Raw genomic sequence first — 64,812 nt, forward strand, 5'->3', positions numbered from 1 at the left:
CGAAGCAGTCACATGCTCGTTCTTCCTTGTATTGCATGACTATCACGCGCGACGAACTGATTTCACTTCGTATTCTGCGTTTGCGACGGCGCAAGCACAGGCAGCAGCGTGTGGTCGAAATGCGTGAACTCAATACTGGCTAAACACTTAGTGCACACATGCCGCGTGTTTTATAAGAAATGAGTGGCGAAGGGAGATAGCGCTTGTGGGAAAGGGAGTCAAGGCGAGAAAGACACTACTGTTTCACTTTTGAACTCGCGATGGTTATTGAGCCCTTTATTAATGCCTTTCAAATATAGTTTAACGTTTTTAAAAATAAAAATTGTTTGACCATGCAACTTCAAATAACACCCGTTAAAATAATATTGTAGCGATGCTGAGGCAGACAGGCTAAAAAAACAAGCAACTTTATTAGGGCGAACTTGTGCCCACAAGTCTAATGACTATGGTCGTCGAGTCCGAGTAGCCGAGAGGCACAGATTGAACTATCTTCCTCTTCCTCGCAGCTGGAGCGCACGAACGCGTGGCGCATGCTAGCCGGGTCTTGCTGGTGCTCTTGCCATGATGATTGCGGCGGGCTACTTGAACGTGGCCAACCTGTCGCGGCAATATGTCACGCTATGAATGTTCATATTGTTGAAGTAAAAATAAAGTCGTACATTTGTTTACATTCACTGATGCTGCATCGCCTTATGTCCAATGACACCCAAGCACACTTGAATTTCTCGCATTTTTTCTGACTGAGACACGATAACTTTGGTCATGATTGCAATGAAAGAATATTTGCCCGCAACACTGGTATTGACGCCAACTAAAAAAAATACCAGTTGTGCGTCAGGGTGTTCATAGTGTTCTACGCAAGTAGGCGGAGACATCAAACTCAGAGTGTGTTCCTTCCTTACTATTTTCAGAAGAACAAATGAAGTGGTTTTCGCGTTAAGCCTTCCTTTTACGCACTAAAAACTTTGGCGAAATTTGTTCAAATTTAGGTTTTTCATTACACCCGCTACGACATTTATTTCGAGGAGCACAGCCGGAAAGCTTGCAAAAAGGCTTATTTGTGCGAAACATTCATGTGAAGTGCACTGAAATTTTCTTGCACTTCGCAGATTTATTGTAAACAAACACACACGTATCTTTTGGCAAAAATTAACTACAAGCAAGAGGTGCTCCAGTTATAGCAACACAATAACTTGTATTTCCGAATTATAAGCCTTCAGCGATCCTTGCATGGGAAATACTATAATATAAGACAGCAGTGAAGAGTGTGCATAAATGGACGCGGGCAATCGATGAATCGCGTGGCGGGCAGATATTGACGTGCAGGCATGAAATGTGCGTACAAAGGTATCGTTCATTCCATTTTGGTGAAATGTATCTGCACATTGACAACGTATATGCGTCAGACTTGGGTGCACGTTAAAGAACCCCAGGTGGTCAAAATTTCCGGAGGCCTCCACTACGGCGTCTCTCATAATCATATGGTGGTTTTGGGACGTTAAACCCCACAAATCAATCAATCAACAACGTACATGCGAATGCTCTGACTTCTTTCATCGCTCTTGGTTCATACGACATGCCTCTTTCGAAATTTAAACATTGAAATGTATGGTTAAAATGGTGGCAGGCTATAAGCCTAATATTTCGGTAAACTTAGTGATGCTATGGGCATTCTCCTTTCTTTGCCGATTGGAAGGAGTCTTCCAGATCAAGTCTCTCAATGGCCAGGCTGAGGTGCGGTGCTCTGCTAGAAGAGTCGGCCAACTCGTGGGTGCTTGTGTTACCAGCCATTGACGGTGGCTTCTCTCCATCGTCACTGGCGTTCAGGTTGACTCGGTCGATTGATGATTGATATGTGGGGTTTAACGTCCCAAAACCACCATATGATTATAAGAGACGCCGTAGTGGAGGGCTCCGGAAATTTCGACCCCCTGGGGTTCTTTAACGTGCACCCAAATCTGAGCACACGGGCCTACAACATTTCCACCTCCATCGAAAATGCAGCCGCCGCAGCCGGGATTCGAACCCGCGACCTGCGGGTCAGCAGCCGAGTACCTTAGCCACTAGACCACCGCGGCGGGGCTTGACTCGGTCGAGCATTTGCCACAAGAGCATCTTTTCTTCAGATGAGCCAGCATGGTCGTACACGACACCTGTGCACAAAACAATCACAATGATTGTTGCGGCTTTACGTTCAAAAATCGCATTGTCATTATCAGGAATGCCGTAGCAAAGGAACTATATAAATTTTGTCCACCTTGAATGTTTTCCCATGCATATATATTAAAGTACAAAGATTTCTACCACTCCGCTCTCATCTAAACGTGGTCGCCATTACTGGCATTTCATCTCGCAACATTCGCGTCAGCACTCAAACACCATAACCACAAGACCGCCGAGGTGGATATGAACCGAAGTTCTTTTGACCGCAAAAAAAAAGGAGGAGGCAAATAGACGACTTAACAACAAATGATGCACATGATTTGCTTGGAATAAAAACTCGACTGCTTAATATAATAAAGTAGGTGATTGCATCTTACATAATAACAGCGCAATGCAAAACTCCAAGGAAAAAAATGGCAGATCCCACGTAGAAAGGGAATCTATCATATGCGAAGCATGAATGAAAAATGTTGACATGTCACTTCAATATCAGCACAACGCTACGAGGTGGTGGTCAATGATGCCGTACATGACTTCCGTGTCATGATTATCACTATTGGATGTGTCGTTTAGTTTCGCCATCTATTCAAGTCACGTGATACAAAATTTAGTATATGTAAAGCTAGCGAAACGACCGCGAGCACGCTATGAGCACGGTATGCTGTCATGTTCTTACATGATACGCATGTCACGATTATCATGTTTGCACCAGTTATATATTTCATCGTTCATTGACGTCACGTAACACGAAATTTGATATATGCGGAGCTAGCAAAACGGCCTAGAGTGCATCATGAAGGGTCCAATATACTCCAATGCAGCGTTGACGCGCGTGCGCGCTGGGCACAGCGACGCTAGGCTAGCAAAACGCGAGCACCCTATAGTCTGACGCCAGGCGCGACCAGCGTCCGTCGGCGCGGCCCGACGGCAACAAGCGCTTTCGCGCCGATGCCATAAAGTAACATTACGCTATGCCGATGCGTTACCCAGACAACACAGCGCTTCCCTCTTTTCCTGATGAAGGGACGCCGGACGCGCTAAAACGCGCATGCGTGAATGCAACGCAGCACGGAGCGCACCTGCCAGTATATGGCAGGACCGACGTCTGGCGTGACGCGACGAAATGAATGCCAGCGAGCACGCGCACCGCGTCATGTCGAAATGTGTTGGCGCCTTGACTGTGGCATGTAGTCATGTTCTCACATGTCACGCATGTCATGATTATTTCGTTTGCACCACTCACATACTTTCGTCATCCATTGGTTTCACGTAACACCCAATTTGACATATCTAAAGGTAGCAAAACGGCCGCAAGCGCATCATAAGTGTGGCATGTCCTCATCTTGTTACATGACACGCATGTCATGATTATCATGTTTGGATGTGCCATTTACCTCTGTCGTCCGTTCGCGTCACGTAATACCGTGTTTGGTACATATGAAGCTAGTGAAACGGCCGTGAGTGCATCATTAGCGTAGCATGTAGTCATGTTGTTACATGAAACGCATGTCATGATCTTCATGTTAGGGTCTGTCGCTTGTATTCGCCATGCAATCATGTCATACCACACCAGTTTTGCAACATGCCATGTGAACGAAACTACCAGAAGAGCTGCAGGACCATGAGATGTAAATCATGACATTCATAACATACATATGATTTTCATGTTATGACTAGTCGAATATGTTCTTCATACGGTCATGTTATGCTATACAAAGTTTGGTATCCATACGACTATTGAAACGGCCAGGAGAGCTATAAGTAGTAGGTGGCTAGATAGATAGATAGATAGATAGATAGATAGATAGATAGATAGATAGATAGATAGATAGATAGATAGATAGATTCAAAGTAGCCGAAGCTCACTAAGAAATGTTCCGCATTTAAAATTAAACACTTTGGGGTGTTTTTCTTGCATTATGTATTCTCCACTGCTCTATTCATTTTATTGAAAGCAGAAAAGTTATTGCTATGAAAAAATGCTAGTTGATTTTTACAATATATAGACATAAATGAAGGAAAGGTTTTTGTCTCATTAGAGGTGTCAGGCTAATCTGGTACATGTGTACGCATAAGAAATACCAGTGTCTGCAACTTCTGGAGCTGTTTTTAGTAATGAAATCTTGAAGGAGTCATATTAACGCTTGCGAAATCTTTAAAATTTAGCTATTGCTTTGCTTAAGTTGTAGACTCCTATCTGGCTACAGATGAGCAACATTTACAATAATGTAAACTTTCAGTTATTTATTTGCGAGCGATTTTTGTGCTTACCGATGAATTTGTACCATATGTCTCTTCTGGTCTTGTTATATATAAGTTCGAATATAAGTAAATTATGCCGTATGTGTATGTGTGATTATTGTGGTAATTCTTCTAACGACCTCGAAAAACCCATGCCCCGCCACGATTACCTGCGGGTCAGCAGCCGAGTACCTTAGCTACTAGTGGCTAAGGTACTCGGCTGCTGATCCTCATGTCGCGGGATCAAATCCCGGCTGTGGCGGCTGCATTTTCGATGGAGGCGGACAAGTGTCGTTCTGTCGTTTTGACAAGTGGGCTTGTGTTCCTCACTGTTCTTTGAGGAAAGCATGGCAACTTGACAAAACGTCCACATAAGCACACGAACCCTATTTATGGTTTTTTCAACTATCAAGCTGCATTCAAGTGAGAAGCGTGGGAGACTACATAATTGGCTACTGGTATTGCACGCATTTGCATAGAAATCTAATCAAGAAGCTTCAGTGGGTTACGGCTAAAATACCCCAACCGTACTTGACAAAGCAAATAACATCATATCTTTCAGATTTTTGGTGCGAAATGAGGATATGAAAATATATAAAACAGACGACGCATGAATAAACATATTACAAAGTTTTATGCCATCGTTGCATATATAGCAAAATATCCATTGCAAGACACTCTTGTTCACGCTATAAAATAACACAAAGCAAAAGGGAGAGCAATTGACACCTTAACAACTCCAACGTCAACTCCTTTACTAAAAAAGTGCATTTGACTACCGAAATACGAAGCTCGAAGTGTAAATGTTAGAGGTGACTAAAGAGAACACGTTATGGCTGCTTTTTTCATGTCTCAAAAGGTCTGAATTGCGGGAATATTTCCAATAAAAGCATACACAAGAATATGTTCTTTCAATGAGATTTTAATCAGTGCAGATGTTTAGAGATTATGGCGTATTCGAACATTACCCTTCTTTTTTTCGTGCCATAAGGTTTGCTTTCTGTTTTTTCGTGCCAGAAGCTCAAATGAAAGGGCATTTATGAATCAGTTTGCACGCTTTCTAGGACAGTGTTTTAGTAGGCTTTATTCATGTGTTGTTTTTTAGAGTGTTTGGCTAACGGGCAATATCTTTATGCCTACTTTACGCTTATTTTACTCACTGTGCAGTTTACCCTGTGTACGCGATCATATGGTCTGACTTTTTGAAATATGTTTCGTCCCTACTGGGATGTCCACATTGGCCAAGCAGTGGTAGATTGGCCGTGCATACGGTTCCACATTTTGCCCCCATTAAAATTTATGCCAAAACTACCACCTAGTGTAAGAATAAACGGGATCGCCCCAAAAATGTTGAAAATAGACTGCAGGCAGTGAACCGGCAAATGTAGTGACGATTTATTCTATCGACGTGCCAATGTAAGCCTTTCTACGTGGGATTGAATGTTTACATTTCCCGCTCTGTGCCTCTGAGAGCATCGACGCATAGGTAGTATATTCGTTTGTTTACCCGTTCGTCAGTTATATTTCAGCACTGGAAACAAGGAGTAAATAAAGGACGCCTGACTGCTGCCCAGTCTTCGCTTTAGCTTTCGGACACCCAGCCTAGCGGCAACAGATGCTGCAGACAGCTTGCTAGAGCAAATACGCCACCCCGTCTCAACTCGTTCTAGGAAAGCCTACAGGGTAATGTTGAAGTATGACAGCCATGATCGTGCCTCACGTGCTTTGCTTGAAAGGAGTTGGAAAAAGAAGAGAAACCATCCGCTCAGATTTCGGACTGCCATTCGTTTGTTATGGCGTCCGTATTATGATTTACAATACGGTGCTTTATTCAGTTTATTTTTCTTTTCAGTGTATCACTGAGGAAGCGTTGGATAAATTTCTAACACACACTTTATCTAAAATACAGCATAACCCTACCAGCTGCCTACACGTTTACTAGAAAGCGTACAGTCAATTGTACATGCTTATGTTTCAACATCGTCTCTTTTTTATGAAAGCACCGTGAGTCGAAAGAGTTGAGGTGTGCAGATTGATTATTAGTACCTATAGTTGGTCAACGCTAGTCATATTTTATTCAAAGTATGTCCTTCTTTGTTCCAGCTTTAAGCTATAAATGCGGCATGATCGATTGTGTTGCTTCTGAGGTGAATAAAGGAAGATTTTTTTTCAGTTTTTCTCCTTAAAAGAAGCAATCATCAAATAAATTTACCTTAAAGAAGTAGTGTTAACGATAGCCCTTGAAATAATAGGGATGTACAAGTATTTAGAGATTCATTCGTTTTCTGCAGAGATAGCCTATGCAGTAGTTAGCACTTTGTACAGAAAAACCAACATTGGAGAACGACGCTGAAGTATTCGTCAACTACAAAAGAATAAAGTTTCACATTTCAAGCTCAGAAAGCAGCGAAAAACAAAACAAAACACCAGGATGCTTCTATAAGTCCAAAGAAATCTTTCTGTTTGTTCATACGTTGGGATTTTGTCAGTATAATTCTTCCTGCCTGAAGTACCTGGTCTCGTTTTTTATAAACCTTTCTATTTTTATTCCACATTTTCTACCTTTCGTATTTAATACGTGAATGTCTCTCCTTTGAATGTGGCCCCCTACATGGATCGATTAGCCTACTTTTTCCACCAAATTTATTACACAATTTACAAAACAGAGAGGGTCGGGTGCCCGTCCGAGTCTCTTTCATCACTTTTCAAAAATGTTTGCTGCAAATAGTTGATCATTGGGTACCGACAAGTTCGAATTCCCACTTTGTTGTTAGACACTACAGAGAAAGTTTCCAAGCACCTAAAACGAACATCATTCTTTCCATTATTTCGTTGTACTGTCATTATGGCATGCTAAACATTTCAGCGTTAGCGAAAACTTGAACGAAAGTTTTCCCTATTGCTAATATTTTAATAAGAAAAGACTAGTCAATACAGTCAAGACAAATAGACAATGGTCAAGACAGATAATAAAAAGTAGCCAAGCTACTTCCTTTCATTTGGGTGAAGGTGCGATGCCCCGTTCAGGTACCTGTATTGGTGGTGGTGCAACTTTTAAGTATGCCTTAATAAAATAATTTGTAGCAATAATTATTGCAGTAAATAGTCAGCTCTCGGCTGCTGACCCAGGAACGTCGTGAGTTCTATGCTGGCCGCAAGGGTCCGATTTTGATGGTGGTAAAATGGTAGAGGCACGCGTGCTCTGCGGTGTACTGCACGTTGGAGAACACCAGAGGGTCAAAATTTTCATATCCCTCCACTACGGCATCTTTCATATTGATATCATGGTTCTGGGGCGTGATTATACTACATATTATTGTTATGGGTCTCCTTTATGCCATTATCTTGCATTTTCATTAGCCCTGCCCCCCCCCCCTCTATACATTTACAATTTCAGTATATACGAAATTTCGAATTATAAAACGAAGTTTTAAGTTTTATGCAGCGTGTTTTTAGTAGTCTGCAAAGATATAAAAAACGTGGATGTTTTGTTCCCCAAAATGTGTAACGGTGTACCATTCGTCAAGCCCATTTAAAAATATTAAAATAAAATACCATTGCTACCTAACTAAAATAGATAAAAAGTAAGGTATTTCACAGAAAATAAAGAAAAAAATGTAAGAAAAATGAAGGCAGCAGTATAACCCAGTTCAAGGTAAACTACACGCAACAAAAAGCAAAAGAATCCTATATCTTCGCGAGCGGCAGCAACGAAATCAGGATTCAAAACGTGATGACTGCATTGATATTAGATTGGTGCTCTTCTAGCCGCTCTGAGGCAAGAAAATAGAAATATAAAGGAGATCATGCTTATCATTTTTCACTCGTCGCCCTTGGCTGCCGGCATGAAATAAAGTGGTGGTATCGTTGATAATCTCCCCCTCCTCCTTATTCTTTTGTCTAGGTCTGGCGCTTCTTATTAAGCTACGGTGTCGTTAAGGCACAAGAAATAGAGCGAAGAAAGTACAAAAAGTTTGGCATTGGCATGAAAAACAGCCAGGCCTGCATGAAACGCTTAGGTTTACGAGTATATGCAAATTAGCGTTTCGACTCTTCCAATTATTGCCGTAATCCCTCATCAAGCAGGCTTAAGCAACGTATCAGCGATGCCAGCTTAAGATCAACGCCTATTTGTTCTTATCAAGCAAGCAGTTGCGTGTTTGCTTTCCACAACTGACTAGTAATGCCCAGTGATGACAACGTTCCATTTATGAACAGAGCAAAAGATTTGTGGGTGTTGCAGTTTCACAGGCACAAACCGTTCAACCTCGTAAGCGTAAAAAAAGCAAACAGAGAGCTGTTAGATTCCATGCTTTATGGTTTTCTACCACGGGAAGAATAAAGCTGCGTTAAACTTCACTTCTAAGCTGAAAACAGTAGAATTTGCTGCTCTTAAATCAGGAAGCACCTGAGACATCTGCGCATAGTCATGTGGGTTATTACAGTAGACTTCAAACTATTTCAAGATGGCGTCTTTGTACGCACGGGATGTTGTTACAAGTCTTTGTGCTATCCTGAATTCCTGATAAATTTTTTGGGCAGAGGGACAGCATAGATATACTATGTGCTGTGTTTCAATCTGAAGAAAATATTCTTGTTCTGACGAATTCTGACATTCCGAGTGAAGACACAGTGTGTATGTATGTATGTATGTATGTATGTATGTATGTATGTATGTATGTATGTATGTATGTATGTATGTATGTATGTATGTATGTATGTATGTATGTATGTATGTATGTATGTATGTATGTATGTATGTATGTATGTATGTATGTATGTATGTATGTATGTATGTATGTATGTATGTATGTATGTATGTATGTATGTATGTATGTATGTATGTATGTATGTATGTATGTACATTGTTTATGTGATACATACAATAATGAACAGAAGTTTCTTCCACAGTCACAATATTGCCACGTTCTATTTCCTAAGTTTTTGTTATCGTCCCAAAACACCACACGATTCTCAGCGCAAACCGTGCCTGCAGTTTTCGAGAAGGATCCGCACTGTAGTAGATCATTTCGATAAGATCACGCCCACTGCGCGAATGGTACAGATTGTTCTGGAACCTACGCCACCGCCAGCGATAACGCTAGAACATTCGACGGCAAGAGTATAAATGCCGACGCGCTTCGCCGCTTGTCAGTTGTTGATCGAAGGCCGACGCTCCGTTCGCCGCTATCAGTCCGAGACTGCTATCTGTGCAAGACTGCTGCTGTAATTGGACTTTCCGTTTACCGGGCACAGGTTTGCCCAAATAAACAGTTAAATCCCGACACGAAGTCTCCTGTCTTCGGCCACGTCACGACCCCGTGACATCTGGTGGAGGTGCTGCTTCATTCATGTACCGGACGCCCCCGTCAAGCTGTGTACCCAGCCCACGTGGCGGAGAAGACACCGACGCCAACCCAGAGTAGCGAACAAGCCGCCGACAGCAAGGTCTCCCACCGGAATACGGGCTTCTACAAGACAAGGCGCGAAAAGCCAAGGCCATGACCTCTACTGCAGCGACTATGACCACCGGAGCGTCCCAGCCCGCGATCGTCATTCATCAACCCAGGGAACCCCCAACGTTTCATGGGTCATCGTTTGAAGAACCGGACACCTGGCTAAAAACATACGACCGTGTGGCCGCCCTCAACCACTGGGACAACGAAGAAAAGCTCCGTCGTGTGTACTTCTACCTGGAAGACACCGCAAGGACATGGCTAGAGAATCGGGAGTCCACGCTCCGAACGTGGGATGTCATCTGCGGCGCATTTCTGACAACGTTCGTGAGCGTCGCTCGCAAAGAAAGGGCCGCTGCTCAACTAGAGACCAGGGTTCAGCTACCAAATGAGAAGGTTGGAATTTTCACAGAGGAGATGACCCGCCTATTTCGTCATGCTGACCCAGACATGCCTGAGGAGAAGAAAGTTCGTTTCCTCATGCGAGGGGTCAAACAGGAGCTCTTCGCGGGACTAATGAGGAATCCACCGAACACCGTCCAAGAATTTGTATCCGAGGTGACCACCATCGAAAAAACCCTTGACATGCGCACCAGACAGTATAATCGTCGCCTGACTCCAGAATGCGCTACTGCTCAAACCAGTGACTCCGAAAACCTGTGTGAAACGATCCGAGCGATCGTGTGGGAAGAGCTGCGCAAACTGTTGCTTTCGGCGCACCCTCAAGTGGATTCGATCGCCGACATTGTGCGAGAAGAAGTTCGGCAATCAATTCGAATTCCCCAAACACCGCTGCCCGAGCCAGAAACTATGAGCTACGCCGCTGCAGTGTGCCACAATGCTCCTCCCCGTCCACGCCAAAACGCCGCCCCGTTGCACTTCCGTCGCCAGACATTACCGTAGCCAGACATTACCGCCGCCACCACCCCCACCGACGTCCTACCGTTCCCCAGCGGGCCAGTGCAGTGCACCGAGGAAAACGGACGTTTGGCGCACCCCTGACCACCGCCCACTGTGCTACCACTGCGGCGAGGCCGGGCACACTTACCGCCGTTGCCAGTACCGGCAGATGGGGCTGCGTGGCTTCGCCGTCAATGCACCGCGTCCACAGCCAGGAGAACGACAACGTGACATCGCCGACTACCTGACAGGAACTCGGTGGACACCATGAAGCCCTTCGCGTTCGCCGTCGCCCAGCCGCCGCACGTCACCGCACCACCGGCAGTATACTCTGGCTCTACGCGGGGCCGGTCTCCTTGCCCGTATCCGGGAAACTAATGGCAGTAACCGGTGGAGGTGCGGTTGCTGTGCGACGAACTACCGAAGATCCTCCGACGACGACGACGCCGCGACGGAGCTTTCCGAACACAACGCCAACCAGGCAAAGCCCTGACGGCGAAAGCTCACTTACCGGAGGTGGCCTGACGACGCAACATGGAAGCAGTGGATCAAGCCGACGCAGCCGTGACCCGACGCCACGCCCTAACTGTAATGCGAGACGGCGAACTAGCGACCTCGACGTTCTTATCGACGGCCACAGTGTGACCGCTCTCGTCGACACTGGAGCCGACTATTCTGTCATCAGTGGGTCGTTCGCCACGAAGTTAAAGAAAGTTAGGACACCTTGGAAATGCCCTGAAATCCGCACAGCCGGAGGTCATCTCGTAACGCCTGCAGGAATCTGCACAGCGAGAGTCACCATTAACGGCCGTATTTATCCTACAGACTTCGTAGTCCTACAGCGTTGCTCGAGAGATGCCATCCTTGGCATGGACTTCTTATGCCTCCATGGTGCTGTCATCAACCTAAAAACAAAGTCGATAACGTTATCCACAGAAGAAGCACCACCGCCGCGCACGCCGTCAGGACACCATGCCTTGAATGTGCTGGAAGAACAAGTCACCATTCCGCCTCGCTCAAGCGTGATTATTTCAGTCGGCGCTCCTGAATCACCTGACTTGGAAGGCGTCGTTGAAAGCAGTCAGCATTTGTTGGTCACCCGAAATATTTGCGTCGCAAGAGGAATTGCAGAGCTGCTTGGAGGCAAAGCAACGGTTATGCTCACGAATTTCAGCAATGAGTACAAACATGTCAACAAAGGAACAACGATCGCACACATCGAAGAAATTGTCGAAGACACCAGTGCTTTCGCCCTCGCCGATTCTGCGGAACCTGCTCAGAGGAACCAATCCCCTGCCATAGCTTTCGACGTCAATCCCAGAATTGCGAACGATAAGCAAGAACAGCTCAAGGCCCTGCTCCTGCAATACGAAGATTGCTTTTCGTCGTCATCGAAAATTCGGCAGACCCCAATCACGAAGATTCGCATCATAACTGAAGAAAATGCCAGACCACTCCGTCAGAGTCCGTACAGGGTTTCGACGCGAGAACGTGAGGCCATGAAGAGACAAGTTGATGAAATGCTGCGGGATGACATTATCCAGCCGTCCAAGAGTCCATGGGCATCCCCCGTGGTGTTAGTGAAGAAAAAAGATGGGACCCTACGTTTCTGCGTCGATTATCGCCGCCTGAACAAAATCACAAGAAAGGACGTGTATCCTCTCCCACGAATTGACGACGCACTTGATCGGCTCCATAACGCCAAGTACCTTTCGTCAATGGACCTCAAGACTGGCTATTGGCAAATAGAAGTCGACAAAAGAGACCGAGAGAAGACGGCGTTTATAACACCGGACGGCCTCTTCGAGTTTAAGGTGATGCCCTTCAGCCTTTGCTCAGTGCCTGCAACTTTTCAACGCGTTATGGATACAGTACTGGCAGGATTGAAGTGGCAGACTTGCCTTGTGTACTTGGACGACGTCGTCGTGTTTTCCTCGAGTTTCGACGAGCATCTTCGGTGCCTTGAAGCTGTACTTCAAGCCATCAAGACTTCCGGACTCACACTGAAGCCAGAAAAGTGCAGATTTGCGTATGAGGAGCTCTTGTTTCTGGGGCACGTTATCAGGAAGTCTGGAGTTCGTCCTGATCCACGGAAAACAGCCGCCATCGCCGACTTCCCGCCGCCCACTGACAAGAAAGCCGTGCGCCGATTTCTGGGCCTGTGTGCTTATTATAGGCGGTTCATGAAAAACTTCGCCCGCATTGCCTATCCTCTCACTAACCTTACCAAGCCCGACGTGGAGTTTAAGTGGGAAGCGCCGCAGGAACACGCTTTCCAGGAGCTTAAACATCGCCTCCAGACGCCTCCGTTACTTGCCCATTTCAACGAATTCGCCAAGACAGAAACACATACTGACGCAAGCAGCGTAGGTCTTGGCGCCGTTCTTGTGCAGAGGGCTGACGGACTTGAAAGGGTTATTAGTTACGCCAGCCGATCGCTATCCAACGCAGAAGAAAATTATTCCACAACAGAAAAGGAGTGCCTCGCCATCATCTGGGCTACGTCGAAATTTCGCCCCTACCTCTACGGCAGGCCCTTCAAAGTTGTGAGCGACCACCACGCCTTGTGTTGGCTAGCCACCTTGAAGGACCTTTCAGGTCGCCTCGCACGATGGAGCCTGAGACGTCAAGAATATGACATTTCTGTCATTTACAAGTCCGGCAAAAAACACTCCGACGCCGACTGTCTCTTTCGTGCACCTGTCGACCAACCGCTACCCGACGACCCGGATGACGACTACTTCTTGGGAACGATAACTACCGACGACATTGCTGAACGACAGCGGGCCGACCCGGAACTTAAGGCCCTCATAGAATACCTCGAAGGCAGGACTGCCGAAGTCCCGAAGGTATTCAAGCGCGCACTTGCGTCGTTCTTTCTACGAAACGGTCTTCTACAAAAGAAAAACTTTTCACCGCTTCGAGCTAAGTACCTCCTTGTGGTGCCTTCAACTCTGCGACCAGAACTCCTGCAGGCCCTGCACGACGATCCGACGGCAGGGCACCTCGGTGTTTCTCGCACGCTCGCGAGGATACAAGAAAGGTACTACTGGCCACGTCTTACCACCGACGTCACTCGTTATGTGAGGACATGCCGGGACTGTCAGCGACGCAAGACACCGCCGACAAGACCAGCGGGACTTCTGCAGCCAATTGATACAACTTGCCGACCTTTCCAGCAGATTGATATGGACCTACTGAGGCCGTTCCCGACGTCGGCTTTCGGAAACAAGTGGATCGTGGTAGCTACCGACTACCTCACCCGCTACGCCGAGACAAAAGCCCTGCAAAAAGGCAGTGCATCCGAGGTAGCTAAGTTCTTCGTCGAAAATATCGTCCTACGTCACGGCGCCCCGGAGGTCCTTATCACCGACAGAGGAACGGCATTCACTGCCGACTTAACTCAAGCGATCTTGGCATACAGCCAAACAAACCACCGCCGGACGACAGCGTACCACCCACAGACCAACGGCCTCACCGAGCGGCTTAACAAGACGATCGCCGACATGCTGTCAATGTACGTCGATGTCGAACACAAGACGTGGGACGCCATTATTCCGTATGTGACCTTCGCATACAACACGGCGGTGCAGGAGACGACGCAGATATCTCAATACAAATTGGTCTACGGAAGGAGCCCGGCAACGACGCTCGATGCCATGTTACCCAACGTCACCGACGAAGAAAACCTCGATGTGAGCGAGTACCTTCAACGCGCCGAAGAAGCCCGACAACTTGCGCGTCTCCGTATCAAGAATCAACAGACGACCGACAGCCACCGTTACAACCTTCGACGACGCTTCGTGGAATACCAGCCCCGTGAACGTGTTTGGATGTGGACGCCGATACGCCGACGTGGACTAAGTGAAAAGCTTCTGCGACGGTACTTCGGACCGTACAGGGTGGTTCGACGTCTCGGCCCACTTGATTACGAGGTTGTCCCTGACGGCATCACGAACTCTCAACGACGCCGATCGCGACCTGAAGTCGTCCATGTCGCGCGCCTCAAGCCGTTTCATGCGCGTTAACAAACTGAACCAGTGTTTTTTGTATTATTGTTGTATCGTAATTTATTCATTGCACTTTCTTGCATTAATATTGTACCTTCATTTTTAGTTAAAGCATCGGGACGATGCCTTTTTTCAGAGGGGGCAATGCCACGTTCTATTTCCCAAGTTTTTGTTATCGTCCCAAAACACCACACGATTCTCAGCGCAAACCGCGCCTGCAGTTTTCGAGAAGGATCCGGACTGTAGTAGATCCTTTCGATAAGATCACGCCCACTGCGCGAATGGTACAGATTGTTCTGGTACCTACGCCACCGCCAGCGATAACGCTAGAACATTCGACGGCAAGAGTATAAATGCCGACGCGCTTCGCCGCTTGTCAGTTGTTGATCGAAGGCCGACGCTGCGTTCGCCGCCATCAGTCCGAGACTGCTATCTGTGCAAGACTGCTGCTGTAATTGGACTTTCCGTTTACCGGGCACAGGTTCGCCCAAATAAACAGTTAAATCCCGACACGAAGTCTCGTGTCTTCGGCCACGTCACGACCCCGTGACAATATGAAAGAGTAAATGTTCAATTGTGGTGACATCGGGAGTTTTGTGATTATATCTGGCAGCGCGGAATATGTCGCATTGATTCCGCAGATAAGGTGGCTCGCACTTGACATGAAGAAATGAACACTGTCCAGATTCCGCTTTTAAGTATAGGCGTTGCATGTCATTTTCGATGCCTGGACGTCGCCTCTGCCAAACGCAGTTGAACACGCCACCTGTAAGATAACGAGACTGCATTCACTGCAACTCCGCTCTCCATCTGGACTACGTCCTGGAGATTCTTCTGTTCGTTCTCTGCTTTGATTATCGGTTTTCTTCACGAAGGCAGACTGTGCGGCGTGTGAATTATGTGGTGCTCCAGGAAATATCAACCATCTACTATGTAATACCCTTGACTTGCACTGATAGGCATCACCTAGCAAGCAGGGTGTTCCCGCTGCCTCACACCAAGCTGATTAAAGATGAAACCTCAGCATTTCGGAGACTTGAATGTAACACGTACACGCACGTTATCGCCACATTGAACCTACCCGACCCTTCATGGATACAAAGCCTGACGTACGACGTGCGATACGCACTGGCACACGAGCATTCATGTCGCCTCGAATATGGCAATCGCTATCCCGTAACGGCCACACATAGTGCCTCCTCTAAAAAAAATGGGAGGCCAACATTTCTGGTGGAGTCTTTTACAGGCATTGAAATACCACTAGTCACCAGAAACGTGACCACGTCCATAGGATTTCTGCAATGAGGGACCCTCCTAGCTTGGGTGACCCAGAACTCACGAGCTCGGGAAGACTGTTTCGAGATAATAAACGTATACTTTATCAATTCATTTTCGCTCCTATGAACCGCTTAGTCTCTGAGCAGTGGACTCTTATGCCCACGGACACACTGAAAACAACTCAAACTTGTACGCATTTCAAGGGCCATGTTTTATTGCTGTCCTAGTGTTCCATTACAAAATCTTGAATAGTCCGAGGAAGTCTCAGTGAAGAGGCATTTGTTTGTTACTTGGTGGTATTCAGCAACGATATATTGTGGAATGTATTAGGTGATTGTGTTAATGTTGCTTGATATATCTGCCCTTTCAATTTATCGAAATGTCAGTCGTAAACTCAATGAACTGCACTCTGAACTTACCATAGTTTGTGTGTACTGCAGACTAAATTACACGATATGCAAGACGACGCCTCTCGCAAGGGCTCACGTCGGGTTTCTCTACGGCTGTGTAGTGTCAGTCCACGATAAAGAACACGAGATAGTCGAAATGTCGAGAGCCCCCCAGTACAGCATCTTTTAGAATCAAATCGTGGTTTCCGCTTCCTTTCCTCTTTCGCTCCGTTCGTTTTCCCTACTTTTCTGTCTCCCCTTCCCCAGTGCAAGATAGCAAACCAGATACCGGCTTTCCAATTAAGCTTCCTGCCTTTCTTCAGACTATATATATATGTGACGTATGAAGTGATGGTTGGTAGAAGCAGAGAAGGAAGAAGTGTAGAACGGAATAAACATAGGCTATGCACCAGGCCACGTCACCCATTCTTCATAGCGTCCCACAAGTCGACAGGATGAATACCTCGCAACCACTTCACCACCCAGCCATCATCATCGAAGACCTCAGCGTGACGTAGTGACCGAACGCGGACCACAGAAGAACGCGGACCACCAAGACCACCAGCATCATGACAGCAGCATCAGACGACCTTGACATCCCTAAGTACACCAGATCAGCGGACGATGGAGCCGTACAAGACTGGTTCGACGTGTTCGAGCTCCACGCTACCGCTGCATCTTGGTCGGAACGGGAGATGGTTACGAACTTCAGCGACTACGTAAGCGGTGAGGCATTTAAATTTTACCTCACCCATATATTCGAGAACGACGAGTCATGGCAAAAAATCAAAGAGGAGATGATTACCTGTTTTAACGACTATGACCAAGACCTATTCATTGCCAGCCATCTAGAGACAACCGCACACTATCGTCAATTTCCTAAGCAGTCCTCAACCATTCAAAAGCCCAGCGCGAATCGACAACTGCATCAGTACGAAGGGGCACAGCACTTTTCTTACAGAAGGTCATGCGTATATTGGGAAAAACCCAACCCTCAAGCGCGCCGCCCTTCTGCGCGAAAGTTGGCATTTTCGAAGTCATCGCTTCAGCATATGACTCGAGACATTGCTCAACCACGTGATGCCCTTCCCTCTTCGTCTCGCATACGTGGTCCACCACTTGGGTTTTCGTCACGCGGTTCTTCAAGCGCTCCCAACGCTCACAACTTGCCTTATAAGGACGCCGTATTCATGGCAGATGACCAGGTGCAAGAACCACTCACAGTGAACAGCGAAAAAGAAACCCCTGAAGAGCTTCCTGTCGTTTCTACGGCACCGCAGACTTGCTAAAATCTGCAGTTCAAACCTTGTAATGCATTGTCACCTGTGGTGCCCACATGCAGGGCTCACCAATTCATGAATCAAACAAATTCAGAAGTACATGATACATCAAACCTCGTACACAGTTGTCTTTCGGAAGCGTGCGTAATGAACCACGTCACCGAAGCCTTTAAAGAGCCTGCTAGCAATGATGACGCATTACTAACTATGCCCGACAAGCAAGACACCAATTCACCAAGCATCAGCTGTCGACAGGAGCCGTCAAACACCGAAGTAAATGAATGCCCCATTCCGGAAGGGGCGCCAATACAGCCATCCCTTGAGCAGCCTCAGGAAATCAAGCAAAGCCAAGTTCATAAACTCATGCTACAACGAGAGAGACTGCAACGAGGGCATCGACGAACGCAAAATTGAACGGAAGTGCACTCACCAATAAAAGAACATCAGAAAATAAGATCTCGAAAACAAAGGTCAATTCAAGACGTCGGACACTTTCGCACAAAGAAAAGTCACCAGAGACACTCCCTGCCTCAGCTATTACACCGAATGCACCACCATAGAAAACGCCGAGAAAGACGCGGAAGCACTGCTTGCACACCGCAAGCACTCAGGCACATCATCCCAGTGTGTCAAAAAGCACGAAGCAACAAGCTCCGGTATTGCACCATTCGCGACGAAAAATACAACCCCGACGACATCCGAGCTGCCGATGCAACAATGCGTTCCATCCTTGCTCAGTACCCAGAGGAGTTCAAGCAGTATTGTCAGTATCCATGTGTAGCCCGCTCTGTCCGGAACGCAACAGTCAAGCTCGTCCACCAGAGTCGTCATAAAAATCACCGGACTGCTCCCTCGGCCTTGAAGATTTAGTGAGATTGTGGAACTCCGTCGGGACGTGAAACTGCGAATTTGGCCATTATTTTGTTTATTTTGTTTTCAATTTGTTGTAGTTTGTAACCGGTGCCAGCTTTCGCAGGGAGGGAGATCGTGTGACGTATGAAGTGATGGTTGGTAGAAGCAGAGAAGGAAGAAGTGCAGAATGGAATAAACATGGGGTATGCGCCAGGTCACGTCAACCATTCTTCATAGCGTCCCACATATATATATATATATATATATATATATATATATATAAGGGAAAGAAGTGTATACCTAAGGGCTCGTTTTTCCGTGTTTTAACACAATATTAATGAGATATAACAGACAGTAATGCCAAGGAATGTACAGGGGAAGTTAATAAAACCAATGGAATGTAAATAAGAAGAAAGAAAAGTGGATGAAAAAATTACCAACTGTGAGCAGGAATCGAACCTACGACCTTCGAATTACGCGTTCGATGCTCTAACCACTGAGCTATCACAGCGGCCCTCCCTCCATCCACTTTTTTTTTTGGGTTTATCTGTGAATTTAGAAGTAGGAGTGACAGTCAGCGCCATCTATAAGCCAAACAACGAGTGTGAAACACTCTTATGCGCATGTTTGGCGCCACGTAGCACGTGAACTTATTATGAGCGTGCAGCTGATTAATTGTCCCTCTTATACAACCTAAACACACCAAGTCTGCCAGTACGAGACCCTCGTTCAATGAAATAAGGGAAAGAAGTGTATACCTAAGGGCTCGTTTTTCCGTGTTTTAACACAATATTAATGAGATATAACAGACAGTAATGCCAAGGAATGTACAGGGGAAGTTAATAAAACCAATGGAATGTAAATAAGAAGAAAGAAAAGTGGATGAAAAAATTACCAACTGTGAGCAGGAATCGAACCTACGACCTTCGAATTACGCGTTCGATGCTCTAACCACTGAGCTATCACAGCGGCCCTCCCTCCATCCACTTTTTTTTTTTGGGTTTATCTGTGAATTTAGAAGTAGGAGTGACAGTCAGCGCCATCTATAAGCCAAACAACGAGTGTGAAACACTCTTATGCGCATGTTTGGCGCCACGTAGCACGTGAACTTATTATGGGCGTGCAGCTGATTAATTGTCCCTCTTATACAACCTAAACACACCAAGTCTGCCAGTACGAGACCCTCGTTCAATGAAATAAGGGAAAGAAGTGTATACCTAAGGGCTCGTTTTTCCGTGTTTTAACACAATATTAATGAGATATAACAGACAGTAATGCCAAGGAATGTACAGGGGAAGTTAATAAAACCAATGGAATGTAAATAAGAAGAAAGAAAAGTGGATGAAAAAATTACCAACTGTGAGCAGGAATCGAACCTACGACCTTCGAATTACGCGTTCGATGCTCTAACCACTGAGCTATCACAGCGGCCCTCCCTCCATCCACTTTTTTTTTGGGTTTATCTGTGAATTTAGAAGTAGGAGTGACAGTCAGCGCCATCTATAAGCCAAACAACGAGTGTGAAACACTCTTATGCGCATGTTTGGCGCCACGTAGCACGTGAACTTATTATGAGCGTGCAGCTGATTAATTGTCCCTCTTATACAACCTAAACACACCAAGTCTGCCAGTACGAGACCCTCGTTCAATGAAATAAGGGAAAGAAGTGTATACCTAAGGGCTCGTTTTTCCGTGTTTTAACACAATATTAATGAGATATAACAGACAGTAATGCCAAGGAATGTACAGGGGAAGTTAATAAAACCAATGGAATGTAAATAAGAAGAAAGAAAAGTGGATGAAAAAATTACCAACTGTGAGCAGGAATCGAACCTACGACCTTCGAATTACGCGTTCGATGCTCTAACCACTGAGCTATCACAGCGGCCCTCCCTCCATCCACTTTTTTTTTTGGGTTTATCTGTGAATTTAGAAGTAGGAGTGACAGTCAGCGCCATCTATAAGCCAAACAACGAGTGTGAAACACTCTTATGCGCATGTTTGGCGCCACGTAGCACGTGAACTTATTATGAGCGTGCAGCTGATTAATTGTCCCTCTTATACAACCTAAACACACCAAGTCTGCCAGTACGAGACCCTCGTTCAATGAAATAAGGGAAAGAAGTGTATACCTAAGGGCTCGTTTTTCCGTGTTTTAACACAATATTAATGAGATATAACAGACAGTAATGCCAAGGAATGTACAGGGGAAGTTAATAAAACCAATGGAATGTAAATAAGAAGAAAGAAAAGTGGATGAAAAAATTACCAACTGTGAGCAGGAATCGAACCTACGACCTTCGAATTACGCGTTCGATGCTCTAACCACTGAGCTATCACAGCGGCCCTCCCTCCATCCACTTTTTTTTTTGGGTTTATCTGTGAATTTAGAAGTAGGAGTGACAGTCAGCGCCATCTATAAGCCAAACAACGAGTGTGAAACACTCTTATGCGCATGTTTGGCGCCACGTAGCACGTGAACTTATTATGAGCGTGCAGCTGATTAATTGTCCCTCTTATACAACCTAAACACACCAAGTCTGCCAGTACGAGACCCTCGTTCAATGAAATAAGGGAAAGAAGTGTATACCTAAGGGCTCGTTTTTCCGTGTTTTAACACAATATTAATGAGATATAACAGACAGTAATGCCAAGGAATGTACAGGGGAAGTTAATAAAACCAATGGAATGTAAATAAGAAGAAAGAAAAGTGGATGAAAAAATTACCAACTGTGAGCAGGAATCGAACCTACGACCTTCGAATTACGCGTTCGATGCTCTAACCACTGAGCTATCACAGCGGCCCTCCCTCCATCCACTTTTTTTTGGGGTTTATCTGTGAATTTAGAAGTAGGAGTGACAGTCAGCGCCATCTATAAGCCAAACAACGAGTGTGAAACACTCTTATGCGCATGTTTGGCGCCACGTAGCACGTGAACTTATTATGAGCGTGCAGCTGATTAATTGTCCCTCTTATACAACCTAAACACACCAAGTCTGCCAGTACGAGACCCTCGTTCAATGAAATAAGGGAAAGAAGTGTATACCTAAGGGCTCGTTTTTCCGTGTTTTAACACAATATTAATGAGATATAACAGACAGTAATGCCAAGGAATGTACAGGGGAAGTTAATAAAACCAATGGAATGTAAATAAGAAGAAAGAAAAGTGGATGAAAAAATTACCAACTGTGAGCAGGAATCGAACCTACGACCTTCGAATTACGCGTTCGATGCTCTAACCACTGAGCTATCACAGCGGCCCTCCCTCCATCCACTTTTTTTTGGGTTTATCTGTGAATTTAGAAGTAGGAGTGACAGTCAGCGCCATCTATAAGCCAAACAACGAGTGTGAAACACTCTTATGCGCATGTTTGGCGCCACGTAGCACGTGAACTTATTATGAGCGTGCAGCTGATTAATTGTCCCTCTTATACAACCTAAACACACCAAGTCTGCCAGTACGAGACCCTCGTTCAATGAAATAAGGGAAAGAAGTGTATACCTAAGGGCTCGTTTTTCCGTGTTTTAACACAATATTAATGAGATATAACAGACAGTAATGCCAAGGAATGTACAGGGGAAGTTAATAAAACCAATGGAATGTAAATAAGAAGAAAGAAAAGTGGATGAAAAAATTACCAACTGTGAGCAGGAATCGAACCTACGACCTTCGAATTACGCGTTCGATGCTCTAACCACTGAGCTATCACAGCGGCCCTCCCTCCATCCACTTTTTTTTTTGGGTTTATCTGTGAATTTAGAAGTAGGAGTGACAGTCAGCGCCATCTATAAGCCAAACAACGAGTGTGAAACACTCTTATGCGCATGTTTGGCGCCACGTAGCACGTGAACTTATTATGAGCGTGCAGCTGATTAATTGTCCCTCTTATACAACCTAAACACACCAAGTCTGCCAGTACGAGACCCTCGTTCAATGAAATAAGGGAAAGAAGTGTATACCTAAGGGCTCGTTTTTCCGTGTTTTAACACAATATTAATGAGATATAACAGACAGTAATGCCAAGGAATGTACAGGGGAAGTTAATAAAACCAATGGAATGTAAATAAGAAGAAAGAAAAGTGGATGAAAAAATTACCAACTGTGAGCAGGAATCGAACCTACGACCTTCGAATTACGCGTTCGATGCTCTAACCACTGAGCTATCACAGCGGCCCTCCCTCCATCCACTTTTTTTTTTGGGTTTATCTGTGAATTTAGAAGTAGGAGTGACAGTCAGCGCCATCTATAAGCCAAACAACGAGTGTGAAACACTCTTATGCGCATGTTTGGCGCCACGTAGCACGTGAACTTATTATGAGCGTGCAGCTGATTAATTGTCCCTCTTATACAACCTAAACACACCAAGTCTGCCAGTACGAGACCCTCGTTCAATGAAATAAGGGAAAGAAGTGTATACCTAAGGGCTCGTTTTTCCGTGTTTTAACACAATATTAATGAGATATAACAGACAGTAATGCCAAGGAATGTACAGGGGAAGTTAATAAAACCAATGGAATGTAAATAAGAAGAAAGAAAAGTGGATGAAAAAATTACCAACTGTGAGCAGGAATCGAACCTACGACCTTCGAATTACGCGTTCGATGCTCTAACCACTGAGCTATCACAGCGGCCCTCCCTCCATCCACTTTTTTTTTTTTGGGTTTATCTGTGAATTTAGAAGTAGGAGTGACAGTCAGCGCCATCTATAAGCCAAACAACGAGTGTGAAACACTCTTATGCGCATGTTTGGCGCCACGTAGCACGTGAACTTATTATGAGCGTGCAGCTGATTAATTGTCCCTCTTATACAACCTAAACACACCAAGTCTGCCAGTACGAGACCCTCGTTCAATGAAATAAGGGAAAGAAGTGTATACCTAAGGGCTCGTTTTTCCGTGTTTTAACACAATATTAATGAGATATAACAGACAGTAATGCCAAGGAATGTACAGGGGAAGTTAATAAAACCAATGGAATGTAAATAAGAAGAAAGAAAAGTGGATGAAAAAATTACCAACTGTGAGCAGGAATCGAACCTACGACCTTCGAATTACGCGTTCGATGCTCTAACCACTGAGCTATCACAGCGGCCCTCCCTCCATCCACTTTTTTTTTTTGGGTTTATCTGTGAATTTAGAAGTAGGAGTGACAGTCAGCGCCATCTATAAGCCAAACAACGAGTGTGAAACACTCTTATGCGCATGTTTGGCGCCACGTAGCACGTGAACTTATTATGAGCGTGCAGCTGATTAATTGTCCCTCTTATACAACCTAAACACACCAAGTCTGCCAGTACGAGACCCTCGTTCAATGAAATAAGGGAAAGAAGTGTATACCTAAGGGCTCGTTTTTCCGTGTTTTAACACAATATTAATGAGATATAACAGACAGTAATGCCAAGGAATGTACAGGGGAAGTTAATAAAACCAATGGAATGTAAATAAGAAGAAAGAAAAGTGGATGAAAAAATTACCAACTGTGAGCAGGAATCGAACCTACGACCTTCGAATTACGCGTTCGATGCTCTAACCACTGAGCTATCACAGCGGCCCTCCCTCCATCCACTTTTTTTTTGGGTTTATCTGTGAATTTAGAAGTAGGAGTGACAGTCAGCGCCATCTATAAGCCAAACAACGAGTGTGAAACACTCTTATGCGCATGTTTGGCGCCACGTAGCACGTGAACTTATTATGAGCGTGCAGCTGATTAATTGTCCCTCTTATACAACCTAAACACACCAAGTCTGCCAGTACGAGACCCTCGTTCAATGAAATAAGGGAAAGAAGTGTATACCTAAGGGCTCGTTTTTCCGTGTTTTAACACAATATTAATGAGATATAACAGACAGTAATGCCAAGGAATGTACAGGGGAAGTTAATAAAACCAATGGAATGTAAATAAGAAGAAAGAAAAGTGGATGAAAAAATTACCAACTGTGAGCAGGAATCGAACCTACGACCTTCGAATTACGCGTTCGATGCTCTAACCACTGAGCTATCACAGCGGCCCTCCCTCCATCCACTTTTTTTTTTTGGGTTTATCTGTGAATTTAGAAGTAGGAGTGACAGTCAGCGCCATCTATAAGCCAAACAACGAGTGTGAAACACTCTTATGCGCATGTTTGGCGCCACGTAGCACGTGAACTTATTATGAGCGTGCAGCTGATTAATTGTCCCTCTTATACAACCTAAACACACCAAGTCTGCCAGTACGAGACCCTCGTTCAATGAAATAAGGGAAAGAAGTGTATACCTAAGGGCTCGTTTTTCCGTGTTTTAACACAATATTAATGAGATATAACAGACAGTAATGCCAAGGAATGTACAGGGGAAGTTAATAAAACCAATGGAATGTAAATAAGAAGAAAGAAAAGTGGATGAAAAAATTACCAACTGTGAGCAGGAATCGAACCTACGACCTTCGAATTACGCGTTCGATGCTCTAACCACTGAGCTATCACAGCGGCCCTCCCTCCATCCACTTTTTTTTTTTTGGGTTTATCTGTGAATTTAGAAGTAGGAGTGACAGTCAGCGCCATCTATAAGCCAAACAACGAGTGTGAAACACTCTTATGCGCATGTTTGGCGCCACGTAGCACGTGAACTTATTATGAGCGTGCAGCTGATTAATTGTCCCTCTTATACAACCTAAACACACCAAGTCTGCCAGTACGAGACCCTCGTTCAATGAAATAAGGGAAAGAAGTGTATACCTAAGGGCTCGTTTTTCCGTGTTTTAACACAATATTAATGAGATATAACAGACAGTAATGCCAAGGAATGTACAGGGGAAGTTAATAAAACCAATGGAATGTAAATAAGAAGAAAGAAAAGTGGATGAAAAATTACCAACTGTGAGCAGGAATCGAACCTACGACCTTCGAATTACGCGTTCGATGCTCTAACCACTGAGCTATCACAGCGGCCCTCCCTCCATCCACTTTTTTTTTTGGTTTATCTGTGAATTTAGAAGTAGGAGTGACAGTCAGCGCCATCTATAAGCCAAACAACGAGTGTGAAACACTCTTATGCGCATGTTTGGCGCCACGTAGCACGTGAACTTATTATGAGCGTGCAGCTGATTAATTGTCCCTCTTATACAACCTAAACACACCAAGTCTGCCAGTACGAGACCCTCGTTCAATGAAATAAGGGAAAGAAGTGTATACCTAAGGGCTCGTTTTTCCGTGTTTTAACACAATATTAATGAGATATAACAGACAGTAATGCCAAGGAATGTACAGGGGAAGTTAATAAAACCAATGGAATGTAAATAAGAAGAAAGAAAAGTGGATGAAAAAATTACCAACTGTGAGCAGGAATCGAACCTACGACCTTCGAATTACGCGTTCGATGCTCTAACCACTGAGCTATCACAGCGGCCCTCCCTCCATCCACTTTTTTTTTGGGGTTTATCTGTGAATTTAGAAGTAGGAGTGACAGTCAGCGCCATCTATAAGCCAAACAACGAGTGTGAAACACTCTTATGCGCATGTTTGGCGCCACGTAGCACGTGAACTTATTATGAGCGTGCAGCTGATTAATTGTCCCTCTTATACAACCTAAACACACCAAGTCTGCCAGTACGAGACCCTCGTTCAATGAAATAAGGGAAAGAAGTGTATACCTAAGGGCTCGTTTTTCCGTGTTTTAACACAATATTAATGAGATATAACAGACAGTAATGCCAAGGAATGTACAGGGGAAGTTAATAAAACCAATGGAATGTAAATAAGAAGAAAGAAAAGTGGATGAAAAAATTACCAACTGTGAGCAGGAATCGAACCTACGACCTTCGAATTACGCGTTCGATGCTCTAACCACTGAGCTATCACAGCGGCCCTCCCTCCATCCACTTTTTTTTTTGGGGTTTATCTGTGAATTTAGAAGTAGGAGTGACAGTCAGCGCCATCTATAAGCCAAACAACGAGTGTGAAACACTCTTATGCGCATGTTTGGCGCCACGTAGCACGTGAACTTATTATGAGCGTGCAGCTGATTAATTGTCCCTCTTATACAACCTAAACACACCAAGTCTGCCAGTACGAGACCCTCGTTCAATGAAATAAGGGAAAGAAGTGTATACCTAAGGGCTCGTTTTTCCGTGTTTTAACACAATATTAATGAGATATAACAGACAGTAATGCCAAGGAATGTACAGGGGAAGTTAATAAAACCAATGGAATGTAAATAAGAAGAAAGAAAAGTGGATGAAAAAATTACCAACTGTGAGCAGGAATCGAACCTACGACCTTCGAATTACGCGTTCGATGCTCTAACCACTGAGCTATCACAGCGGCCCTCCCTCCATCCACTTTTTTTTGGGTTTATCTGTGAATTTAGAAGTAGGAGTGACAGTCAGCGCCATAGCTGTGATAGCTCAGTGGTTAGAGCATCGAACGCGTAATTCGAAGGTCGTAGGTTCGATTCCTGCTCACAGTTGGTAATTTTTTCATCCACTTTTCTTTCTTCTTATTTACATTCCATTGGTTTTATTAACTTCCCCAGTACATTCCTTGGCATTACTGTCTGTTATATCTCATTAATATTGTGTTAAAACACGGAAAAACGAGCCCTTAGGTATACACTTCTTTCCCTTATTTCATTGAACGAGGGTCTCGTACTGGCAGACTTGGTGTGTTTAGGTTGTATAAGAGGGACAATTAATCAGCTGCACGCTCATAATAAGTTCACGTGCTACGTGGCGCCAAACATGCGCATAAGAGTGTTTCACACTCGTTGTTTGGCTTATAGATGGCGCTGACTGTCACTCCTACTTCTAAATTCACAGATAAACCCAAAAAAAAAAGTGGATGGAGGGAGGGCCGCTGTGATAGCTCAGTGGTTAGAGCATCGAACGCGTAATTCGAAGGTCGTAGGTTCGATTCCTGCTCACAGTTGGTAATTTTTTCATCCACTTTTCTTTCTTCTTATTTACATTCCATTGGTTTTATTAACTTCCCCTGTACATTCCTTGGCATTACTGTCTGTTATATCTCATTAATATTGTGTTAAAACACGGAAAAACGAGCCCTTAGGTATACACTTCTTTCCCTTATTTCATTGAACGAGGGTCTCGTACTGGCAGACTTGGTGTGTTTAGGTTGTATAAGAGGGACAATTAATCAGCTGCACGCTCATAATAAGTTCACGTGCTACGTGGCGCCAAACATGCGCATAAGAGTGTTTCACACTCGTTGTTTGGCTTATAGATGGCGCTGACTGTCACTCCTACTTCTAAATTCACAGATAAACCCAAAAAAAAAAGTGGATGGAGGGAGGGCCGCTGTGATAGCTCAGTGGTTAGAGCATCGAACGCGTAATTCGAAGGTCGTAGGTTCGATTCCTGCTCACAGTTGGTAATTTTTTCATCCATTTTTCTTTCTTCTTATTTACATTCCATTGGTTTTATTAACTTCCCCTGTACATTCCTTGGCATTACTGTCTGTTATATCTCATTAATATTGTGTTAAAACACGGAAAAACGAGCCCTTAGGTATACACTTCTTTCCCTTATTTCATTGAACGAGGGTCTCGTACTGGCAGACTTGGTGTGTTTAGGTTGTATAAGAGGGACAATTAATCAGCTGCACGCTCATAATAAGTTCACGTGCTACGTGGCGCCAAACATGCGCATAAGAGTGTTTCACACTCGTTGTTTGGCTTATAGATGGCGCTGACTGTCACTCCTACTTCTAAATTCACAGATAAACCCAAAAAAAAAGTGGATGGAGGGAGGGCCGCTGTGATAGCTCAGTGGTTAGAGCATCGAACGCGTAATTCGAAGGTCGTAGGTTCGATTCCTGCTCACAGTTGGTAATTTTTTCATCCACTTTTCTTTCTTCTTATTTACATTCCATTGGTTTTATTAACTTCCCCTGTACATTCCTTGGCATTACTGTCTGTTATATCTCATTAATATTGTGTTAAAACACGGAAAAACGAGCCCTTAGGTATACACTTCTTTCCCTTATTTCATTGAACGAGGGTCTCGTACTGGCAGACTTGGTGTGTTTAGGTTGTATAAGAGGGACAATTAATCAGCTGCACGCTCATAATAAGTTCACGTGCTACGTGGCGCCAAACATGCGCATAAGAGTGTTTCACACTCGTTGTTTGGCTTATAGATGGCGCTGACTGTCACTCCTACTTCTAAATTCACAGATAAACCCAAAAAAAAAGTGGATGGAGGGAGGGCCGCTGTGATAGCTCAGTGGTTAGAGCATCGAACGCGTAATTCGAAGGTCGTAGGTTCGATTCCTGCTCACAGTTGGTAATTTTTTCATCCACTTTTCTTTCTTCTTATTTACATTCCATTGGTTTTATTAACTTCCCCTGTACATTCCTTGGCATTACTGTCTGTTATATCTCATTAATATTGTGTTAAAACACAGAAAAACGAGCCCTTAGGTATACACTTCTTTCCCTTATTTCATTGAACGAGGGTCTCGTACTGGCAGACTTGGTGTGTTTAGGTTGTATAAGAGGGACAATTAATCAGCTGCACGCTCATAATAAGTTCACGTGCTACGTGGCGCCAAACATGCGCATAAGAGTGTTTGTTTGGCTTATAGATGGCGCTGACTGTCACTCCTACTTCTAAATTCACAGATAAACCCAAAAAAAAAGTGGATGGAGGGAGGGCCGCTGTGATAGCTCAGTGGTTAGAGCATCGAACGCGTAATTCGAAGGTCGTAGGTTCGATTCCTGCTCACAGTTGGTAATTTTTTCATCCACGTTTCTTTCTTCTTATTTACATTCCATTGGTTTTATTAACTTCCCCTGTACATTCCTTGGCATTACTGTCTGTTATATCTCATTAATATTGTGTTAAAACACGGAAAAACGAGCCCTTAGGTATACACTTCTTTCCCTTATTTCATTGAACGAGGGTCTCGTACTGGCAGACTTGGTGTGTTTAGGTTGTATAAGAGGGACAATTAATCAGCTGCACGCTCATAATAAGTTCACGTGCTACGTGGCGCCAAACATGCGCATAAGAGTGTTTCACACTCGTTGTTTGGCTTATAGATGGCGCTGACTGTCACTCCTACTTCTAAATTCACAGATAAACCCAAAAAAAAGTGGATGGAGGGAGGGCCGCTGTGATAGCTCAGTGGTTAGAGCATCGAACGCGTAATTCGAAGGTCGTAGGTTCGATTCCTGCTCACAGTTGGTAATTTTTTCATCCACTTTTCTTTCTTCTTATTTACATTCCATTGGTTTTAATAACTTCCCCTGTACATTCCTTGGCATTACTGTCTGTTATATCTCATTATTATTGTGTTAAAACACGGAAAAACGAGCCCTTAGGTATACACCTCTTTCCCTTATTTCATTGAACGAGGGTCTCGTACTGGCAGACTTGGTGTGTTTAGGTTGTATAAGAGGGACAATTAATCAGCTGCACGCTCATAATAAGTTCACGTGCTACGTGGCGCCAAACATGCGCATAAGAGTGTTTCACACTCGTTGTTTGGCTTATAGATGGCGCTGACTGTCACTCCTACTTCTAAATTCACAGATAAACCCCAAAAAAAAAAAGTGGATGGAGGGAGGGCCGCTGTGATAGCTCAGTGGTTAGAGCATCGAACGCGTAATTCGAAGGTCGTAGGTTCGATTCCTGCTCACAGTTGGTAATTTTTTCATCCACTTTTCTTTCTTCTTATTTACATTCCATTGGTTTTATTAACTTCCCCTGTACATTCCTTGGCATTACTGTCTGTTATATCTCATTAATATTGTGTTAAAACACGGAAAAACGAGCCCTTAGGTATACACTTCTTTCCCTTATTTCATTGAACGAGGGTCTCGTACTGGCAGACTTGGTGTGTTTAGGTTGTATAAGAGGGACAATTAATCAGCTGCACGCTCATAATAAGTTCACGTGCTACGTGGCGCCAAACATGCGCATAAGAGTGTTTCACACTCGTTGTTTGGCTTATAGATGGCGCTGACTGTCACTCCTACTTCTAAATTCACAGATAAACCCAAAAAAAAAAGTGGATGGAGGGAGGGCCGCTGTGATAGCTCAGTGGTTAGAGCATCGAACGCGTAATTCGAAGGTCGTAGGTTCGATTCCTGCTCACAGTTGGTAATTTTTTCATCCACTTTTCTTTCTTCTTATTTACATTCCATTGGTTTTATTAACTTCCCCTGTACATTCCTTGGCATTACTGTCTGTTATATCTCATTAATATTGTGTTAAAACACGGAAAAACGAGCCCTTAGGTATACACTTCTTTCCCTTATTTCATTGAACGAGGGTCTCGTACTGGCAGACTTGGTGTGTTTAGGTTGTATAAGAGGGACAATTAATCAGCTGCACGCTCATAATAAGTTCACGTGCTACGTGGCGCCAAACATGCGCATAAGAGTGTTTCACACTCGTTGTTTGGCTTATAGATGGCGCTGACTGTCACTCCTACTTCTAAATTCACAGATAAACCCCAAAAAAAAAGTGGATGGAGGGAGGGCCGCTGTGATAGCTCAGTGGTTAGAGCATCGAACGCGTAATTCGAAGGTCGTAGGTTCGATTCCTGCTCACAGTTGGTAATTTTTTCATCCACGTTTCTTTCTTCTTATTTACATTCCATTGGTTTTATTAACTTCCCCTGTACATTCCTTGGCATTACTGTCTGTTATATCTCATTAATATTGTGTTAAAACACGGAAAAACGAGCCCTTAGGTATACACTTCTTTCCCTTATTTCATTGAACGAGGGTCTCGTACTGGCAGACTTGGTGTGTTTAGGTTGTATAAGAGGGACAATTAATCAGCTGCACGCTCATAATAAGTTCACGTGCTACGTGGCGCCAAACATGCGCATAAGAGTGTTTCACACTCGTTGTTTGGCTTATAGATGGCGCTGACTGTCACTCCTACTTCTAAATTCACAGATAAACCCAAAAAAAAAGTGGATGGAGGGAGGGCCGCTGTGATAGCTCAGTGGTTAGAGCATCGAACGCGTAATTCGAAGGTCGTAGGTTCGATTCCTGCTCACAGTTGGTAATTTTTTCATCCACTTTTCTTTCTTCTTATTTACATTCCATTGGTTTTATTAACTTCCCCTGTACATTCCTTGGCATTACTGTCTGTTATATCTCATTAATATTGTGTTAAAACACGGAAAAACGAGCCCTTAGGTATACACTTCTTTCCCTTATTTCATTGAACGAGGGTCTCGTACTGGCAGACTTGGTGTGTTTAGGTTGTATAAGAGGGACAATTAATCAGCTGCACGCTCATAATAAGTTCACGTGCTACGTGGCGCCAAACATGCGCATAAGAGTGTTTCACACTCGTTGTTTGGCTTATAGATGGCGCTGACTGTCACTCCTACTTCTAAATTCACAGATAAACCCAAAAAAAAAGTGGATGGAGGGAGGGCCGCTGTGATAGCTCAGTGGTTAGAGCATCGAACGCGTAATTCGAAGGTCGTAGGTTCGATTCCTGCTCACAGTTGGTAATTTTTTCATCCACTTTTCTTTCTTCTTATTTACATTCCATTGGTTTTATTAACTTCCCCTGTACATTCCTTGGCATTACTGTCTGTTATATCTCAATAATATTGTGTTAAAACACGGAAAAACGAGCCCTTAGGTATACACTTCTTTCCCTTATTTCATTGAACGAGGGTCTCGTACTGGCAGACTTGGTGTGTTTAGGTTGTATAAGAGGGACAATTAATCAGCTGCACGCTCATAATAAGTTCACGTGCTACGTGGCGCCAAACATGCGCATAAGAGTGTTTCACACTCGTTGTTTGGCTTATAGATGGCGCTGACTGTCACTCCTACTTCTAAATTCACAGATAAACCCAAAAAAAAGTGGATGGAGGGAGGGCCGCTGTGATAGCTCAGTGGTTAGAGCATCGAACGCGTAATTCGAAGGTCGTAGGTTCGATTCCTGCTCACAGTTGGTAATTTTTTCATCCACTTTTCTTTCTTCTTATTTACATTCCATTGGTTTTATTAACTTCCCCTGTACATTCCTTGGCATTACTGTCTGTTATATCTCATTAATATTGTGTTAAAACACGGAAAAACGAGCCCTTAGGTATACACTTCTTTCCCTTATTTCATTGAACGAGGGTCTCGTACTGGCAGACTTGGTGTGTTTAGGTTGTATAAGAGGGACAATTAATCAGCTGCACGCTCATAATAAGTTCACGTGCTACGTGGCGCCAAACATGCGCATAAGAGTGTTTCACACTCGTTGTTTGGCTTATAGATGGCGCTGACTGTCACTCCTACTTCTAAATTCACAGATAAACCCAAAAAAAAAAGTGGATGGAGGGAGGGCCGCTGTGATAGCTCAGTGGTTAGAGCATCGAACGCGTAATTCGAAGGTCGTAGGTTCGATTCCTGCTCACAGTTGGTAATTTTTTCATCCACTTTTCTTTCTTCTTATTTACATTCCATTGGTTTTATTAACTTCCCCTGTACATTCCTTGGCATTACTGTCTGTTATATCTCATTAATATTGTGTTAAAACACGGAAAAACGAGCCCTTAGGTATACACTTCTTTCCCTTATTTCATTGAACGAGGGTCTCGTACTGGCAGACTTGGTGTGTTTAGGTTGTATAAGAGGGACAATTAATCAGCTGCACGCTCATAATAAGTTCACGTGCTACGTGGCGCCAAACATGCGCATAAGAGTGTTTCACACTCGTTGTTTGGCTTATAGATGGCGCTGACTGTCACTCCTACTTCTAAATTCACAGATAAACCCCAAAAAAAAAAGTGGATGGAGGGAGGGCCGCTGTGATAGCTCAGTGGTTAGAGCATCGAACGCGTAATTCGAAGGTCGTAGGTTCGATTCCTGCTCACAGTTGGTAATTTTTTCATCCACTTTTCTTTCTTCTTATTTACATTCCATTGGTTTTATTAACTTCCCCTGTACATTCCTTGGCATTACTGTCTGTTATATCTCATTAATATTGTGTTAAAACACGGAAAAACGAGCCCTTAGGTATACACTTCTTTCCCTTATTTCATTGAACGAGGGTCTCGTACTAACAGACTTGGTGTGTTTAGGTTGTATAAGAGGGACAATTAATCAGCTGCACGCTCATAATAAGTTCACGTGCTACGTGGCGCCAAACATGCGCATAAGAGTGTTTCACACTCGTTGTTTGGCTTATAGATGGCGCTGACTGTCACTCCTACTTCTAAATTCACAGATAAACCCAAAAAAAAAAGTGGATGGAGGGAGGGCCGCTGTGATAGCTCAGTGGTTAGAGCATCGAACGCGTAATTCGAAGGTCGTAGGTTCGATTCCTGCTCACAGTTGGTAATTTTTTCATCCACTTTTCTTTCTTCTTATTTACATTCCATTGGTTTTATTAACTTCCCCTGTACATTCCTTGGCATTACTGTCTGTTATATCTCATTAATATTGTGTTAAAACACGGAAAAACGAGCCCTTAGGTATACACTTCTTTCCCTTATTTCATTGAACGAGGGTCTCGTACTGGCAGACTTGGTGTGTTTAGGTTGTATAAGAGGGACAATTAATCAGCTGCACGCTCATAATAAGTTCACGTGCTACGTGGCGCCAAACATGCGCATAAGAGTGTTTCACACTCGTTCTTTGGCTTATAGATGGCGCTGACTGTCACTCCTACTTCTAAATTCACAGATAAACCCAAAAAAAAAGTGGATGGAGGGAGGGCCGCTGTGATAGCTCAGTGGTTAGAGCATCGAACGCGTAATTCGAAGGTCGTAGGTTCGATTCCTGCTCACAGTTGGTAATTTTTTCATCCACTTTTCTTTCTTCTTATTTACATTCCATTGGTTTTATTAACTTCCCCTGTACATTCCTTGGCATTACTGTCTGTTATATCTCATTAATATTGTGTTAAAACACGGAAAAACGAGCCCTTAGGTATACACTTCTTTCCCTTATTTCATTGAACGAGGGTCTCGTACTGGCAGACTTGGTGTGTTTAGGTTGTATAAGAGGGACAATTAATCAGCTGCACGCTCATAATAAGTTCACGTGCTACGTGGCGCCAAACATGCGCATAAGAGTGTTTCACACTCGTTGTTTGGCTTATAGATGGCGCTGACTGTCACTCCTACTTCTAAATTCACAGATAAACCCCAAAAAAAGTGGATGGAGGGAGGGCCGCTGTGATAGCTCAGTGGTTAGAGCATCGAACGCGTAATTCGAAGGTCGTAGGTTCGATTCCTGCTCACAGTTGGTAATTTTTTCATCCACTTTTCTTTCTTCTTATTTACATTCCATTGGTTTTATTAACTTCCCCTGTACATTCCTTGGCATTACTGTCTGTTATATCTCATTAATATTGTGTTAAAACACGGAAAAACGAGCCCTTAGGTATACACTTCTTTCCCTTATTTCATTGAACGAGGGTCTCGTACTGGCAGACTTGGTGTGTTTAGGTTGTATAAGAGGGACAATTAATCAGCTGCACGCTCATAATAAGTTCACGTGCTACGTGGCGCCAAACATGCGCATAAGAGTGTTTCACACTCGTTGTTTGGCTTATAGATGGCGCTGACTGTCACTCCTACTTCTAAATTCACAGATAAACCCCAAAAAAAAAAGTGGATGGAGGGAGGGCCGCTGTGATAGCTCAGTGGTTAGAGCATCGAACGCGTAATTCGAAGGTCGTAGGTTCGATTCCTGCTCACAGTTGGTAATTTTTTCATCCACTTTTCTTTCTTCTTATTTACATTCCATTGGTTTTATTAACTTCCCCTGTACATTCCTTGGCATTACTGTCTGTTATATCTCATTAATATTGTGTTAAAACACGGAAAAACGAGCCCTTAGGTATACACTTCTTTCCCTTATTTCATTGAACGAGGGTCTCGTACTAACAGACTTGGTGTGTTTAGGTTGTATAAGAGGGACAATTAATCAGCTGCACGCTCATAATAAGTTCACGTGCTACGTGGCGCCAAACATGCGCATAAGAGTGTTTCACACTCGTTGTTTGGCTTATAGATGGCGCTGACTGTCACTCCTACTTCTAAATTCACAGATAAACCCAAAAAAAAAGTGGATGGAGGGAGGGCCGCTGTGATAGCTCAGTGGTTAGAGCATCGAACGCGTAATTCGAAGGTCGTAGGTTCGATTCCTGCTCACAGTTGGTAATTTTTTCATCCACTTTTCTTTCTTCTTATTTACATTCCATTGGTTTTATTAACTTCCCCTGTACATTCCTTGGCATTACTGTCTGTTATATCTCATTAATATTGTGTTAAAACACGGAAAAACGAGCCCTTAGGTATACACTTCTTTCCCTTATTTCATTGAACGAGGGTCTCGTACTGGCAGACTTGGTGTGTTTAGGTTGTATAAGAGGGACAATTAATCAGCTGCACGCTCATAATAAGTTCACGTGCTACGTGGCGCCAAACATGCGCATAAGAGTGTTTCACACTCGTTCTTTGGCTTATAGATGGCGCTGACTGTCACTCCTACTTCTAAATTCACAGATAAACCCAAAAAAAAAAAGTGGATGGAGGGAGGGCCGCTGTGATAGCTCAGTGGTTAGAGCATCGAACGCGTAATTCGAAGGTCGTAGGTTCGATTCCTGCTCACAGTTGGTAATTTTTTCATCCACTTTTCTTTCTTCTTATTTACATTCCATTGGTTTTATTAACTTCCCCTGTACATTCCTTGGCATTACTGTCTGTTATATCTCATTAATATTGTGTTAAAACACGGAAAAACGAGCCCTTAGGTATACACTTCTTTCCCTTATTTCATTGAACGAGGGTCTCGTACTGGCAGACTTGGTGTGTTTAGGTTGTATAAGAGGGACAATTAATCAGCTGCACGCTCATAATAAGTTCACGTGCTACGTGGCGCCAAACATGCGCATAAGAGTGTTTCACACTCGTTGTTTGGCTTATAGATGGCGCTGACTGTCACTCCTACTTCTAAATTCACAGATAAACCCCCAAAAAAAAAAGTGGATGGAGGGAGGGCCGCTGTGATAGCTCAGTGGTTAGAGCATCGAACGCGTAATTCGAAGGTCGTAGGTTCGATTCCTGCTCACAGTTGGTAATTTTTTCATCCACTTTTCTTTCTTCTTATTTACATTCCATTGGTTTTATTAACTTCCCCTGTACATTCCTTGGCATTACTGTCTGTTATATCTCATTAATATTGTGTTAAAACACGGAAAAACGAGCCCTTAGGTATACACTTCTTTCCCTTATTTCATTGAACGAGGGTCTCGTACTGGCAGACTTGGTGTGTTTAGGTTGTATAAGAGGGACAATTAATCAGCTGCACGCTCATAATAAGTTCACGTGCTACGTGGCGCCAAACATGCGCATAAGAGTGTTTCACACTCGTTGTTTGGCTTATAGATGGCGCTGACTGTCACTCCTACTTCTAAATTCACAGATAAACCCAAAAAAAAAAGTGGATGGAGGGAGGGCCGCTGTGATAGCTCAGTGGTTAGAGCATCGAACGCGTAATTCGAAGGTCGTAGGTTCGATTCCTGCTCACAGTTGGTAATTTTTTCATCCATTTTTCTTTCTTCTTATTTACATTCCATTGGTTTTATTAACTTCCCCTGTACATTCCTTGGCATTACTGTCTGTTATATCTCATTAATATTGTGTTAAAACACGGAAAAACGAGCCCTTAGGTATACACTTCTTTCCCTTATTTCATTGAACGAGGGTCTCGTACTGGCAGACTTGGTGTGTTTAGGTTGTATAAGAGGGACAATTAATCAGCTGCACGCTCATAATAAGTTCACGTGCTACGTGGCGCCAAACATGCGCATAAGAGTGTTTCACACTCGTTGTTTGGCTTATAGATGGCGCTGACTGTCACTCCTACTTCTAAATTCACAGATAAACCCAAAAAAAAAGTGGATGGAGGGAGGGCCGCTGTGATAGCTCAGTGGTTAGAGCATCGAACGCGTAATTCGAAGGTCGTAGGTTCGATTCCTGCTCACAGTTGGTAATTTTTTCATCCACTTTTCTTTCTTCTTATTTACATTCCATTGGTTTTATTAACTTCCCCTGTACATTCCTTGGCATTACTGTCTGTTATATCTCATTAATATTGTGTTAAAACACGGAAAAACGAGCCCTTAGGTATACACTTCTTTCCCTTATTTCATTGAACGAGGGTCTCGTACTGGCAGACTTGGTGTGTTTAGGTTGTATAAGAGGGACAATTAATCAGCTGCACGCTCATAATAAGTTCACGTGCTACGTGGCGCCAAACATGCGCATAAGAGTGTTTCACACTCGTTGTTTGGCTTATAGATGGCGCTGACTGTCACTCCTACTTCTAAATTCACAGATAAACCCAAAAAAAAAGTGGATGGAGGGAGGGCCGCTGTGATAGCTCAGTGGTTAGAGCATCGAACGCGTAATTCGAAGGTCGTAGGTTCGATTCCTGCTCACAGTTGGTAATTTTTTCATCCACTTTTCTTTCTTCTTATTTACATTCCATTGGTTTTATTAACTTCCCCTGTACATTCCTTGGCATTACTGTCTGTTATATCTCATTAATATTGTGTTAAAACACAGAAAAACGAGCCCTTAGGTATACACTTCTTTCCCTTATTTCATTGAACGAGGGTCTCGTACTGGCAGACTTGGTGTGTTTAGGTTGTATAAGAGGGACAATTAATCAGCTGCACGCTCATAATAAGTTCACGTGCTACGTGGCGCCAAACATGCGCATAAGAGTGTTTGTTTGGCTTATAGATGGCGCTGACTGTCACTCCTACTTCTAAATTCACAGATAAACCCAAAAAAAAGTGGATGGAGGGAGGGCCGCTGTGATAGCTCAGTGGTTAGAGCATCGAACGCGTAATTCGAAGGTCGTAGGTTCGATTCCTGCTCACAGTTGGTAATTTTTTCATCCACGTTTCTTTCTTCTTATTTACATTCCATTGGTTTTATTAACTTCCCCTGTACATTCCTTGGCATTACTGTCTGTTATATCTCATTAATATTGTGTTAAAACACGGAAAAACGAGCCCTTAGGTATACACTTCTTTCCCTTATTTCATTGAACGAGGGTCTCGTACTGGCAGACTTGGTGTGTTTAGGTTGTATAAGAGGGACAATTAATCAGCTGCACGCTCATAATAAGTTCACGTGCTACGTGGCGCCAAACATGCGCATAAGAGTGTTTCACACTCGTTGTTTGGCTTATAGATGGCGCTGACTGTCACTCCTACTTCTAAATTCACAGATAAACCCAAAAAAAAGTGGATGGAGGGAGGGCCGCTGTGATAGCTCAGTGGTTAGAGCATCGAACGCGTAATTCGAAGGTCGTAGGTTCGATTCCTGCTCACAGTTGGTAATTTTTTCATCCACTTTTCTTTCTTCTTATTTACATTCCATTGGTTTTAATAACTTCCCCTGTACATTCCTTGGCATTACTGTCTGTTATATCTCATTATTATTGTGTTAAAACACGGAAAAACGAGCCCTTAGGTATACACCTCTTTCCCTTATTTCATTGAACGAGGGTCTCGTACTGGCAGACTTGGTGTGTTTAGGTTGTATAAGAGGGACAATTAATCAGCTGCACGCTCATAATAAGTTCACGTGCTACGTGGCGCCAAACATGCGCATAAGAGTGTTTCACACTCGTTGTTTGGCTTATAGATGGCGCTGACTGTCACTCCTACTTCTAAATTCACAGATAAACCCCAAAAAAAAAAAGTGGATGGAGGGAGGGCCGCTGTGATAGCTCAGTGGTTAGAGCATCGAACGCGTAATTCGAAGGTCGTAGGTTCGATTCCTGCTCACAGTTGGTAATTTTTTCATCCACTTTTCTTTCTTCTTATTTACATTCCATTGGTTTTATTAACTTCCCCTGTACATTCCTTGGCATTACTGTCTGTTATATCTCATTAATATTGTGTTAAAACACGGAAAAACGAGCCCTTAGGTATACACTTCTTTCCCTTATTTCATTGAACGAGGGTCTCGTACTGGCAGACTTGGTGTGTTTAGGTTGTATAAGAGGGACAATTAATCAGCTGCACGCTCATAATAAGTTCACGTGCTACGTGGCGCCAAACATGCGCATAAGAGTGTTTCACACTCGTTGTTTGGCTTATAGATGGCGCTGACTGTCACTCCTACTTCTAAATTCACAGATAAACCCAAAAAAAAAAGTGGATGGAGGGAGGGCCGCTGTGATAGCTCAGTGGTTAGAGCATCGAACGCGTAATTCGAAGGTCGTAGGTTCGATTCCTGCTCACAGTTGGTAATTTTTTCATCCACTTTTCTTTCTTCTTATTTACATTCCATTGGTTTTATTAACTTCCCCTGTACATTCCTTGGCATTACTGTCTGTTATATCTCATTAATATTGTGTTAAAACACGGAAAAACGAGCCCTTAGGTATACACTTCTTTCCCTTATTTCATTGAACGAGGGTCTCGTACTGGCAGACTTGGTGTGTTTAGGTTGTATAAGAGGGACAATTAATCAGCTGCACGCTCATAATAAGTTCACGTGCTACGTGGCGCCAAACATGCGCATAAGAGTGTTTCACACTCGTTGTTTGGCTTATAGATGGCGCTGACTGTCACTCCTACTTCTAAATTCACAGATAAACCCCAAAAAAAAAGTGGATGGAGGGAGGGCCGCTGTGATAGCTCAGTGGTTAGAGCATCGAACGCGTAATTCGAAGGTCGTAGGTTCGATTCCTGCTCACAGTTGGTAATTTTTTCATCCACGTTTCTTTCTTCTTATTTACATTCCATTGGTTTTATTAACTTCCCCTGTACATTCCTTGGCATTACTGTCTGTTATATCTCATTAATATTGTGTTAAAACACGGAAAAACGAGCCCTTAGGTATACACTTCTTTCCCTTATTTCATTGAACGAGGGTCTCGTACTGGCAGACTTGGTGTGTTTAGGTTGTATAAGAGGGACAATTAATCAGCTGCACGCTCATAATAAGTTCACGTGCTACGTGGCGCCAAACATGCGCATAAGAGTGTTTCACACTCGTTGTTTGGCTTATAGATGGCGCTGACTGTCACTCCTACTTCTAAATTCACAGATAAACCCAAAAAAAAAAGTGGATGGAGGGAGGGCCGCTGTGATAGCTCAGTGGTTAGAGCATCGAACGCGTAATTCGAAGGTCGTAGGTTCGATTCCTGCTCACAGTTGGTAATTTTTTCATCCACTTTTCTTTCTTCTTATTTACATTCCATTGGTTTTATTAACTTCCCCTGTACATTCCTTGGCATTACTGTCTGTTATATCTCATTAATATTGTGTTAAAACACGGAAAAACGAGCCCTTAGGTATACACTTCTTTCCCTTATTTCATTGAACGAGGGTCTCGTACTGGCAGACTTGGTGTGTTTAGGTTGTATAAGAGGGACAATTAATCAGCTGCACGCTCATAATAAGTTCACGTGCTACGTGGCGCCAAACATGCGCATAAGAGTGTTTCACACTCGTTGTTTGGCTTATAGATGGCGCTGACTGTCACTCCTACTTCTAAATTCACAGATAAACCCAAAAAAAAAGTGGATGGAGGGAGGGCCGCTGTGATAGCTCAGTGGTTAGAGCATCGAACGCGTAATTCGAAGGTCGTAGGTTCGATTCCTGCTCACAGTTGGTAATTTTTTCATCCACTTTTCTTTCTTCTTATTTACATTCCATTGGTTTTATTAACTTCCCCTGTACATTCCTTGGCATTACTGTCTGTTATATCTCAATAATATTGTGTTAAAACACGGAAAAACGAGCCCTTAGGTATACACTTCTTTCCCTTATTTCATTGAACGAGGGTCTCGTACTGGCAGACTTGGTGTGTTTAGGTTGTATAAGAGGGACAATTAATCAGCTGCACGCTCATAATAAGTTCACGTGCTACGTGGCGCCAAACATGCGCATAAGAGTGTTTCACACTCGTTGTTTGGCTTATAGATGGCGCTGACTGTCACTCCTACTTCTAAATTCACAGATAAACCCAAAAAAAAGTGGATGGAGGGAGGGCCGCTGTGATAGCTCAGTGGTTAGAGCATCGAACGCGTAATTCGAAGGTCGTAGGTTCGATTCCTGCTCACAGTTGGTAATTTTTTCATCCACTTTTCTTTCTTCTTATTTACATTCCATTGGTTTTATTAACTTCCCCTGTACATTCCTTGGCATTACTGTCTGTTATATCTCATTAATATTGTGTTAAAACACGGAAAAACGAGCCCTTAGGTATACACTTCTTTCCCTTATTTCATTGAACGAGGGTCTCGTACTGGCAGACTTGGTGTGTTTAGGTTGTATAAGAGGGACAATTAATCAGCTGCACGCTCATAATAAGTTCACGTGCTACGTGGCGCCAAACATGCGCATAAGAGTGTTTCACACTCGTTGTTTGGCTTATAGATGGCGCTGACTGTCACTCCTACTTCTAAATTCACAGATAAACCCAAAAAAAAAGTGGATGGAGGGAGGGCCGCTGTGATAGCTCAGTGGTTAGAGCATCGAACGCGTAATTCGAAGGTCGTAGGTTCGATTCCTGCTCACAGTTGGTAATTTTTTCATCCACTTTTCTTTCTTCTTATTTACATTCCATTGGTTTTATTAACTTCCCCTGTACATTCCTTGGCATTACTGTCTGTTATATCTCATTAATATTGTGTTAAAACACGGAAAAACGAGCCCTTAGGTATACACTTCTTTCCCTTATTTCATTGAACGAGGGTCTCGTACTGGCAGACTTGGTGTGTTTAGGTTGTATAAGAGGGACAATTAATCAGCTGCACGCTCATAATAAGTTCACGTGCTACGTGGCGCCAAACATGCGCATAAGAGTGTTTCACACTCGTTGTTTGGCTTATAGATGGCGCTGACTGTCACTCCTACTTCTAAATTCACAGATAAACCCCAAAAAAAAAAGTGGATGGAGGGAGGGCCGCTGTGATAGCTCAGTGGTTAGAGCATCGAACGCGTAATTCGAAGGTCGTAGGTTCGATTCCTGCTCACAGTTGGTAATTTTTTCATCCACTTTTCTTTCTTCTTATTTACATTCCATTGGTTTTATTAACTTCCCCTGTACATTCCTTGGCATTACTGTCTGTTATATCTCATTAATATTGTGTTAAAACACGGAAAAACGAGCCCTTAGGTATACACTTCTTTCCCTTATTTCATTGAACGAGGGTCTCGTACTAACAGACTTGGTGTGTTTAGGTTGTATAAGAGGGACAATTAATCAGCTGCACGCTCATAATAAGTTCACGTGCTACGTGGCGCCAAACATGCGCATAAGAGTGTTTCACACTCGTTGTTTGGCTTATAGATGGCGCTGACTGTCACTCCTACTTCTAAATTCACAGATAAACCCAAAAAAAAAAGTGGATGGAGGGAGGGCCGCTGTGATAGCTCAGTGGTTAGAGCATCGAACGCGTAATTCGAAGGTCGTAGGTTCGATTCCTGCTCACAGTTGGTAATTTTTTCATCCACTTTTCTTTCTTCTTATTTACATTCCATTGGTTTTATTAACTTCCCCTGTACATTCCTTGGCATTACTGTCTGTTATATCTCATTAATATTGTGTTAAAACACGGAAAAACGAGCCCTTAGGTATACACTTCTTTCCCTTATTTCATTGAACGAGGGTCTCGTACTGGCAGACTTGGTGTGTTTAGGTTGTATAAGAGGGACAATTAATCAGCTGCACGCTCATAATAAGTTCACGTGCTACGTGGCGCCAAACATGCGCATAAGAGTGTTTCACACTCGTTCTTTGGCTTATAGATGGCGCTGACTGTCACTCCTACTTCTAAATTCACAGATAAACCCAAAAAAAAAGTGGATGGAGGGAGGGCCGCTGTGATAGCTCAGTGGTTAGAGCATCGAACGCGTAATTCGAAGGTCGTAGGTTCGATTCCTGCTCACAGTTGGTAATTTTTTCATCCACTTTTCTTTCTTCTTATTTACATTCCATTGGTTTTATTAACTTCCCCTGTACATTCCTTGGCATTACTGTCTGTTATATCTCATTAATATTGTGTTAAAACACGGAAAAACGAGCCCTTAGGTATACACTTCTTTCCCTTATTTCATTGAACGAGGGTCTCGTACTGGCAGACTTGGTGTGTTTAGGTTGTATAAGAGGGACAATTAATCAGCTGCACGCTCATAATAAGTTCACGTGCTACGTGGCGCCAAACATGCGCATAAGAGTGTTTCACACTCGTTGTTTGGCTTATAGATGGCGCTGACTGTCACTCCTACTTCTAAATTCACAGATAAACCCCAAAAAAAAGTGGATGGAGGGAGGGCCGCTGTGATAGCTCAGTGGTTAGAGCATCGAACGCGTAATTCGAAGGTCGTAGGTTCGATTCCTGCTCACAGTTGGTAATTTTTTCATCCACTTTTCTTTCTTCTTATTTACATTCCATTGGTTTTATTAACTTCCCCTGTACATTCCTTGGCATTACTGTCTGTTATATCTCATTAATATTGTGTTAAAACACGGAAAAACGAGCCCTTAGGTATACACTTCTTTCCCTTATTTCATTGAACGAGGGTCTCGTACTGGCAGACTTGGTGTGTTTAGGTTGTATAAGAGGGACAATTAATCAGCTGCACGCTCATAATAAGTTCACGTGCTACGTGGCGCCAAACATGCGCATAAGAGTGTTTCACACTCGTTGTTTGGCTTATAGATGGCGCTGACTGTCACTCCTACTTCTAAATTCACAGATAAACCCCAAAAAAAAAAGTGGATGGAGGGAGGGCCGCTGTGATAGCTCAGTGGTTAGAGCATCGAACGCGTAATTCGAAGGTCGTAGGTTCGATTCCTGCTCACAGTTGGTAATTTTTTCATCCACTTTTCTTTCTTCTTATTTACATTCCATTGGTTTTATTAACTTCCCCTGTACATTCCTTGGCATTACTGTCTGTTATATCTCATTAATATTGTGTTAAAACACGGAAAAACGAGCCCTTAGGTATACACTTCTTTCCCTTATTTCATTGAACGAGGGTCTCGTACTAACAGACTTGGTGTGTTTAGGTTGTATAAGAGGGACAATTAATCAGCTGCACGCTCATAATAAGTTCACGTGCTACGTGGCGCCAAACATGCGCATAAGAGTGTTTCACACTCGTTGTTTGGCTTATAGATGGCGCTGACTGTCACTCCTACTTCTAAATTCACAGATAAACCCAAAAAAAAAAGTGGATGGAGGGAGGGCCGCTGTGATAGCTCAGTGGTTAGAGCATCGAACGCGTAATTCGAAGGTCGTAGGTTCGATTCCTGCTCACAGTTGGTAATTTTTTCATCCACTTTTCTTTCTTCTTATTTACATTCCATTGGTTTTATTAACTTCCCCTGTACATTCCTTGGCATTACTGTCTGTTATATCTCATTAATATTGTGTTAAAACACGGAAAAACGAGCCCTTAGGTATACACTTCTTTCCCTTATTTCATTGAACGAGGGTCTCGTACTGGCAGACTTGGTGTGTTTAGGTTGTATAAGAGGGACAATTAATCAGCTGCACGCTCATAATAAGTTCACGTGCTACGTGGCGCCAAACATGCGCATAAGAGTGTTTCACACTCGTTCTTTGGCTTATAGATGGCGCTGACTGTCACTCCTACTTCTAAATTCACAGATAAACCCAAAAAAAAAAGTGGATGGAGGGAGGGCCGCTGTGATAGCTCAGTGGTTAGAGCATCGAACGCGTAATTCGAAGGTCGTAGGTTCGATTCCTGCTCACAGTTGGTAATTTTTTCATCCACTTTTCTTTCTTCTTATTTACATTCCATTGGTTTTATTAACTTCCCCTGTACATTCCTTGGCATTACTGTCTGTTATATCTCATTAATATTGTGTTAAAACACGGAAAAACGAGCCCTTAGGTATACACTTCTTTCCCTTATTTCATTGAACGAGGGTCTCGTACTGGCAGACTTGGTGTGTTTAGGTTGTATAAGAGGGACAATTAATCAGCTGCACGCTCATAATAAGTTCACGTGCTACGTGGCGCCAAACATGCGCATAAGAGTGTTTCACACTCGTTGTTTGGCTTATAGATGGCGCTGACTGTCACTCCTACTTCTAAATTCACAGATAAACCCCCAAAAAAAAAAGTGGATGGAGGGAGGGCCGCTGTGATAGCTCAGTGGTTAGAGCATCGAACGCGTAATTCGAAGGTCGTAGGTTCGATTCCTGCTCACAGTTGGTAATTTTTTCATCCACTTTTCTTTCTTCTTATTTACATTCCATTGGTTTTATTAACTTCCCCTGTACATTCCTTGGCATTACTGTCTGTTATATCTCATTAATATTGTGTTAAAACACGGAAAAACGAGCCCTTAGGTATACACTTCTTTCCCTTATTTCATTGAACGAGGGTCTCGTACTGGCAGACTTGGTGTGTTTAGGTTGTATAAGAGGGACAATTAATCAGCTGCACGCTCATAATAAGTTCACGTGCTACGTGGCGCCAAACATGCGCATAAGAGTGTTTCACACTCGTTGTTTGGCTTATAGATGGCGCTGACTGTCACTCCTACTTCTAAATTCACAGATAAACCCAAAAAAAAAAAGTGGATGGAGGGAGGGCCGCTGTGATAGCTCAGTGGTTAGAGCATCGAACGCGTAATTCGAAGGTCGTAGGTTCGATTCCTGCTCACAGTTGGTAATTTTTTCATCCACTTTTCTTTCTTCTTATTTACATTCCATTGGTTTTATTAACTTCCCCTGTACATTCCTTGGCATTACTGTCTGTTATATCTCATTAATATTGTGTTAAAACACGGAAAAACGAGCCCTTAGGTATACACTTCTTTCCCTTATTTCATTGAACGAGGGTCTCGTACTGGCAGACTTGGTGTGTTTAGGTTGTATAAGAGGGACAATTAATCAGCGGCACGCTCATAATAAGTTCACGTGCTACGTGGCGCCAAACATGCGCATAAGAGTGTTTCACACTCGTTGTTTGGCTTATAGATGGCGCTGACTGTCACTCCTACTTCTAAATTCACAGATAAACCCAAAAAAAAAAGTGGATGGAGGGAGGGCCGCTGTGATAGCTCAGTGGTTAGAGCATCGAACGCGTAATTCGAAGGTCGTAGGTTCGATTCCTGCTCACAGTTGGTAATTTTTTCATCCACTTTTCTTTCTTCTTATTTACATTCCATTGGTTTTATTAACTTCCCCTGTACATTCCTTGGCATTACTGTCTGTTATATCTCATTAATATTGTGTTAAAACACGGAAAAACGAGCCCTTAGGTATACACTTCTTTCCCTTATTTCATTGAACGAGGGTCTCGTACTGGCAGACTTGGTGTGTTTAGGTTGTATAAGAGGGACAATTAATCAGCTGCACGCTCATAATAAGTTCACGTGCTACGTGGCGCCAAACATGCGCATAAGAGTGTTTCACACTCGTTGTTTGGCTTATAGATGGCGCTGACTGTCACTCCTACTTCTAAATTCACAGATAAACCCAAAAAAAAAGTGGATGGAGGGAGGGCCGCTGTGATAGCTCAGTGGTTAGAGCATCGAACGCGTAATTCGAAGGTCGTAGGTTCGATTCCTGCTCACAGTTGGTAATTTTTTCATCCACTTTTCTTTCTTCTTATTTACATTCCATTGGTTTTATTAACTTCCCCTGTACATTCCTTGGCATTACTGTCTGTTATATCTCATTAATATTGTGTTAAAACACGGAAAAACGAGCCCTTAGGTATACACTTCTTTCCCTTATTTCATTGAACGAGGGTCTCGTACTGGCAGACTTGGTGTGTTTAGGTTGTATAAGAGGGACAATTAATCAGCTGCACGCTCATAATAAGTTCACGTGCTACGTGGCGCCAAACATGCGCATAAGAGTGTTTCACACTCGTTGTTTGGCTTATAGATGGCGCTGACTGTCACTCCTACTTCTAAATTCACAGATAAACCCAAAAAAAAAGTGGATGGAGGGAGGGCCGCTGTGATAGCTCAGTGGTTAGAGCATCGAACGCGTAATTTGAAGGTCGTAGGTTCGATTCCTGCTCACAGTTGGTAATTTTTTCATCCACTTTTCTTTCTTCTTATTTACATTCCATTGGTTTTATTAACTTCCCCTGTACATTCCTTGGCATTACTGTCTGTTATATCTCATTAATATTGTGTTAAAACACGGAAAAACGAGCCCTTAGGTATACACTTCTTTCCCTTATTTCATTGAACGAGGGTCTCGTACTGGCAGACTTGGTGTGTTTAGGTTGTATAAGAGGGACAATTAATCAGCTGCACGCTCATAATAAGTTCACGTGCTACGTGGCGCCAAACATGCGCATAAGAGTGTTTCACACTCGTTGTTTGGCTTATAGATGGCGCTGACTGTCACTCCTACTTCTAAATTCACAGATAAACCCAAAAAAAAAGTGGATGGAGGGAGGGCCGCTGTGATAGCTCAGTGGTTAGAGCATCGAACGCGTAATTCGAAGGTCGTAGGTTCGATTCCTGCTCACAGTTGGTAATTTTTTCATCCACTTTTCTTTCTTCTTATTTACATTCCATTGGTTTTATTAACTTCCCCTGTACATTCCTTGGCATTACTGTCTGTTATATCTCATTAATATTGTGTTAAAACACGGAAAAACGAGCCCTTAGGTATACACTTCTTTCCCTTATTTCATTGAACGAGGGTCTCGTACTGGCAGACTTGGTGTGTTTAGGTTGTATAAGAGGGACAATTAATCAGCTGCACGCTCATAATAAGTTCACGTGCTACGTGGCGCCAAACATGCGCATAAGAGTGTTTCACACTCGTTGTTTGGCTTATAGATGGCGCTGACTGTCACTCCTACTTCTAAATTCACAGATAAACCCAAAAAAAAAGTGGATGGAGGGAGGGCCGCTGTGATAGCTCAGTGGTTAGAGCATCGAACGCGTAATTCGAAGGTCGTAGGTTCGATTCCTGCTCACAGTTGGTAATTTTTTCATCCACTTTTCTTTCTTCTTATTTACATTCCATTGGTTTTATTAACTTCCCCTGTACATTCCTTGGCATTACTGTCTGTTATATCTCATTAATATTGTGTTAAAACACGGAAAAACGAGCCCTTAGGTATACACTTCTTTCCCTTATTTCATTGAACGAGGGTCTCGTACTGGCAGACTTGGTGTGTTTAGGTTGTATAAGAGGGACAATTAATCAGCTGCACGCTCATAATAAGTTCACGTGCTACGTGGCGCCAAACATGCGCATAAGAGTGTTTCACACTCGTTGTTTGGCTTATAGATGGCGCTGACTGTCACTCCTACTTCTAAATTCACAGATAAACCCAAAAAAAAAAGTGGATGGAGGGAGGGCCGCTGTGATAGCTCAGTGGTTAGAGCATCGAACGCGTAATTCGAAGGTCGTAGGTTCGATTCCTGCTCACAGTTGGTAATTTTTTCATCCACTTTTCTTTCTTCTTATTTACATTCCATTGGTTTTATTAACTTCCCCTGTACATTCCTTGGCATTACTGTCTGTTATATCTCATTATATATATATATATATATATATATATATATATATATTGTCATGGGGTCGTGACGTGGCCGAAGACAGGAGACTTCGTATTGGGATTTAACTGTTTATTTGGGCGAACCTGTGCCCGGTAAATGGAAAGTCAAATTACAGCAGCAGTCTCGCACAGATAGCATTCTCGGACTGATAGCGGTGAACGGAGCGTCGGCCTTCGATCAACAACTGACAAGCGGCGAATGCGTCGGCATTTATACTCTTGCCATCGAATGTTCCAGCGTTGTCGCTGGCGGTGGTGTAGGTTCCAGAACAATCTGTACCGTTCGCGCAGTGGGCGTGATCTTATCGAAATGATCTACTACAGTCGGGAACCTTCTCGAAAACTGCAGGCGCGGTTTGCGCTGAGAATCGTGTGGTGTTTTGGGACGATAACAAAAACTTGGGAAATGGTATGTGGCATTGCCCCTCTGAAAAATGGCATTGTCTCGATGCTTTAACTAAAGATGAAGGTACAATAATAATGCAAGAAAGTACAATGAATAAATAAAAATACAACAATAATACAAAAACACTTTTTCAGTTTGTTAACGCGCATGAAACGGCTTGAGGCGCGCGACATGGACGACTTCAGGTCGCGATGGGCGTTGTTGAGAGTTCGTGAAGCCGTCGGGGATAACCTCGTAGTCAAGTGGGCCGAGACGTCGAACCACCTTGTACGGTCCGAAGTACCATCGCAGAAGCTTTTCACTTAGTCCACGTCGGCGTATCGGCGTCCACACCCAAACACGTTCACCGGGCTGGTATTCCACGAAGCGTCGTTGAAGGCTGTAACGGTGGCTGTCGGTCGTCTGTTGATTCTTGATACGGAGACGCGCAAGTTGCCGCGCTTCTTCAGCGCGTTGAAGGTACTCGCTCACATCGAGGTTTTCTTCGTCGGTGACGTTGGGTAACATGGCATCGAGCGTCGTTGCCGGGCTCCTTCCGTAGACCAATTTGTATAGAGATATCTGCGTCGTCTCCTGCACCGCCGTGTTGTATGCGAAGGTCACATACGGAAGAATGGCGTCCCACGTCTTGTGTTCGACATCGACGTACATTGACAGAATGTCGGCGATCGTCTTGTTAAGCCGCTCGGTGAGGCCGTTGGTCTGTGGGTGGTACGCTGTCGTCCGGCGGTGGTTTGTTCGGCTGTATGCCAAGATCGCTTGAGTTAAGTAGGCAGTGAATGCCGTTCCTCCGTCGGTGATAAGGACCTCCGGGGCGCCGTGACGTAGGACGATATTTTCGACGAAGAACTTAGCTACCTCGGATGCACTGCCTTTTGGCAGCGCTTTTGTCTCGGCGTAGCGGGTGAGGTAGTCGGTAGCTACCACGATCCACTTGTTTCCGAAAGCCGACGTCGGGAACGGCCCCAGTAGGTCCATACCAATCTCCTGGAAAGGTCGGTAAGGTGATCAATTGGCTGCAGAAGTCCCGCTGGCCTTGTCGGCGGTGTCTTGCGTCGCTGACAGTCCCGGCATGTCCTGACATAACGAGTGACGTCAGTGGTAAGACATAACCAGTAGTACCTTTCTTGTATCCTCGCGAGCGTGCGAGAAGCACCGAGGTGCCCTGCCGTCAGATCGTCGTGCAGGGCCTGCAGGAGTTCTGGTCGCAGAGCTGAAGGCACCACAAGGAGGTACTTAGCTCGAAGCGGTGAAAAGTTTTTCTTTTGTAGAAAACCGTTTCGTAGAAAGAACGACGGAAGTGCGCGCTTGAATCAAACCTTCGGGACTTCGGCGGTCCTGCTTTCGAGGTATTCTATAAGGGCCTTAAGTTCCGGGTCAGCCCGCTGTCGTTGAGCGAAGTCGTCGGTAGTTATTGTTCCCAAGAAGTAGTCGTCATCCGGGTCGTCGGGTAGCGGTTGGTCGACAGGCGCACGAGAGAGACAGTCGGCGTCAGAGTGTTTTTTGCCGGACTTGTAAATGACAGAAATGTCATATTCTTGACGTCTCAGGCTCCATCGTGCGAGGCGACCTGAAAGGTCCTTCAGGGTGGCTAGCCAACACAAGGCGTGGTGGTCGCTCACAACTTTGAAGGGCCTGCCGTATAGGTAGGGGCGAAATTTCGACGTAGCCCAGATGATGGTGAGGCTACGCCGCTCGGTGAGGCCGTTGGTCTGTGGGTGGTACGCTGTCGTCCGGCGGTGGTTTGTTTGGCTGTATGCCAAGATCTGTTGTGGAATAATTTGCTTCTGCTTTGGATAGCGATCGGCTGGCGTAACTAATAACCCTTTCAAGTCCGTCCGCCCTCTGCACAAGAACGGCGCCAAGACCTACGCTGCTTGCGTCAGTGTGTATTTCTGTCTCGGCGAATTCGTCGTAATGGGCAAGTAACGGAGGCGTCTGGAGGCGATGTTTAAGCTCCTGGAAAGCGTGTTCCTGTGGCCTTTCCCACTTGAACTCCACGTCGGCCTTGGTAAGGTTAGTGTGAGGATCGCCGATGCGGGCGAAGTTTTTCACGAATCGCCTATAATAGGCGCATAGGCCCAGAAATCGGCGCACGGCTTTCTTGTCAGTGGGCGGCGGGAAGTCGACGATGGCGGCTGTTTTCCGTTGATCGGGACGAACTCCAGACTTGCTGATAACGTGCCCCAGAAACAAGAGCTCCTCATACGCAAATCTGCACTTTCCTGGCTTCAGTATGAGTCCGGAAGTCTTGATGGCTTGAAGTACAGCTTCAAGACGCCGTAGATGCTCGTCGAAACTCGAGGTAAACAGAACGACGTTGTCCTAACACACAAGGCAAGTCTGCCACTTCAATCCTGCCAGTACTGTATCCATAACGCATTGAAAAGTTGCAGGCGCTGAGCAATGGCCGAAGGGCATCACCTTAAGCTCGAAGAGGCCGTCTGGTGTTATAAACGCCGTCTTCTCTCGGTCTTTTTCGTCGACTTCAATTTGCCAATAGCCAGTCTTGAGGTCCATTGACGAAAAGTATTTGGCGTTATGGAGCCGATCAAGTGCGTCGTCTATTCGTGGGAGAGGATACACGTCCTTTCTTGTGATTTTGTTCAGGCGGCGATAATTGACGCGGAAACGTAGGGTCCCATCTTTTTTCTTCACTAACACCATGGGGGATGCCCATGGACTCTTGGACGACTGGATAATGTCATCCCGCCGCATTTCATCAATTTGTCTCTTCATGGCCTCACGTTCTCGCGTCAAAACCCTGTACGGACTCTGACGAAGTGGTCTGGCATTTTCTTCGGTTATGATGCGATGCTTCGTGATTGGGGTCTGCTGAGTTTTCGATGACGACGAAAAGCAATCTTCGTATTGCAGGAGCAGGGCCTTGAGCTGTTTTTGCTTATCGTTCGGAAGTCTGGGATTGACGTCGAAAGCTATGGGAGGGGCTTGGTTCCTCCGAGCAGGTTCCGCAGAATCGGCGAGGGCGAAAGCACTGGTGGCTTCGACAATTTCTTCGATGTATGCGACTGTTGTTCCTTTGTTCACATGTTTGTACTCATTGCTGAAATTCGTGAGCATAACCGTTGCTTTGCCTCCCCGCAGCTCTGCAATTCCTCATGCGACGCAAATATTTCGGGTGACCAACAGATGCTGACTGCCTTCAACGACGCCTTCCAAGTCAGGTGATTTAGGAACACCGACTGAAATAATGACGCTTGAGCGAGGCGGAATGGTGACTTGTTCTTCCAGCACATTCAAGGAAGTGTCCTGGCGGCGTACGTGGTGGTAGTGATTCTTCTGTGGATAACGTTATCGACTCTGTTTTTAGGTTGATGACAGCACCATGGGGCATAAGAAGTCCATGCCAAGGATGACATCTCTCGAGCAACGCTGTAGGACTACGAAGTCTGTAGGATAAATACGGCCGTTAATGGTGACTCTCGCTGTGCAGATTCCTGCAGGTGTTACGAGATGACCTCCGGCTGTGCGGATTTCAGGGCCTTTCCAAGCTGTCCTAACTTTAACTTCGTGGCGAACGACCCACTTATGACAGAATAGTCGGCTCGAGTATCGACGAGAGCGGTCACACTGTGGCCGTCGATAAGAACGTCGAGGTCGCTAGTTCGCCGTCTCGCATTACAGTTAGGGCGTGGTGTCGGGTCACGGCTGCGTCGGCTTGTTCCGCTGCTTCCATGTTGCATCGTCCGGCCACCTTCGGTAAGTGAGCTTTCGCCGTCAGGGCTTTGCCTGGTTGGCGTTGTGTTCGGAAAGCTCCGTCGCAGCGTCGTCGGAGGATCTTCGGTAGTTCGTCGCACAGCAACCGCACCTCCACCGTTTACTGCCATTAGTTTCCCGGATACGGGCAAGGAGACCGGCCCCGCGTAGAGCCAGGGTATACTGCCGGTGGTGCGGTGACGTGCGGCGGCTGGGCGACGGCGAACGCGAAGGGCTTCATGGTGTCCACCGAGTTCCTGTCAGGTAGTCGGCGATGTCACGTTGTCGTTCTCCTGGCTGTGGACGCGGTGCATTGACGGCGAAGCCACGCAGCCCCATCTGCCGGTACTGGCAACTGCGGTATGTGTGTCCGGCCTCGCCGCAGTGGTAGCAGAGCGGGCGATGGTCAGGGGTGCGCCAGACGTCAGTCTTCCTCGGTGCACTGTGCTGGGCCGCTGGCGAACGGTATGACGTCGGTGGGTGGGGTGGCGGCGGTGGCGTCTGTCGATGGAAGTGCGACGGGGCGGCGTTTCGGCGTGGACGGGGAGGAGCGTTGTGGCGCAGTGCAGCGGCGTAGCTCGTAGCTTCCGGCTCGGGCAGCGATGCGTGGGGAATTTGAAGCGATTGCCGAACTTCTTCTCGCACAATGTCTGCGATTGAATCCACTTGAGGCTGCGCCGAAGGCAACAGCTTGCGCATCTCTTCCCGCACGATCGCTCGGATTGTTTCACGCAGGTCTCCGGAGTTACTGGCTTGAGCAGCAGCGCAGTCTGCAGTCAGGCGACGATTATGCTGTCTGGTGCGCATGTCCAGGGTCTTTTCGATAGTGGTCGCTTCGGCTACAAATTCTTGGACGGTTTTCGGTGGGTTTCTCATCAGTCCCGCGAAGAGCTCCTGTTTGACCCCTCGCATGAGGAAACGAACTTTCTTCTCCCCAGGCATGTCTGGGTCAGCATGACGAAATAGGCGGGTCATCTCCTCTGTGAAAATTCCAACCTTCTCATTTGGTAGCTGAACCCTGGTCTCTAGTTGAGCAGCGGCCCTTTCTTTGCGAGCGACGCTCCCGAACGTTTGCAGAAACGCGCCGCAGAAAACATCCCACGTTCGGAGCGTGCACTCCCGATCTTCGAGCCAGGTCCTTGCGGTGTCTTCCAAATAGAAGAACACACGACGCAGCTTTTCGTCATGATCCCAATGGTTGAGGGCGGCCACATGGTCGTATGTTTCTAGCCAGGACTCCAGGTCTTCGAACGATGACCCATGGAAAATTGGTGGTTCCCTGGGTTGGTGCATGACCATCGTGGGCTGGGACGCTGCGGTTGTCATTGTCGCTGCAGTCGCGGTCATGGCCTTGGTCTTCCGCGCCTTGTCTTGTAGAAGCCCGTACTCCGGTGGTAGCTCTTGCGGTCGGCGGCTTGTTCGCTGCTCCTGGTTGGCTTCGGTGTCTTCTCCGCGACGTGGGGTGGGTTCACGGCTTGACGGGGCGCCCGGTACATGAACGAAGCAGCACCTCCACCAGATGTCACGGGGTCGTGACGTGGCCGAAGACAGGAGACTTCGTGTTGGGATTTAACTGTTTATTTGGGCGAACCTGTGCCCGGTAAACGGAAAGTCCAATTACAGCAGCAGTCTCGCACAGATAGCAGTCTCGGACTGATAGCGGCGAACGGAGCGTCGGCCTTCGATCAACAACTGACAAGCGGCGATGCGCGCCGGCATTTATACTCTTGCCGTCGAATGTTCTAGCGTTATCGCTGGCGTTGGCGTAGGTTTCAGAACAATCTGTACCGTTCGCACAGTGGGCGTGATCTTATCGAAAGGATCTACTACAGTCCGGAACCGTCTCGAAAACTGCAGGCGCGGTTTGCGCTGAGAATCGTGTGGTGTTTTTGGACGATAACAAAAACTTGTGAAATGGAACGTGGCAATATATATATATATATATATATATATATATATATATATATATATATATATATATATATATATATATATATATATATATATCAGCCTGACTACATCCACTGCAAAACAGTTGATGTAGTCATCCACTGTTTTGTCATCCTGAGTCGTATTGTGTGTGGGAGATTTTTTTCACACTTATTGGTTTGGCTGGGTGCCGCCTGCTTGAAGTGCTCCAGTCATTACAGGTTTTACAGTACACAATACAATCAACCCCTGCGGATGACAAGGGAGGAAATACGGCCTTGTTGGCAAGAGGTTAGGCAACATTCAACGCAGAAAAACAGAAGGAGAAGAAGGGAGGGAGACAAATGTCAACCAAAGCCCCATACATAACGTAGGTATGCTCACACGCTACGCCAACATGTCATGCGTATTCAAGCACACTCTTTGTCATTCTCATTTTTACACGAGATGCACAGAAAAAGATTTTTTTCCGATCGTAATCTGGTGCGCAAGATATGCGACGTAGATCTCCGAACTGTTGATCGTTCAATGAAAAAATACTAATCTGTGGTTTCATGCATTGCGGAGTGACTCAGGGGACAAATTGCAACTCATGATTACGGAGTTAGACAAGTAGATCAGAAAAGTAGAACTTAAAATTATTCTGCAGAAGACGAAAGTAATGAACAATAACCTCGAAAGAAAACAGCGCTTCGAGATAGGTAATAATTTACTTGAAGTTGTAAAACACTAAGTCTACTTAGGACAGGTAATAACCACGGAGCTGAACCAGGTGACTAAACTAACTAGAAGAATAAGAATGGAGTGAAGCACTCTCAAATCATGACAGCTAGATTTCCACTATCCCTCAAGAGGAAAGTGTATAACAGCTGCATCTTGCCGGTACCTAGCTACAGAGCAAAAACCTGGAGACTTACAAAGAGGGTTCAGCTTAAATTGAGGACGACGCAGCGGGCAATAGAAAGGAAAATGGTAGATGTAACCTTAAGAGACAAGTAGAGAGCACAGCGGATTAGGGAACGAACCAGGGTTAAGGATATCATAGTTCGAATCAAAAAGAGGAAATGAACATGGGCCGGGCATGTAGCACGTAGACAAGATAACCGCTGGTCATTAAGGTTAACTAACTGGATTCCTCGACAAGGCAAGCTGGTTAGGGGATGCCAGAAGGTTAGGTGGGCAGATGAGATTAAGAAGTTTGCGGGTATGAAATGGCAGCAGCAAGCACAGGACCGAGTTGACTGGCCGAATATAGGAGAGGCCTTTGTTTTGCAGTGGATGTAGTCAGGCTGATATATATATATATATATATATATATATATATATATATATATATATATATATATATATATATATATATATATATATATATATATATATATATATATATATATTGCCACGTTCCATTTCCCAAGTTTTTATTATCGTTCAAAAACACCACACAATTTTCAGCGCAAACCGCGCCTGCAGTTTTCGAGACGGTTCCGGACTGTAGTAGATCATTTTGATAAGATCACGCCCACTGTGCGAATGGTACAGATTGTTCTGGAACCTACGCCACCGCCAGCGATAACGCTAGAACATTCGACGGCAAGAGTATAAATGCCGACGCGCTTCGCCGCTTGTCAGTTGTTGATCGAAGGCCGACGCTCCGTTCGCCGCTATCAGTCCGAGACTGCTATCTGTGCAAGACTGCTGCTGTAATTGGACTTTCCGTTTACCGGGCACAGGTTCGCCCAATTAAACAGTTAAATCCCAACACGAAGTTTCCTGTCTTCGGCCACGTCACGACCCCGTGACATCTGGTGGAGGTGCTGCTTCGTTCATGTACCGGACGCCCCCATCAAGCCGTGAACCCAGCCCACGTCGCGGAGAAGACACCGACGCCAACCAGGAGCAGCGAACAAGCCGCCGACAGCAAGGGCTACTACGTGACTACGGGCTTCTACAAGACAAGGCGCGGAAGGCCAAGGCCATGACCGCAACTGCAGCGACAATGACAACCGCAGCGTCCCAGCCCACGATGGTGGGCTGGGACGCTGCAGTTAATCCGAGAGATAATCCGAGAGATAATAAAGCAGTCCTACAATTTAATATGATTAAGGCAAAGATAGGGCTGAATATCATAGTCAAAACATAAGTGTACATAATTAGAAACAATTTATTGGTGTCTATACACGTATATGCATATCTAGAACAAGTAAACAACAGAAGAGCCTAATCAAGACAAAATAATAATTAAGAAATAAGAATAGGCTAGTGCATTCAGCAGCTACTTCCAAGGAATGTGAAAAAGTCAGCCAATGTGATTAAGGTAAAATGTATGCAATCACTGCGTGCTGTTATCTCTAAAAAAACAAAGACGAGAAGTTCAGTACGAGGCAGCGAGCGATGTAACATAAAAATAATAGCAGATAATAAAACATTCTCGATCGCGTATGGTCTCGCATTTTGCGAGACAGAGCTGCCAGTGGATCACTACGTGGCTCATTGAAGATCGGCTCAACGACGAGCGGCAGGATCCTTTTAGCTAAGATTTCGTTTGCTTTTCATTCCTCGCATTTCTTGTTAGTATCTCTCAACTGAAACATTGTTGCAGCCCTTTGGAGGTCAGGCAAGTCAGAATATTCTGATGTCTTTCTCATCACATGGCCAAGGGCACTCCCCTTGGCTGGCCTCTCTACCGGTCAAGGATTGGCCGCTCGATACCTTGCTATGCAGTGGAGATAGCTGCAACCCTGTGGCTCTGGTTCCTACAAATGGGGGTTCCATTCCAATGAAGAATCCGAAGGTGATACAAGTGGAGCTTCAGAAAGCCTCGTCGCTTTTCCAGAAGATTATGGAGGTCCGCCAGTTCGGCCGAGGGGGTATCCTGTGCTGCTCTGCAGACCAGGATTGCGTCCGAGAGCTTCTGAATTGCTCTGAATTTGCTGCAAAGCCGGTGAGCCCATTTATTCCAGCTCATCTTGCATGCACGAAGGGCATAGTCCGTAGGGTGGATACGAGTCTGGCACCTCAAGAAATTCTTGACTTATTTGCTGTAGCTGGGGCAGTTTCAGTCTATAGATGCACCCGAACGACTTATAAAACGAAATCGCCTACTGAATCAGTTATAGTAATTTTTGCAGGAAGAGTTAGGCCAACAGAAATTAAGGCATGGCCACTAATCTACAAAGTAGAACCACTTTCCCCGAAACCTTTGCAGTGCTCAAAATGTTGGCGATTCGACCACAGCATGAAAAGATGCTGATCACAGGCTAGATGTTGTCTGTGCGGAGAGAGTCATGACAGCTGCGATTGCAAATCTGATGACCATAGGTGCTGCTTGTGTAATGGAGCGCACCCTGCAGACTCTGCTGAATGTGGCGCAAAAGAAAGAGAAATGGGTGTTCTAGAAATCTTAGAGCGCAGGCGTTGCTCTAGGAGGGAGGCGGTAGCAGAAATGCATGAAAAATCGAAAGGTTACGCAGGCATAACATCCGGGCACAAAGCGGCAATGGATGCATCGCTTGCAAAGTCGATAACTGAGGCTATTGAAAAGTCTACTGAAAAGGCAATGCAGCGTCTGGAAGCTACTCTTTTTGAAGCCTTGGCTGATATATTAATACAACAGCTGACACAAATTATTGCTACAGTTTCTGTGCAAAATCGAGGTTCGCACACTCTGTTGATTTCAAGGGGTACAGAGGAGGAAAATCAGACAGTCAATCATAGAACCATCTCTCCGAAAGCAGGACCTTCAAAAAATAGAGTTCAGGCTGAGTCAGAACCTGTGACAGATGATTCAGGAGACTTTACAGATATGGACACAGAATCTTTAAGAACTTTGAAACGTAACAGATCTCCCCCTTCTAAAAAGTCTTCTCAGAACCCAAAATCCAAGAAATACTTGTCAAAGAAAGACTTCTTTGAGAACCTTTCAAAAAAATAATTTCTTGAAAAAAGATATTCTGGATCAGGCAGTTTCTTCTGCCGGTATAGCATCAAAATAGGTTCCCTAAAAATTCTGCAGTGGAACTGCCGATTTATTTGGTAGGCAACTACAGATTTACAATATATTTCTTCGCTAATTTCTCCCGACATAAGTGGCATTCAGGAAACCTGGCTTGCTAACGGTAAAAACATTTTACATGAAAAACTATCGATTAATTCGGTTGGATCGGCCGAGTATAGGTGGCGGTTTGGCTTTCTTAATATAAACTAAATTTAGTCACAGAGCCAAGATATCGTATCAGTGTATGAATACGAATTACGAAATTTTGGTATTAGACATAACACTACCAGACTTCTCGCCTTTCTATTTTGCAAATGTATACTTTCCTGCAGGAGTTCAAGAGACAAGATGCCTCGACATTACGGTAGCTTAATGCAGAAAAAAATATTACTGTGTGTTGATTTCAATTCACACTATGTGTCTTGGGGCTTCAAATCTGATGGATGCGGAAGACGTTTGTGGGAATGGACGCTTGATAATAACTTTTCCTGCTTAAACTCACACGTTGCTACATTTGTAAGAAGTAACTCCAAATCGACTATTGATTTAACATTTTGCAGCTACACTTTAGGCATATCTTTGTGGGATATATTAGATTGCGCTACATACACAGACCACCTTCCCATTAAGTTTGAAATTAAGTTCCCGAGATTTAGTTTGGCAGGGAAACTTGGCTCATTCGTAAATTATGCTAAATTACAAAAAGACTTCAAATCTACGGTAACTTTTTGCGAGGAAATGCAGCAAGACCTTAGGGCTATAAGTCTATGTGCGGTGTCGAAACGATCATTAAAAAATTTAACGTTTACAGTAAACTCGAACACAGCGGGATCTTTTAGACCGTGGTGAAATCTAGAATGTGTCAGGGGGTATAGAAAGCGAAAAGCGGCTTGGGAAAAGCTGTTAATTAATCAATGCGCCAAAAACTGGAGAGATTATAAAGTCATTGCCACCGATTTTAAGCGTCTAGTGCGCAAAGCAAAAGAAGACTATGATATGAATAAATTTAATTATCTGTCTAAGTCTAAAAATAAGAAAAATGCTTTTCAGGTTTTTACGTGCAAGAAAAGTGATTCAACAGACAGAAAGTAGTCATTCCATCATTATGTCTTTTCGCGAACTCTCTGATTTTTTGGAAAATATTGCTAAAGGCTTGAAAACCAGGTACACAACAATTATACCAAATTCCATGGTGAAATTAAGGGTGCATTGTAATTTCCAGAAGGTAACTTTAGCTGAACTGGCGGATGTGATGAAGAGCTTACCACCCGCTGCTCCCGGACCTGATGGGGTGACCTCTACAATAATTAAAGTGCTATACGAAATATCCCCACATGAAATCCGTAATATAGGTAATAATTCACTGAAAATATCTTAGATTCCGGTAAATTGCAAGCTTTCCAAAATAATTTCGATACTTAAGAAACAGAGAACGGAATTTACTCTGGATAACATAAGGCCTATTTCATTGAAATCTAACCTGGTCAAGCTTGTAGAGAGAGTCTTAAATGCCCGTATAATAAACTACATTAATGAACATCTAATACTAAACCCCAGACAAATTGGCTTTAGATCGGAATACTCCATTTGGTGTGCACATGTGGATTTGGAAACTCGCATACAGCTGGCTCGGCATCGCCGCGAATACTGTGCACTAGTCACTCTCGACTTCGCCAAAGCGTACGACAATGTGAAATATCCTATCCTAATCCAGCAGATGCAAGAATATCGCTTTCCAAAATATATAACAGCATGGATTACAGAGTTTGTGAAAGACAGAGAATTTTATTGCTTCTTGGATGGATGCTCTTTTAAAAAATATAGGCAAACACGAGGTCTACCTCAGGGCTCAGTATTATCCCCGGTGTTATTCAACATATTACCAAGTTCCATTCCAACTCATCAGGATATCCAAATTTACGTATATGCAGATGGTATTGCTTTCTTCGCAACAAACAGTGATCTGCACTCATAGTATCAGGAATTACAGAATTACATGAACATGCTAGGAGGATGGCATGGCAATATTCATGTCATTGAACGTCAAAAAAGTGCGCTTCTGCCATTCTCTTTTAAAGATCGTGTCAACATATCCTTGATGTATCGTACCGAGCTCATTCCCCAGGTCAATTTCCTGAAATACCTAGGCATCGTATATAATAGGACGCTAAATTGGAAAAGCCATATAGAGGAGGTTGGCTGTAGAGCGTCAGGTGCCTTGGGGTGGTTACGCAAATTGGGAAAGAGAAAAATAGGATTGCATAGGAGTACATTGATAATGACTTACAAGATGTATGTGTGGCCTATTACGAAATTCAGGTGTGTATTATTTTCAGGCAGCGCAGCTTACAAGATGAGACAATTATTATTATTAGAAAGAGAAGTTGAGCGCTTGTGTCTTGGACTCCCCGAATTTGTGGCAAACAATGTTTTGTATGTGCAAACGCGCCTTCTAACTTTGTTAACTCGGGTTAGAATACTTACAGTTCAAACTTTCTTAAAAATATACAATTCACCTCTGCGACAAGCTTCATACGTTTTTATTCAAGAACCAACCGCATTCTTTGGAACACAATAGTCTAGACTACACTCCCATCAGATTAGGTTCGTCCAAGCGTTGCTAGAGCCTCTCAATGTAAATATTTGTCAGATTGACATAACGAAGACGCCTAACTCAAAACTTGAAATTAAATTTGATGATAGTTCTCTTCTAATGCGAAACAACTTCCCCTTCATTATTGAAATATTCGGTTAAAAGATTAATTACTTGACTCATCTGACCATAAACAACATTAGTGCGACGAATGCATCCGTATTGAACGAAAAGGCTGGAATAGGCATCTTCTGTACTTCTCTCGACTGGTCTTTCTCAGTTCGATTACCAGATTACACGCCTATATTCATCGCTGAATTATTTGCTATAATTCTAGCGCTTCGTAAACTTCCTGGGAGCGAATCAGAAGCGGTCATACTTACCGATTTTCTCTCAGTATGCACTGCACTATCTACAGCAAAAAATTTGGTATTATTGAGTAGGATTGGCAGTTTATTACCAGAAAACCTGGAAAAGTTCACTTGCTATGGATACCTGGCCACTGCGGGATTTATCCAAATGAGATGGCAGACTCGTTAGCCAAAGCACCTTTAAGCGGACCACTCTGACCATACAGAGGGCCACAAGTACATAAGGGCCACAAAGACCCTGTTACCCTGTTAGCCTATTGTTATTATTCACAGCTACGAGACTACCTGAATGCCTGACTTAGCACACTTGATGAATCTGCCGCCCGGTTCTTGGCCGATCGCCCTTAGTGGGCGAGTGCCAGCAAAGCTGAGGGTTCACCATCATCATCATCATCATCATCATCATCATCAATAGCAGTACATCAGCGAGTGGAGGCGGCTGAGTGGGTCAATAAAAATTAGGCAATGGAGGCAGGCTAGTAACATCAGAATAAAAAAATGCATCTGCAGCGGTCGCAAAATACGTAGCCGGTGGACAGTACAAATCACGGTAACAAGTGGACAGCAACACCAAGTGTGGTTACCACTGGACGGTAAGCACAGCCGAGAAAGAGTGAGAATTAGACAGTGTGAGAAAATCAAGACGTTTAAGGTATAAAATGAAAACGGCTCATTCTGGATAGGGCGAAATAGAAGCCATTGTGTAGGTATTCATATTCTGCAGTAGACTCAAACAGGTTTAGAATGAGGGTTATAATATTAAAGGACGACGTCCTACAAGACAGTAGCAAGGTCATACATTAAAGCAACCACACGAGGCCCAACTGAGACAGGCCGCCTGACAAACAACGATTATGACTACAACTGTTTGTACATACAGATAAAAATGATGCACTCAATGTCAGCACCCCCACTGTCTTCTCCCATTCGTGAAAGTGGGCAGTAAATTAATTTGAGTAAATTAGAAATCAGGAGTTAGCAATGGCCTGCGTTTAATGCTCACTCGGCAAGGCCGGTGTGGTAGCTCAGTGGTTAGAGCATCGAACGCATTATTTGACGCTCACTCGGACCGGGAAATGTCTTTTTTTTCGACATATTGGCACCTCTCCAGATTCTTCCGTCATGGACAGGATTATAATTTTTTACTCCGAATCAACGACGTCTTATGCCAACGCTGACACGGACGCCGATGTTCTCACGAAACGAGGTCTTTAATGCTATCACGTTGAGATAAGATAAGATAAGATCACAGTCGGCCCAACAGACGGTTGTGCGGTAATGAAATTTGTTCAGCCTACCAGAAAGGTACCACCACCAACTAATATTTGCTACAGAAAATAGCCCATTCCCAATACTCATGACTGCTCCACTAAAATGAAGCAGGCAGCAGTTAGTCCTAAGCTAGAGAACGGGCAAGGCAATGGCGGCTGTGAGAGAATCCGAAGTGACGGAAGGCATCATCTTAACGACAACCTGCCCGTAGTTCTATGAGAAGTGCGAATGCTTGGTTTAGGAGTGAGTCCCTGTCCATCGAGTTCAGACGTCCGGCATGCGTCCATTACTGTGTGCGGCTTACCTCGGACCTCTCTGCTCGAGAATCAATGGAGAAACAACCAGCATCGTCTTGCTAAAGTTTTCCAAAGTGCTAGATGCAACCTAAAAAAAAAACCTTCAGCACCCAGTTAAGACCTCTAACCAACCTAGCAATTGGCCTTCAGCCAAATGGGTGGGGGAGGTTGGAAGCGGTTGTTTTATGAACAATACACTACTGAAATACAGAGTTTCACAACCTTTAAAAAATGCAACCCGCTTAAAAATTTCTGGATATGAGCATGGCTAGAAGGAACCAAATTAGTTTTCCGAACAGCCCAGTCTCACGGTTTCAAGGATTGTGAATTTTGAATGCAGGAACAGCGCAACCTACAAGTAGTTACTTCGTAACTACGGAAGCGAAAAAACAAGGACAGCAAAGAGCGCTGAAACAAGCACAGAAACAGCGCTCTTTTCAGTCCTTGTTTTTTCGCTTCCGTAGTTACGAAGTAACTACTTGTAGGTTGCGCTGTTCCTGCATTCAGTTATGTCCTACCAACTTGCCCAAGCTTCCACGCTTGTGAATTTTATTTTGCTTCTTCTACAAAACCACGTATAATATATTGTGTTGCACTGTATATTTAATGATATAGTCGTGTGTTTCAACTATTGCCGTCTGTGAAACATACAAAAGCTCGCGCAGGAGATGAGCCACAGTGTAGAGGAAAAGGAATTGCTCTCCTAATAAAGACGCCGGGAAAAGACACAGCCTCGGTGTTTTCAGTCTCTGCTCGGGAGCCTCGAACAACAATCTTGGCAGTGTCATTAGTAGAAGCTAACAGAGCATACCGAATGGACTGTCTTTCCGAAGGAAAGCACGATCGTTAATCGTGAAAGTCTCAGAAGAGGAAATAGCCAGGGCGGCGTGGAATAGACGCCCAAGGTTAGGCATAGGTGTAATCCGGTAACCTGCACCATTCATCACGTGAACGTTTGTACGTTGTGCAAAGGAAGAACCGGCCTCATCTTCTAGCTCCTGCGTTGTAGCCAGCATGTACGTGTTTATTCAAATGTGAGAGCGGGAACGGTGGCTTGTAATCAAAGGTACTGTTCTTTTCTTTATTGGCCATCTCCCTCAATATAAAGGGTGCCGGGCAGAAATAATGGCTTTTGAAGCGAAGACAGC

At 44.2% G+C, this 64,812-nt stretch overlaps 66 non-coding genes across 66 annotated transcripts; 48 read left to right on the plus strand and 18 right to left on the minus strand.

Moving 5' to 3' along the window:
• Positions 1-19,007: 19,007 nt before the first annotated feature.
• On the minus strand, positions 19,008-19,080 carry TRNAT-CGU (transfer RNA threonine (anticodon CGU)). The gene has a single exon. It is a non-coding gene; the product is annotated as a tRNA-Thr (tRNA).
• Positions 19,081-19,465: 385 nt separating this feature from the next.
• TRNAT-CGU (transfer RNA threonine (anticodon CGU)) lies at positions 19,466-19,538 on the minus strand. Its single transcript has one exon. It is a non-coding gene; the product is annotated as a tRNA-Thr (tRNA).
• A 386-nt stretch (positions 19,539-19,924) lies between these two features.
• On the minus strand, positions 19,925-19,997 carry TRNAT-CGU (transfer RNA threonine (anticodon CGU)). Its single transcript has one exon. It is a non-coding gene; the product is annotated as a tRNA-Thr (tRNA).
• A 384-nt stretch (positions 19,998-20,381) lies between these two features.
• TRNAT-CGU (transfer RNA threonine (anticodon CGU)) lies at positions 20,382-20,454 on the minus strand. Its single transcript has one exon. It is a non-coding gene; the product is annotated as a tRNA-Thr (tRNA).
• Positions 20,455-20,839: 385 nt separating this feature from the next.
• On the minus strand, positions 20,840-20,912 carry TRNAT-CGU (transfer RNA threonine (anticodon CGU)). The gene has a single exon. It is a non-coding gene; the product is annotated as a tRNA-Thr (tRNA).
• A 385-nt stretch (positions 20,913-21,297) lies between these two features.
• TRNAT-CGU (transfer RNA threonine (anticodon CGU)) lies at positions 21,298-21,370 on the minus strand. Its single transcript has one exon. It is a non-coding gene; the product is annotated as a tRNA-Thr (tRNA).
• A 384-nt stretch (positions 21,371-21,754) lies between these two features.
• Positions 21,755-21,827, minus strand: TRNAT-CGU (transfer RNA threonine (anticodon CGU)). Its single transcript has one exon. It is a non-coding gene; the product is annotated as a tRNA-Thr (tRNA).
• A 383-nt stretch (positions 21,828-22,210) lies between these two features.
• TRNAT-CGU (transfer RNA threonine (anticodon CGU)) lies at positions 22,211-22,283 on the minus strand. The gene has a single exon. It is a non-coding gene; the product is annotated as a tRNA-Thr (tRNA).
• Positions 22,284-22,668: 385 nt separating this feature from the next.
• Positions 22,669-22,741, minus strand: TRNAT-CGU (transfer RNA threonine (anticodon CGU)). The gene has a single exon. It is a non-coding gene; the product is annotated as a tRNA-Thr (tRNA).
• A 385-nt stretch (positions 22,742-23,126) lies between these two features.
• Positions 23,127-23,199, minus strand: TRNAT-CGU (transfer RNA threonine (anticodon CGU)). The gene has a single exon. It is a non-coding gene; the product is annotated as a tRNA-Thr (tRNA).
• A 387-nt stretch (positions 23,200-23,586) lies between these two features.
• TRNAT-CGU (transfer RNA threonine (anticodon CGU)) lies at positions 23,587-23,659 on the minus strand. Its single transcript has one exon. It is a non-coding gene; the product is annotated as a tRNA-Thr (tRNA).
• Positions 23,660-24,045: 386 nt separating this feature from the next.
• On the minus strand, positions 24,046-24,118 carry TRNAT-CGU (transfer RNA threonine (anticodon CGU)). The gene has a single exon. It is a non-coding gene; the product is annotated as a tRNA-Thr (tRNA).
• A 384-nt stretch (positions 24,119-24,502) lies between these two features.
• On the minus strand, positions 24,503-24,575 carry TRNAT-CGU (transfer RNA threonine (anticodon CGU)). The gene has a single exon. It is a non-coding gene; the product is annotated as a tRNA-Thr (tRNA).
• Positions 24,576-24,961: 386 nt separating this feature from the next.
• On the minus strand, positions 24,962-25,034 carry TRNAT-CGU (transfer RNA threonine (anticodon CGU)). Its single transcript has one exon. It is a non-coding gene; the product is annotated as a tRNA-Thr (tRNA).
• Positions 25,035-25,420: 386 nt separating this feature from the next.
• On the minus strand, positions 25,421-25,493 carry TRNAT-CGU (transfer RNA threonine (anticodon CGU)). Its single transcript has one exon. It is a non-coding gene; the product is annotated as a tRNA-Thr (tRNA).
• Positions 25,494-25,877: 384 nt separating this feature from the next.
• Positions 25,878-25,950, minus strand: TRNAT-CGU (transfer RNA threonine (anticodon CGU)). The gene has a single exon. It is a non-coding gene; the product is annotated as a tRNA-Thr (tRNA).
• A 385-nt stretch (positions 25,951-26,335) lies between these two features.
• Positions 26,336-26,408, minus strand: TRNAT-CGU (transfer RNA threonine (anticodon CGU)). The gene has a single exon. It is a non-coding gene; the product is annotated as a tRNA-Thr (tRNA).
• A 386-nt stretch (positions 26,409-26,794) lies between these two features.
• Positions 26,795-26,867, minus strand: TRNAT-CGU (transfer RNA threonine (anticodon CGU)). Its single transcript has one exon. It is a non-coding gene; the product is annotated as a tRNA-Thr (tRNA).
• A 72-nt stretch (positions 26,868-26,939) lies between these two features.
• TRNAT-CGU (transfer RNA threonine (anticodon CGU)) lies at positions 26,940-27,012 on the plus strand. Its single transcript has one exon. It is a non-coding gene; the product is annotated as a tRNA-Thr (tRNA).
• Positions 27,013-27,397: 385 nt separating this feature from the next.
• TRNAT-CGU (transfer RNA threonine (anticodon CGU)) lies at positions 27,398-27,470 on the plus strand. The gene has a single exon. It is a non-coding gene; the product is annotated as a tRNA-Thr (tRNA).
• A 385-nt stretch (positions 27,471-27,855) lies between these two features.
• TRNAT-CGU (transfer RNA threonine (anticodon CGU)) lies at positions 27,856-27,928 on the plus strand. The gene has a single exon. It is a non-coding gene; the product is annotated as a tRNA-Thr (tRNA).
• A 384-nt stretch (positions 27,929-28,312) lies between these two features.
• On the plus strand, positions 28,313-28,385 carry TRNAT-CGU (transfer RNA threonine (anticodon CGU)). Its single transcript has one exon. It is a non-coding gene; the product is annotated as a tRNA-Thr (tRNA).
• A 384-nt stretch (positions 28,386-28,769) lies between these two features.
• Positions 28,770-28,842, plus strand: TRNAT-CGU (transfer RNA threonine (anticodon CGU)). The gene has a single exon. It is a non-coding gene; the product is annotated as a tRNA-Thr (tRNA).
• Positions 28,843-29,216: 374 nt separating this feature from the next.
• On the plus strand, positions 29,217-29,289 carry TRNAT-CGU (transfer RNA threonine (anticodon CGU)). Its single transcript has one exon. It is a non-coding gene; the product is annotated as a tRNA-Thr (tRNA).
• A 383-nt stretch (positions 29,290-29,672) lies between these two features.
• Positions 29,673-29,745, plus strand: TRNAT-CGU (transfer RNA threonine (anticodon CGU)). Its single transcript has one exon. It is a non-coding gene; the product is annotated as a tRNA-Thr (tRNA).
• A 387-nt stretch (positions 29,746-30,132) lies between these two features.
• Positions 30,133-30,205, plus strand: TRNAT-CGU (transfer RNA threonine (anticodon CGU)). Its single transcript has one exon. It is a non-coding gene; the product is annotated as a tRNA-Thr (tRNA).
• Positions 30,206-30,590: 385 nt separating this feature from the next.
• Positions 30,591-30,663, plus strand: TRNAT-CGU (transfer RNA threonine (anticodon CGU)). Its single transcript has one exon. It is a non-coding gene; the product is annotated as a tRNA-Thr (tRNA).
• Positions 30,664-31,048: 385 nt separating this feature from the next.
• Positions 31,049-31,121, plus strand: TRNAT-CGU (transfer RNA threonine (anticodon CGU)). The gene has a single exon. It is a non-coding gene; the product is annotated as a tRNA-Thr (tRNA).
• A 384-nt stretch (positions 31,122-31,505) lies between these two features.
• Positions 31,506-31,578, plus strand: TRNAT-CGU (transfer RNA threonine (anticodon CGU)). The gene has a single exon. It is a non-coding gene; the product is annotated as a tRNA-Thr (tRNA).
• Positions 31,579-31,962: 384 nt separating this feature from the next.
• On the plus strand, positions 31,963-32,035 carry TRNAT-CGU (transfer RNA threonine (anticodon CGU)). The gene has a single exon. It is a non-coding gene; the product is annotated as a tRNA-Thr (tRNA).
• A 383-nt stretch (positions 32,036-32,418) lies between these two features.
• TRNAT-CGU (transfer RNA threonine (anticodon CGU)) lies at positions 32,419-32,491 on the plus strand. The gene has a single exon. It is a non-coding gene; the product is annotated as a tRNA-Thr (tRNA).
• Positions 32,492-32,876: 385 nt separating this feature from the next.
• Positions 32,877-32,949, plus strand: TRNAT-CGU (transfer RNA threonine (anticodon CGU)). The gene has a single exon. It is a non-coding gene; the product is annotated as a tRNA-Thr (tRNA).
• A 386-nt stretch (positions 32,950-33,335) lies between these two features.
• Positions 33,336-33,408, plus strand: TRNAT-CGU (transfer RNA threonine (anticodon CGU)). The gene has a single exon. It is a non-coding gene; the product is annotated as a tRNA-Thr (tRNA).
• Positions 33,409-33,793: 385 nt separating this feature from the next.
• Positions 33,794-33,866, plus strand: TRNAT-CGU (transfer RNA threonine (anticodon CGU)). Its single transcript has one exon. It is a non-coding gene; the product is annotated as a tRNA-Thr (tRNA).
• A 384-nt stretch (positions 33,867-34,250) lies between these two features.
• Positions 34,251-34,323, plus strand: TRNAT-CGU (transfer RNA threonine (anticodon CGU)). Its single transcript has one exon. It is a non-coding gene; the product is annotated as a tRNA-Thr (tRNA).
• Positions 34,324-34,706: 383 nt separating this feature from the next.
• TRNAT-CGU (transfer RNA threonine (anticodon CGU)) lies at positions 34,707-34,779 on the plus strand. Its single transcript has one exon. It is a non-coding gene; the product is annotated as a tRNA-Thr (tRNA).
• A 386-nt stretch (positions 34,780-35,165) lies between these two features.
• Positions 35,166-35,238, plus strand: TRNAT-CGU (transfer RNA threonine (anticodon CGU)). The gene has a single exon. It is a non-coding gene; the product is annotated as a tRNA-Thr (tRNA).
• A 384-nt stretch (positions 35,239-35,622) lies between these two features.
• On the plus strand, positions 35,623-35,695 carry TRNAT-CGU (transfer RNA threonine (anticodon CGU)). The gene has a single exon. It is a non-coding gene; the product is annotated as a tRNA-Thr (tRNA).
• Positions 35,696-36,081: 386 nt separating this feature from the next.
• Positions 36,082-36,154, plus strand: TRNAT-CGU (transfer RNA threonine (anticodon CGU)). Its single transcript has one exon. It is a non-coding gene; the product is annotated as a tRNA-Thr (tRNA).
• Positions 36,155-36,541: 387 nt separating this feature from the next.
• Positions 36,542-36,614, plus strand: TRNAT-CGU (transfer RNA threonine (anticodon CGU)). Its single transcript has one exon. It is a non-coding gene; the product is annotated as a tRNA-Thr (tRNA).
• A 385-nt stretch (positions 36,615-36,999) lies between these two features.
• Positions 37,000-37,072, plus strand: TRNAT-CGU (transfer RNA threonine (anticodon CGU)). Its single transcript has one exon. It is a non-coding gene; the product is annotated as a tRNA-Thr (tRNA).
• Positions 37,073-37,456: 384 nt separating this feature from the next.
• Positions 37,457-37,529, plus strand: TRNAT-CGU (transfer RNA threonine (anticodon CGU)). The gene has a single exon. It is a non-coding gene; the product is annotated as a tRNA-Thr (tRNA).
• Positions 37,530-37,913: 384 nt separating this feature from the next.
• On the plus strand, positions 37,914-37,986 carry TRNAT-CGU (transfer RNA threonine (anticodon CGU)). The gene has a single exon. It is a non-coding gene; the product is annotated as a tRNA-Thr (tRNA).
• A 373-nt stretch (positions 37,987-38,359) lies between these two features.
• Positions 38,360-38,432, plus strand: TRNAT-CGU (transfer RNA threonine (anticodon CGU)). Its single transcript has one exon. It is a non-coding gene; the product is annotated as a tRNA-Thr (tRNA).
• Positions 38,433-38,815: 383 nt separating this feature from the next.
• Positions 38,816-38,888, plus strand: TRNAT-CGU (transfer RNA threonine (anticodon CGU)). The gene has a single exon. It is a non-coding gene; the product is annotated as a tRNA-Thr (tRNA).
• Positions 38,889-39,275: 387 nt separating this feature from the next.
• On the plus strand, positions 39,276-39,348 carry TRNAT-CGU (transfer RNA threonine (anticodon CGU)). Its single transcript has one exon. It is a non-coding gene; the product is annotated as a tRNA-Thr (tRNA).
• A 385-nt stretch (positions 39,349-39,733) lies between these two features.
• Positions 39,734-39,806, plus strand: TRNAT-CGU (transfer RNA threonine (anticodon CGU)). The gene has a single exon. It is a non-coding gene; the product is annotated as a tRNA-Thr (tRNA).
• Positions 39,807-40,191: 385 nt separating this feature from the next.
• Positions 40,192-40,264, plus strand: TRNAT-CGU (transfer RNA threonine (anticodon CGU)). Its single transcript has one exon. It is a non-coding gene; the product is annotated as a tRNA-Thr (tRNA).
• A 385-nt stretch (positions 40,265-40,649) lies between these two features.
• On the plus strand, positions 40,650-40,722 carry TRNAT-CGU (transfer RNA threonine (anticodon CGU)). The gene has a single exon. It is a non-coding gene; the product is annotated as a tRNA-Thr (tRNA).
• Positions 40,723-41,106: 384 nt separating this feature from the next.
• On the plus strand, positions 41,107-41,179 carry TRNAT-CGU (transfer RNA threonine (anticodon CGU)). Its single transcript has one exon. It is a non-coding gene; the product is annotated as a tRNA-Thr (tRNA).
• Positions 41,180-41,562: 383 nt separating this feature from the next.
• Positions 41,563-41,635, plus strand: TRNAT-CGU (transfer RNA threonine (anticodon CGU)). The gene has a single exon. It is a non-coding gene; the product is annotated as a tRNA-Thr (tRNA).
• A 384-nt stretch (positions 41,636-42,019) lies between these two features.
• TRNAT-CGU (transfer RNA threonine (anticodon CGU)) lies at positions 42,020-42,092 on the plus strand. Its single transcript has one exon. It is a non-coding gene; the product is annotated as a tRNA-Thr (tRNA).
• A 386-nt stretch (positions 42,093-42,478) lies between these two features.
• On the plus strand, positions 42,479-42,551 carry TRNAT-CGU (transfer RNA threonine (anticodon CGU)). The gene has a single exon. It is a non-coding gene; the product is annotated as a tRNA-Thr (tRNA).
• A 385-nt stretch (positions 42,552-42,936) lies between these two features.
• Positions 42,937-43,009, plus strand: TRNAT-CGU (transfer RNA threonine (anticodon CGU)). The gene has a single exon. It is a non-coding gene; the product is annotated as a tRNA-Thr (tRNA).
• Positions 43,010-43,393: 384 nt separating this feature from the next.
• TRNAT-CGU (transfer RNA threonine (anticodon CGU)) lies at positions 43,394-43,466 on the plus strand. The gene has a single exon. It is a non-coding gene; the product is annotated as a tRNA-Thr (tRNA).
• Positions 43,467-43,850: 384 nt separating this feature from the next.
• On the plus strand, positions 43,851-43,923 carry TRNAT-CGU (transfer RNA threonine (anticodon CGU)). Its single transcript has one exon. It is a non-coding gene; the product is annotated as a tRNA-Thr (tRNA).
• Positions 43,924-44,309: 386 nt separating this feature from the next.
• Positions 44,310-44,382, plus strand: TRNAT-CGU (transfer RNA threonine (anticodon CGU)). Its single transcript has one exon. It is a non-coding gene; the product is annotated as a tRNA-Thr (tRNA).
• A 385-nt stretch (positions 44,383-44,767) lies between these two features.
• On the plus strand, positions 44,768-44,840 carry TRNAT-CGU (transfer RNA threonine (anticodon CGU)). The gene has a single exon. It is a non-coding gene; the product is annotated as a tRNA-Thr (tRNA).
• Positions 44,841-45,225: 385 nt separating this feature from the next.
• On the plus strand, positions 45,226-45,298 carry TRNAT-CGU (transfer RNA threonine (anticodon CGU)). Its single transcript has one exon. It is a non-coding gene; the product is annotated as a tRNA-Thr (tRNA).
• A 387-nt stretch (positions 45,299-45,685) lies between these two features.
• Positions 45,686-45,758, plus strand: TRNAT-CGU (transfer RNA threonine (anticodon CGU)). The gene has a single exon. It is a non-coding gene; the product is annotated as a tRNA-Thr (tRNA).
• Positions 45,759-46,144: 386 nt separating this feature from the next.
• On the plus strand, positions 46,145-46,217 carry TRNAT-CGU (transfer RNA threonine (anticodon CGU)). Its single transcript has one exon. It is a non-coding gene; the product is annotated as a tRNA-Thr (tRNA).
• A 385-nt stretch (positions 46,218-46,602) lies between these two features.
• Positions 46,603-46,675, plus strand: TRNAT-CGU (transfer RNA threonine (anticodon CGU)). Its single transcript has one exon. It is a non-coding gene; the product is annotated as a tRNA-Thr (tRNA).
• Positions 46,676-47,059: 384 nt separating this feature from the next.
• Positions 47,060-47,132, plus strand: TRNAT-CGU (transfer RNA threonine (anticodon CGU)). Its single transcript has one exon. It is a non-coding gene; the product is annotated as a tRNA-Thr (tRNA).
• Positions 47,133-47,973: 841 nt separating this feature from the next.
• TRNAT-CGU (transfer RNA threonine (anticodon CGU)) lies at positions 47,974-48,046 on the plus strand. Its single transcript has one exon. It is a non-coding gene; the product is annotated as a tRNA-Thr (tRNA).
• A 384-nt stretch (positions 48,047-48,430) lies between these two features.
• On the plus strand, positions 48,431-48,503 carry TRNAT-CGU (transfer RNA threonine (anticodon CGU)). The gene has a single exon. It is a non-coding gene; the product is annotated as a tRNA-Thr (tRNA).
• A 385-nt stretch (positions 48,504-48,888) lies between these two features.
• TRNAT-CGU (transfer RNA threonine (anticodon CGU)) lies at positions 48,889-48,961 on the plus strand. Its single transcript has one exon. It is a non-coding gene; the product is annotated as a tRNA-Thr (tRNA).
• The last annotated feature ends 15,851 nt before the right edge of the window (positions 48,962-64,812 follow it).

The sequence above is a fragment of the Rhipicephalus microplus genome, unplaced genomic scaffold (assembly GCF_043290135.1).
Source record: "Rhipicephalus microplus isolate Deutch F79 unplaced genomic scaffold, USDA_Rmic scaffold_15, whole genome shotgun sequence".
In the NCBI taxonomy this organism is placed as follows: Eukaryota; Metazoa; Arthropoda; class Arachnida; order Ixodida; family Ixodidae; genus Rhipicephalus; species Rhipicephalus microplus.